General features: G+C 38.1%; 7 protein-coding genes and 3 long non-coding RNA genes across 20 annotated transcripts in view; 4 read left to right on the top strand and 6 right to left on the bottom strand.

Moving 5' to 3' along the window:
* Positions 1-7,191, bottom strand: part of LOC121049360 (uncharacterized protein K02A2.6-like) — a 7,878-nt gene extending 687 nt beyond the window's left edge. Inside the window, exons 1-4 of the mRNA XM_040506216.1 lie at positions 7,048-7,191; positions 6,194-6,932; positions 5,858-6,013; positions 2,047-2,524 (exon numbers count right to left, since the gene is read on the bottom strand). Coding sequence (XP_040362150.1) covers positions 2,047-2,524; positions 5,858-6,013; positions 6,194-6,932; positions 7,048-7,191 — 1,517 coding nt within the window. The remainder of the gene's footprint in view (positions 1-2,046; positions 2,525-5,857; positions 6,014-6,193; positions 6,933-7,047) is intronic.
* Positions 7,192-7,816: 625 nt separating this feature from the next.
* On the bottom strand, positions 7,817-8,671 carry LOC112165762. The gene has a single exon (XM_024302405.1). The coding sequence runs from the start codon at positions 8,669-8,671 to the stop codon at positions 7,817-7,819; it is 855 nt and encodes a 284-aa protein (XP_024158173.1).
* Positions 8,672-19,065: 10,394 nt separating this feature from the next.
* LOC112195597 lies at positions 19,066-27,484 on the top strand. Of its 2 annotated transcripts, XR_005802490.1 has the most exons (21): positions 19,066-19,231; positions 19,737-19,784; positions 20,484-20,784; positions 21,833-21,932; positions 22,023-22,106; positions 22,709-22,806; positions 23,536-23,792; positions 23,887-23,947; positions 24,052-24,104; positions 24,555-24,632; positions 25,180-25,266; positions 25,366-25,412; positions 25,488-25,623; positions 25,776-25,902; positions 26,016-26,089; positions 26,222-26,290; positions 26,403-26,474; positions 26,635-26,858; positions 27,092-27,157; positions 27,244-27,322; positions 27,464-27,484. It is a non-coding gene; the product is annotated as an uncharacterized LOC112195597 (long non-coding RNA). The 2 variants fall into 2 exon arrangements; XR_002934703.2 differs by lacking the exon at positions 27,464-27,484 and having other exon boundaries at positions 27,244-27,431.
* A 3,446-nt stretch (positions 27,485-30,930) lies between these two features.
* On the bottom strand, positions 30,931-34,014 carry LOC112195713. The gene is made up of 3 exons (XM_040506207.1): positions 33,840-34,014; positions 32,982-33,056; positions 30,931-31,064 (listed from the first exon to the last, which is right to left on the bottom strand). The coding sequence occupies exons 1-3, from the start codon at positions 34,012-34,014 to the stop codon at positions 30,931-30,933; spliced, it is 384 nt and encodes a 127-aa protein (XP_040362141.1).
* A 25-nt stretch (positions 34,015-34,039) lies between these two features.
* On the top strand, positions 34,040-37,207 carry LOC112165755 (protein RER1A). Its single transcript, XM_024302395.2, has 4 exons — positions 34,040-34,063; positions 35,032-35,087; positions 36,079-36,570; positions 36,800-37,207. The coding sequence occupies exons 1-4, from the start codon at positions 34,040-34,042 to the stop codon at positions 36,858-36,860; spliced, it is 633 nt and encodes a 210-aa protein (XP_024158163.2). The 3' UTR covers positions 36,861-37,207.
* A 155-nt stretch (positions 37,208-37,362) lies between these two features.
* On the bottom strand, positions 37,363-41,858 carry LOC112195581 (very-long-chain aldehyde decarbonylase CER1). The gene is made up of 10 exons (XM_024335905.2): positions 41,698-41,858; positions 41,378-41,601; positions 41,040-41,272; positions 40,332-40,551; positions 39,148-39,523; positions 38,953-39,060; positions 38,319-38,519; positions 38,130-38,225; positions 37,855-38,028; positions 37,363-37,723 (listed from the first exon to the last, which is right to left on the bottom strand). The coding sequence occupies exons 1-10, from the start codon at positions 41,755-41,757 to the stop codon at positions 37,535-37,537; spliced, it is 1,881 nt and encodes a 626-aa protein (XP_024191673.1). The 5' UTR covers positions 41,758-41,858; the 3' UTR covers positions 37,363-37,534.
* Positions 41,859-45,833: 3,975 nt separating this feature from the next.
* On the top strand, positions 45,834-48,087 carry LOC112195539. 8 transcript variants are annotated; one of them, XR_002934607.2, is made up of 5 exons: positions 45,936-46,626; positions 46,749-46,879; positions 47,111-47,195; positions 47,305-47,333; positions 47,791-48,087. It is a non-coding gene; the product is annotated as an uncharacterized LOC112195539 (long non-coding RNA). The 8 variants fall into 8 exon arrangements; XR_005801831.1 differs by having other exon boundaries at positions 45,850-46,626; positions 46,742-46,879; positions 47,111-48,087; XR_005801827.1 differs by having other exon boundaries at positions 45,940-46,231; positions 46,355-46,626; positions 46,749-48,087.
* A 327-nt stretch (positions 48,088-48,414) lies between these two features.
* On the bottom strand, positions 48,415-53,166 carry LOC112195523 (protein FAR1-RELATED SEQUENCE 5). Of its 3 annotated transcripts, none has more exons than XM_024335902.2 (3): positions 52,699-53,166; positions 50,943-51,053; positions 48,415-50,085 (listed from the first exon to the last, which is right to left on the bottom strand). In XM_024335902.2, the coding sequence occupies exon 3, from the start codon at positions 50,077-50,079 to the stop codon at positions 49,141-49,143; it is 939 nt and encodes a 312-aa protein (XP_024191670.1). In that variant the 5' UTR covers positions 50,080-50,085; positions 50,943-51,053; positions 52,699-53,166; the 3' UTR covers positions 48,415-49,140. The 3 variants fall into 3 exon arrangements, with proteins under 3 accessions (XP_024191670.1, XP_040364857.1, XP_040364858.1); XM_040508923.1 differs by lacking the exon at positions 52,699-53,166 and adding an exon at positions 51,143-51,376; XM_040508924.1 differs by lacking the exon at positions 52,699-53,166 and adding an exon at positions 51,173-51,376.
* A 495-nt stretch (positions 53,167-53,661) lies between these two features.
* Positions 53,662-57,334, top strand: LOC112182785. The gene is made up of 3 exons (XR_005805002.1): positions 53,662-53,862; positions 54,769-55,127; positions 56,968-57,334. It is a non-coding gene; the product is annotated as an uncharacterized LOC112182785 (long non-coding RNA).
* Positions 57,335-64,781: 7,447 nt separating this feature from the next.
* LOC112193250 (very-long-chain aldehyde decarbonylase CER1) lies at positions 64,782-68,780 on the bottom strand. Its single transcript, XM_024333680.2, has 10 exons — positions 68,587-68,780; positions 68,269-68,492; positions 67,922-68,154; positions 67,046-67,265; positions 66,405-66,780; positions 66,199-66,306; positions 65,720-65,920; positions 65,509-65,604; positions 65,223-65,396; positions 64,782-65,145 (listed from the first exon to the last, which is right to left on the bottom strand). Exons 1-10 carry the CDS (start codon positions 68,719-68,721, stop codon positions 64,966-64,968), a joined length of 1,947 nt encoding a protein of 648 aa, XP_024189448.1. The 5' UTR covers positions 68,722-68,780; the 3' UTR covers positions 64,782-64,965.
* Between the last annotated feature and the right edge of the window lie 899 nt (positions 68,781-69,679).

Here is a 69,679-nt window from a genome sequence, read left to right as displayed (position 1 = left end):
CCACAAGAAGTTTTTTACCTTTTCCATGGTGATAGCAATAAGAGGTTCTGCTTCTACCCACTTTGTTTGGTAGTCTACAATGACAATGGCGTATTTGAATTGTCCCACTGCTATGGGAAGTTTACCGATTAGGTCCAGGACCCACTGGCAGAATGGCCAAGGTGCAAGGAGGATGGAAAAGGCAATTGATAAGCTCATAAATGTACATGATTTTGTATTGATTTCTTCATGTTTTCTTAGCTAGTTTTCCATCTATTTGAGTCATTTACTTTATTTTTATGTTTTGTAGGTGTTATGGAGCAAAGTAGAAGAAAGGAAGCTAAATCAGTAAATCTGCCTGTGCAGATCAATCAACTTCGACATGAAACTGAGAGCATCTCAGAATGAACCAGACAGTGAGCTTTATATGGTTGGAAAGCCCTCGATGTCTAGTTTCCAGAACTTTTGACGGTTCATTCATATCATTTTCCTACAAGAAGTTATGGCTGATTTAGTACAGCAAGGTCGGGCAGTCCGAGAATCTGACACTTTGACGGAAATCCATGATTTGAGGCCCAAATTCCTTTTAGAAGCCCACCGACGAGTATTAACTGAATATCTCTGTTTATTAGAGATATATGACATATTTTTATGGGTGAAAATTATTAGGAATCTTAAAGGAGAAGCTACTTGATTCCTAAAAGGAAAAGAAGTGAAAATCTCCTAACCTAAGCAATAAAGAAGGGAGACGTTTAGTGGAGCAAGAGGAGGCCGCACAAGAGAAAGAAAGAACGACATCTTCTGCCATCAACTAGCCGCCATCTCTTCCTTTTCCTTTCTTCTAGTTTTTGTTTTGTTCATGACTATGTCTATCTAAATACTTTTGTAGCTAGGGGCGATTTCAAAGCCCCAAACATGTTCAATTCATATTGATATTAATTCAGTTTTTGGTTTTCTATATTATCAATTGAGTGTTTGTTTCACCGTGTCTACAAGATGAATCTTTGCTTGTTTGTTTAGGTGCGCAATTAAATGAATAGGTTAGGGTTCTAATGCTAGGAGTAACACTAGATTCGTATATGTCGTGTGTTGATTCCAATTGAGTAGCAAAATGTTTTCTTGAATTACATGCAACTCAAACCCTAGGTTTAGCAAGACTGCCAATGTACTTGTGACCCTAGATTTATCCAAACCCTTTTATTGCTTAATGATTTTGATATGTTAAACTTAGCGAGCTTGTGTCTAGGTTGCATAATCGGAAATAGATTAAGTGGTGAGCTTGTATTCACTTAACGAGGAACTAAGAAAGGGTAATGGGTTAATTCGAGCTTGTGAGTTAACTTCGGGTAAATTCAATTGAGAATTAAGATTCCATAACTGAGCTTTGATATGATTGAGTGTGTTTGATGGTGGAGAATGAGTCCTTAGCTTTGTTTCTGTCAATAGTTTAAAGTTATAAAATCTGTTTCTGCTTTGTTATCTTTCTGTGTTTACTTTTACGTGAATTATTTTATATATCAAATCAACTCCGATTGTTCTGAAATTTTGTATACGTGTTAATAAATGTGATTTTAGTGTCTTGTAAAATTTATAGAAAATTCCATTGAGTCTAGGTTAGTTAATTAATTTATTTTCGTTAACTGTTTAGTAGCATGTTTTAGAGTAGTCTGTGACATTTGTTTAGCAGTTTAGGAACAATCTTCAGCGGGTAATGACCCTTGCTTGATCACTATATTACCAACGATGATATTTGAGTGCAAGGTTTAAGTAGTTGTGCATCTTTTAGACGTATCAGCAATGGGCGGTGCCCTTGGGATATTTGCATACATTTGGCACTTGTGGCAAGAACTAGAAATTGTTTGAGCTAGGGCCGACATGGTTGGCCAGAAATATCCTGCCCTTAGGGTCTTGTGTGCAAGAGACCGAGCTCCAGCATGGTTACTGCATACACCAGCGTGTATGTCCTTCATTATTTTGTGACCGTCCTCCGGTGTTACACACTTTAGGTTGGGGAAGCAGTGACCTCTTTTGTATAATTTTCCGTTCACGATCGTGTATCGAGCTGACCTTAGCTGGAGTCTCCTCACCTCGACCTTATCGTCTGGTGCTAGACCGTCCACCATGTACTTTAAGATTGGGTCCATCCAGGAGGCTGTGTGGTCCACCATGAATATTTCTGACACCGTTTTAGAAGTGTTAGGCCTTTCTAGTATTTCGACCTTGGTGGCCCCGTAGGTAGGACTTGAAGAAATTGCCGCAATCTTAGCAAGGGCGCTTGCCTTGTCGTTCTCTGCACTCAGTATTTGGGTGAAAATGGAGGTAAATCTCTGAACCAGTGCCTGGGCTAGGGCCTGGTAAGAGGACATGTGGGGCTCCTTTGCCTCAAAGTTACCGCTGACCTGGTTCACGACTAACTGAGAATCACTGAAGATACTAAGGTGCTGGACACCTAGTTCCCGAGCGATCTGTAGACCTGCTATGAGTGCCTCGTATTCTGCGGCATTGTTGGATGCCTTGAAGGCAAATTTGAGGGCGTACTCGTAGACTTGATCGTCCGAGCTAATTAGCAGGATACTGATGCCACTTGTCCTTTTGTTAGACGCTCCATCAACATACAATCGCCAAGTGCTTGGTGGAGGTGGATCCGGGGCTGGTGGCCCAGGTGATCCCGGGGGTGGGTTATGAGAGGGAATTGACTCAAATAAAATCTGCCGCTGCCTGGCCCTTCATAGATGTCCGGGGTTGGTACTTGATATCGAATTCCCCCAATTCGATGGCCCATTTAATTAACCTACCCGATGTCTCTGGCTTCTGCAAAACCTGCCTCAATGGGTGATTAGTGAAAACGGTGATCGAGTGTGCCTGGAAGTAATGTCTAAGCTTCTGGGCCGATACCAGGAGGGCCAATGCTATTTTTTCAATGTCCATGTCACGCCCTTGATTTTACACACATGAAAATCGATATATATAATCCCATAATTATACATGCGTGAACATTCAGTCATCAATACAAAATACCTGAAATCTTTTTCCCTTTAACTTACACACATATTGATGCTCTGAACCCTCAAAGTTAATATACACTCGCTCCATAGAGTTATATATTACACAAGCTTATAAATTAAATTGTCAACAACAAAATAAAACGTAAATGCTCCTCAGAGCTCACTACAAGCGGAAGTCCAAATAACGGTAAGGTCACAAAATTGGCTTCCTACCGTAAAGCTGCTAGCTCGCTACCTCAGTTTCAGCCACGATTACCCTAACCTGCAGGATTATCCCTTACACCGTTTGAATGGTGTATCGGGTTGCCACACAACAAACCCGGTAAGCTCTTGCAAGCCCGCATGAGTAACTCAAACCACACACAACTCACACCAATCACGAGAATAACTCACACGAATCACGTTTAATTCAATAAACAAATCACGGGATAAACCCACACAAATCACGAGATAAACTCACACGTTTAAATCAATAAACAAATCACGTTTAAATCAATAAACAAATCACAGGATAAACCCACACAAATCACGAGATAAACTCACACGTTTAAATCAATAAACAAATCACGTTTCAATCAAGAAACAAAGCACGGGATAAACCCACACAAATCACGAGATAAACTCACACGTTTAAATCAATAAACAAAGCGCGTTTCAATCAAGAAACAAAGCACGGGATAAATCCACACAAATCACGAGGTAAACTCACACGTTTAAATCAATAAACAAATCACGTTTAAATCAATAAACAAATCACGGGATAAACCCACACAAATCACGAGATAAACTCACAGGTTTAAATCAATAAACAAATCACGTTTCAATCAAGAAACAAAGCACGGGATAAACCCACACAAATCACGAGATAAACTCACACGTTTAAATCAATAAACAAAGCGCGTTTCAATCAAGAAACAAAGCACGGGATAAACCCACACAAATCACGAGATAAACTCACACGTTTAAATCAATAAACAAAGCGCGTTTCAATCAAGAAACAAAGCACGGGATAAACCCACACAAATCACGAGATAAACTCACACGTTTAAATCAATAAACAAAGCGCGGCGGACAGACTAGAGCTCTAACTGATCGTATTCACTAACCCGGCCAAAGGCGTGAAGTCCCGATTTTCCCACCCACGATCCTCAACTCGTAAGTCTTTGGACCCGCGGTATAAATACCAAAACATTAAAGGAGTCACAGTGGATCCAAAATGTTACACGAATCTAAAATGAAAGATTCCCCGTAATTGATCTCTATCAATTACTCCCGGTAAAAACCCATATCTAACTAAACCACCCGCGAACTAAAATATTCCTCAAATACACAAATCTCAACTCTTTTCAAAACAAATCGAAATCAACATTTCCACAATCATTTGTTTTCCAAAAACCACAACCCAAAACAATAAGAAGCATCATTTCATGCATATTGTTTCAAAATCCACAAACCACCAAAACATATATATTTCACGTAAATATATATATACGTAGTCATCCGCTCAGGAATCCCTACTAATACCAACTATAGTTTGCAGTTAACTAAATAACTCTCAAAACAATAAAGGTAAGCCCGTTCGTGAATGAACTTCGTGAGATTACTCACTTTGAAATTCTCGCTGCGTCTTCACACCACTAGACTACTTACAGAATGCACTCTGTCAAGCACCTAAGAAAAGTACAGCCTTGATTCAGTCAATGAAACACAAGGAATAATGTTCGAAGCCCTAAATCGAACCAAAATTCCCAAAGTGACGCCAATCGAGGCGAAACCACATCCGAGACCACCCAATGTCTCTAGAATACATCTACGATCGATGTGACCAAACCACAAGTCGATCGGACGCTCGAATCCTCACGGAACGAATAATTTCACCAATAAGAAACGGCAAAAAATCATAACAATTCCAAACGAACTCCAAAATTTGCATATTATATATCGAAACGCTCATATCAATGAGTAGAACATATATAATACCAAAAACAGTTCCTTAAGTGGCCGGAACACCGCCGGAACGCCGCCACAGGCGGTGGCTCACCGCCGCCGGCCAAAACTCAATATTTCACAAAACTCCCAACATCAAAGTTCTTCATCTAAGCATGCTTGTGAACTTTCCTAACTAGCTCGAAGTCAGAAAACAAGCAAAAAGGGTTGAAAACTACCTCACAAGCCGTGAACAGTAATCCAATCCGAGTTGATCAAAGTTTCACGTGAATCGATCCAAACAACCACCAAAGATCGATCAAGGAGGCTGCTCTAAGCTCAACCAAGAAGACTCGAAGCCTCGCCGACGTCGGAACAAGGATTTCCGACCAGGTTCGAAAACACCAACCTGCACCGCCTTCTACCGCCGCCACCACCGAGAATCGGCACTAGAGGACACAACAGGGAGGAGCGCACGGAGGAGTCGAGTTGATCTAGAAAGTCTCGTCGCCAGAGATGGCCGGAGCTCGCCGGAACAACCGGGTCGGATCACCGGGTTTGGGTCGGGTAGAGAGCGGGTGATGAGAGAGAACGGAGGATTTCTGATTTCCGGAAATGGTAAAAGTGAAAATGGAAATAGTAAGTTTCCGAAAATGGAAACTCCTATTTATAGAACTTTCCCAAAACTTCAAACGCTCATAACTTTCTCATACGAACTCCGATTCTCGCATTCCACATGTCCACGAACTCGCATCGACGCGTTCTACAACTTTCGTGAAGGAAGTTTTTAAAGAATCCCAATGAATAAAAAGTCAACCTTGCGCCACCCCTAAAGTCACACTTTCTGAATAGAAATTCGTTTGAAACACTTTCACTCCATCCACGAGCCACGAAACCGTCCAATAACCATAATTTAGATATCTGGAAAATCCTCAGAAAATAAATACGAATTTCTGGGGCATCACAGTCCGGGTATCTGGATTCTGCACCAGTGTAACCTTTTCTAGCGTAGTACACTGGGTACTCGCAATCGGAGTCCTTCCTAATCAGAGCGGAGCTCACGGCCATTGAAGATGCCACAAGATATATGTAGAGCATTTCTCCTGGAACAGGTTTGTAAAGTAGAGGTACCTCTGCCAGGTATGCCTTTAGGCCAAGAAAAGCAGCTTCGTGCTCAGCGGTCCAAGCTATTACCTCGACATGCTAGGTTTTTAGCAGCCTGAAGAAAGGAGTATACTTGTCTGTCAGCCTGGAGATGAATCTTGACAGGGCAGCTACTTTACCTGTAAGAGATTGGACCTCGTTCCGGTAGGTTGGGGATACCATGTCTAATATAGCCTGCACCTTCTCTAGATTGGCCTCAATTCCCTTGTGGCTAATGATGTACCCGAGGAACTTTCCTACCTCGACCCCAAAGATGCACTTCTGTGGGTTAAGCCGCATACCATTACGTAATATAATGGCGAAGACAATTGACAAGTTGCTTACGTGATCCTCTGAGGTTAAACTTTTTACCAACATCTCGTCTACATATACCTCTATGATAGTACCGATGACTTCTTCAAACATGGAGTTGACAAGTCGCTGATAAGTGGCGCCTGCATTCTTCAATCCGAAAGGCATGAGCTGGTAGCAATAGAGACCTTTCTCTGTGGTAAAGGCAGTGTACTCCTCGTCTGCAGGGTTCATTCGAATTTGGTTGTATCCACTAAACGCATCCATGAAACTGAGTAACCTGTATCCAGCAGTGGAGTCAATTAGTTGGTCAATTCGTGGGAGCGGGAAGCTATCCTTAGGGCATGCTCGGTTGACATTTGTGTAGTCCACACACATACGCCATGATCCCGGAGATTTCTTTGGTATCATGACCACGTTGGCTAACCATCGGGGGTATGTCACTTCCCTAACAAAGTTGATGGCCATCAACTTCTTTACTTCAACTTGGATAGCCCGATACTTGTCATGTGTGAAGGCTCTTCGCTTTTGTCTTACCGGAAGGAATAATGCTAAGGTTGTGCGTGGCTATCTCAGTTGGTGTACCGGGCATATCCTCGTATGACCAAGCGAAAGCGGATGTGTTAGAGAGGAGGAACGAAATCAACTCTTCCCTGATAACCGGAGGCAGCTTGGTACATACCTTGACAATCCTATCCGGGAACTGCTCTAATAGTACTACCTCTTCAATGTCTTCCATGGCACCGGGCCGTTCTTCGTCAGAGTCGGTATCATTTCTGGGATCCTCGTACCTGTCTGTCAGAGGGTTAGTAGCTACGGGCAACATCTTAGACTTTCCCTTGCCACGAGATACAGTCAAAGAATAGCATTGCCTGATCACCCCGAATGGTGGCGATGCCAACCGGGGTTGGCACCTTCATTACTAGCATGTGACCTACAATGAAGGTTTTCAGATGCCAGAGTGCTGGTCCACCCAGGATAGCATTATAGGATTAGGCACAATCAACTACAATGAACTCTGTTTTGATGGTTGAACAATTCAGACTCTCCCCTACCGTGATCGATAAGTAATCTGATCCGAGTGGCTGGACGATATCTCTTGAAAAGCTAATGAGGGGCTCATTATCTTGTGACAGCTTGGCCCTTCCTCTGTTCAAAGCTTTGTATGCGTCGCGAAATAATACGCTAACCAAGGCCCCGGTATCCATGAGTACCCGGGACATTATGTAATGGTCCATTTGGAGAGTGATCAGGAAGGGATCATCATGGGGCATCTTCAGAACAGCTTCCTCTTGCTGCAGGAATGTGACGGATTTCCACCCGGTGCCTTCGTCTTGTTGCGGGGCCTTGTGGAAATTGAAAACTTCCGGGTGACCGAAACTAGAATTTCGCTTCTTCCTCTGGGGAGGCAACTCTTTCGGGCCCCCACCGTGGATCGTGAAGATCTGGCCCTACACGTCTATAGCTCCTATCTCTTTTGTAGGCAGGTACCGCTGAAGCTTGCCCCTCTGGATAAGCGATTCGATAGTATTTTTTAAAGCCATGCAGAGATTGGTATTGTGCCCAGCATCCTCGTGATATGTACAGAACCTTCCGGTATCCTGCTGGGTAAGTTTAATCTTCGGGAACTTCCTCGATGGTGGTCCAAGTATCTCATCCTTGTTCTCGTTCCAAATAGTCTCGTATGAAGCGTTGAGGATAATGAACACCTCATACCGGGGTGGTGGTGGTGTTCGCGGGGCGTATTGTGCCCTTTTCTCCCGGTGAGGCTGAGTGGTCCCGTAACTGTTGGACCTGGACGAGGACTCTTTTCTCTGTCTCGAGGTATGGGGTGACCGGTCCTGACTATGGACCCACTCCCTCTTTCGTGGCTCATCCCTGACCACTGGGGCTGGGGTGGAAACCCTTAGCTCTAGTCTGGGGGTGTCCCCATACGTTTCGAATTCAGCTTGGGCATGTCTGATGGCCATAGCCATCAGCTCGTCGTAGTTAGCCGGAGGGTTATGATTAATCCCATAAAGAAATTCTCCACGCCTTAAGCCCCTCCTAAAAGCCAGCTCCGCCAGTTCCTTATTAAGGTCTCGGCACTTAGCGGTAGCCGCCTGCCATCGATTAACAAAAGACTTCAAAGTTTCATTCTCCCCCTGCTGGACCTTTAGTAGGCCCTTTGGGGTGTGTATCCCATCGGTACATAAGATGAATCGAGCTACAAACTTGTCAGCTAGTTCCTTGAAGTTCCTTACAGAACCGGCCGGCAATTCGTAGAACCAACTCAAAGCCTCCCTTAACAAGGTCTCCTGGAACATATTATGACACACCTCATCCGTATATCCCTTGGCGCTGTTTGCGATCGGAAGGCCTGTAGGTGCTGGTATGGGTCTCCAACTCCCGTATAGTCAATCTTCAGTGGTTTTGGTATATTCGCTCGAATGGTGCCTCTAACTTGTTGGTTGAAAGGACCCGGAAGGTCTTCGTACGTGGTCAGGGCTCTCCGGGTGTCCCTATTCTCTGTGGACTCTACCCTTGCCTGCAGGGCACGCAAAGAGTTGCTCATTTGTAAAAGCAACGCCGTGTTTGGGTCGGTTACCTGTGGGTCACTTTGAACTGGCTGTGGTAACGGTGGTGGTGGCAGATGCCTTAAGCTTTTCGGGAACAAGTCTACCTGTACCTGGATCATCCGGTGACCGCTTTCCGTAGACGGGGTTGGGGCGAGGCCGGGGCCTACCGTTACCGGAGCAGCATTTACATATGTTGCTACTTAGGATGCTCTAGCCAGGGCTTAGGTGAGTGCCTCATTGTGCTGGTGCCTCCTGTCCAGTGCTCGGGCCAGCGCAGTGTTTTCATCTTCTAGCTCCTGCAGTCTTTGTTGCGAAAGGCGGTTTGTTTCCCTATCGGTTCTTTGTTGTTCCCGATCAATCCTGGCTTGTTCCTGGAAGACTGCGATCTCCGCTCGCATAGACTCCAACTCCGATACCGGAGCTACCTGATCCAGGGCCTGCGGGTGCTGGGTGATTGGTGGATTGCCCGTGCTCTGTGGGTCCAAGAATTCGAGACCATGCGTTTCTCTTTCGACACTTGGCGTTTCTGCTGATGAAGTACCCGGAGAGAATATTAGTGCCCGGGCGACACTTCTACCCTCTCCTGCAGTTTCTTCCGGCTCGGTCATGATGGCTCACCCCTATCTGGCGCACCAATATTTCTAATGGCTTTCTCCGGGTACCTCACACAGAATGCTATACCATCCAGGATACCAATCCAACTCATAGATCCTGAATCAAGAATATAGCGTTAGAGGGGTAAACCGTACCGGAAAGTTTATACCTCTCCGATGCCTGAGTGAGAAACTAATATATAAGAGTATCAAGTAAATAGTGGATAAAGGAGTTATTACCCGTCAAAGGTAGTTGTGCTAATTCCCTTATACTCGAGCATGGGGAAGGAGTCTTCCCTATCTTCGATATGGGACATAGGTTGTTCTTCTGATGCCATATCAGCTCTCTTGTTTGTGTAATTAGATGGGCTGTGCCAGTCTTGCCCCGGGCGCTAGGTGGCCGGGGTGACATCCCATACGAGTCATGCCATGGTGGGTCGTGAACCCGGCCCATGGTATAGTACTGGGGAGTACCAAAGGATCTTAATTGATAGTGACAAGCCTGGTGGAGACTTCCCTAGTATGTACAACAAGGTACCGACCCATCGCTCGACGAGGATCCATACGCTTGGGTGCCACGTTAGCTGTATACTATAAGTGCACACTTTCTTTTAAACTATATGCATGCAATAATTCTTTTCATAAATGATGGTTTTATTTATTTGAGATTATAATTTGGTTTCGGATTATGGAATTTATTTTGGATTTTTGACATTGGCTTGTGGTTCTTGCTTTTAGAAATGATTGAGAATTGTTCATTGGTTTTATTATTTTGAACTTTCCGATGAATCTTTCGAGTTGTGGACGTTATTGGAATTTACGGATTTCTTTACTTATTCATTTATTGTTTTGAGAATATTTTGGCATATGGGACATGCCGTTGATTTATTGATTTCTTATCAAGAGATTTTTCGAGTGCGGTTGGGAACGGTACTCGTGCCTTTATTTTGAGAGTTGGGGAAGCTTGACTAATTTTAGTTTTTCTCATGTTTTTCTATGTCGTACCTAGGGTGATTATTTATCATGTTAGCATGTAGTCTGCCTTTGTGGTGACGTGATGAGATCACAGAAGCCTATCCGCCTTTGTGGCGTTGGGTTGCTACCTTTGTGGCGATAACTTTGAAGCCCAGTATCTTATCTGCCTCAGTGGCATAAGGGTATATACGGGAGTATGGGAGTACTTTGGCCTGGGAGGCTCATTCGTATGGCTATCATCTTCCTTTACTTATATTTTATTATTTTTAACTAATAGGGGTAGTTTGATTTTACTTAACCAGCGGGGCTGGCTTGTTTTTACGAGATTCTCGAATTTAAATATAAATGTTTTATCAACGTTGCATGCATTGATGTTTTTAAAGGAAAAACAAGTGGGAAAGTATTAAAGCTTTGCTTCATTTAAATTATCTTATTTATTTATTTTTGTCCACTCACGCTAACGTGTTTTTCAATACTTTCCCATGGGCCCTTCGATTTCAAATGCCCAGTTTGTAGGCTAGATTAGTTAAGGTCGGGCATACATGGAGTTGAGGCATAGTTGTCACTGCTTCCGTATTGCAGGATCGATAGGATCTATCGATCCTTTACCCTCTTTACTTTTTATTCTTGTATACCTTTTGTTTTAGAATTGCTCTGAATTAATGTTGTTAAGTTGAGACTTTTGTGTAATGTGAATTGGGAGATGTTATGATTTGGGGACCAGGGTGGCTCCAAGAGTTGAGGATGGTGTTTGATATTAGATGTGTAAGAGCCTTTCTACAGGTTTGGGTAGTCCACTATTAAGGGAAGTTCTACCAAATTTTTGGTACAATTTTTTCTAAGGTGGGCCCCACAGGGCCACTTCGGATTTCATAGTGAAACTCGGGCGGGTCCTGACATTCTACCCTGAACCATTAGGTAGGTTGACAAAAGAAGATTTTGATGATGATTTGAAAGAATTTGGGTGATGACACTATGTGGTCGGTTGCACCACTATCAATGTTCCAATCTTAAGATTGTTGTGATAAAAAGCGAGCGGAATGATAAGAAGGAAAGAATGTACCATTTTCAATTTATGATTGAATTGAATCAACTTCCATGAGATTATTTATAGCCCCACATGTGCAAGGTGGAACATCATTGTTAAATACAGTACCTCCAAAGAGACTTCAACTAGGAAATAAGGATACTTTTGGAAAACATCAAGTGATTTGCCGTGAGGAATAGCTAAGATGATAGACTAATTTTAACAAAAGGTGAAAATTTCTAGAGCAATCAAGATTGGTGCTCTGATACCATGTTAAAAATGTTGATTGAGATTAAAGATTGCAGAGAATAATTTTGTATTTTCTGATAGAGAAAAAATCAAAAACAGTGTCAAAATTATGGCTCACTAATAACTTTGATACCTCAAGTTTCAAAATTCAAAAATATCAAATTAGTAGCTGGAATTTTAAGCCCGAACTAACATGCATACTTGGAATTACTTTCGCAGCTAACCCTGTTAACTTTTCAAGGATAGAGTCGTCATTTCAATGTTCGTCTTCTCCAAAACTCTTTCCTATCTCTCTGCAATCTCAGATTTTTTCTTCTTCTTCATATCTTAGTACACATTGTTCTTCTTCTTCGTTTAAATCAATCTAACACGGAAAGACGAAGCAAGCACCTTTACAACCAGGGTCTTCACCAACCAAATCAAACACCAAATCAAGAGACAAAGCAACACTCTAAGGATTCTACCATTGGTTTCCTTCTCAACCTTCCTGATCAGCACGAATTGCTAACCTATCAAAATAAGGCCAAGCCAAATACAATTATATACAAAGGAAAGGAAGATTAAGAATCAGCCTATAATAAGATACGACAGTATTTATTTCTAAATTTATGACTTATCAATTACAATAAAATTCCAACAATTAATCTCACATAATCAAGCCAATAAATTATTCTCAAAAAAAATAAAAAATCAAGCCAATAAACCAATGATATTTATTGTGAATTTCAACATATATAATAGCCTTTTAAACTTGCTACATCTCCCTGCACTACAACAGATCTAGGCATTAGTGGCCATGATAGTGATCACTAAAACTAGGATATTTGGTCACTAAAAGTGATTAGTGACCAAATTTGGGTGGTCACTAGGTGGTCACTATAGGTCCCTCACTGATTCTATTTAGTGACCAACAATTGTAAGTTGGTCACTAATTCAAAATATCTTTAGTGACCGAGATTTTATGGTCATTAAATCAAAATGTCTTTAGTGACCACGATTTTATGGTCACAAATAATAATGGCTTTAGTGACCTATATGTTCATCACTAAATTCTATTACCAATAGTCACTAAATTGCAAAATCTGCTCATATAAAGCCATGCCCTCGCATGGTTCTAGTGACCATATTTCTAGGTCACTGGTAATTTGGTAACTAAATTTTATTCTTGGTTGTTCTATTGGCATTATTAACTATAACAAATCTGATCATTCAATGTCACTACAAATCAAATATGTGAACTGTGGTCAATTCTTTATGCAATAAACGGCTCATAGTAGCCTTCAATATTCCAAAACCACCATATGAAAATGTACTGTAAAACTGTTGGTGGTTAACAAGGGTTGATTATATCAATCCAATAATAAACATCAACCTCTATCTTGAAATACTAACTTTCTAAATCCAAAATATACAAATGTCAATATCCATCCTTGATAGCCATTTCAAAATAAAAGGAAATACATACAAGTCTTTTTAGAAGTTCAATAAGCCTTCAATGATATGTATGTTACTTGATGCCCTTTTCATCTGCCAATTTTTTCAATGCTGCACCTGTACATATTGTGTATATCTAGATTAATTAACAAGAGCACATGGGCAAAACACAATCTGAAGGTAGCAATGGAAAAATATCCATCAGTCATATCCAGATACAAATCTTCTATGTAACAACTTCGCTAAAACCTATCAATCTTGATTTTGCAACAACATGTAGGCAATGGAACTGAGATATTGATGGAAGCTTAAATAAGATAAGGGCTAAATACTGTTTAGTACCCTGTGATTTGTGCTCAACATCGATTCAGTCCCTCGACTTTCAATTTCATCAAAAACACCCCCACAATATCATCTTCTCGTCCAATAGGTCCCTCTGTCGGGATTCCGTCCAATAGAACTGTTAAGTAGCTGATGTGGCATGCCAACTCAACATTAGGTGGGGCCCACATGGAAGTAAAATTACAAAACTAACCCTCACTCTTTTTCTAATCCATATTACCCCGAAGCCCCTATTACGCGGCCTCTCCAAAACCCTTTTGTGTTCTTCGTGTTCTTCCCAGCTATGGCTGCCTGCACCGGCAGCATGATCCAATGCCTCCGGTGAACTCTGAAGTCTTCTACTTCCCTTAAGGCCACGCCAAGCACGCCCAAACCCACATTGATTTCCACGCCTCTGTCAGAATCCGAGCTCTCAATTTCTATCGGGTCATCGGAATCAGGTACATGGCCAACCCAAAAACCAATGAGGTCTCACCAAAATTTGTCCGGTCTTTTCCAAGAGCAACGAGCCTTTTGCTTAGGACGAAGGTTCTGTAGACTCTAATAGGTTTGACAATTCAAAAAAGCCTTAATGTTTCGCTAAAATTCTAATGGCAGCGGGTTCTGGGTTCCGAGGTACTTCGCCGAGATTGCTGGAGGGTTCGTCGGAATTGGTGACGTTAGAGTGGAGCCACGACGGTTCTAGAGCCTCGTGTTGTAGTATTCTGGGTTCTCGGAGTTTCTGAAAGATGAAGAGAACAAAATGAGGAGAAATGATTTTGGAAATTCGAGTTCAAATGGGAGGCATGAAATGGAATATATATTGCTCAGTTTTTTCACTGAATGTGATAAGGGGAAATGCCTTAGGATCAGTTTTGGTGCTATGAAGATTATGGCAAAGGTGAAAACTAAGCAAGTGATTGATAATATTTGGGAAAAACCCATTTTCCTCCTTAATTTTGGTTCATGAAACTAAAACTGCAGAAAAAAGAAGATGGAAGAACCAAGTTATTTGAGAGGAAAGGGATGCCTTAATATCCAAGGTGATTTAGTTAAGTTACATATATTTTTTGGGAAAAACTCACAAACAGTACCTGAACTATAGGCCACTAATAACTTTCGTACCTAAACTTCAAAAACTATCATTTTGGTACCTGGACTTTTCACCCCGACCCAAGATTCATACCTGGGATCCACTTTGCCGTTAACGGTGTTAACTTTGTAAGGGTAAATCTGTCTTTTCACTTGCAGGAAGAGAGAAAAAATATATATATATATATATATATATATGAACAGTGCCCATGGTAAGAGAGATGAACAGTGAAATGACAGATTTACCCTTGTAAATTTAACACCGTTAACGGCAAAGTGGATCCTAGGTATGAATCTTGGGTCGGAGTGAAAAGTCCAGGTACCAAAATGATAGTTTTTGAAGTTGAGGTACGAAAGTTATTAGTGGCCCATAGTTTGGGTACTGTTTGTATTTTTTTCCCTTTTAGAAGGAATCTGACTGGAAATCACCATAGTTGAAGAACCTCTTGTCTTCATTATACCTATTCTTCTTTTGTTCAGTTTCTGTTTTCAAGAGACAGCTCGAGTATGTGAACAAAAAGAAGAGAATTCAAAATTCAACTTCTCTCTTTGAGTTAAGAGGGGGCAGAGGAAGAGTAAGTCTTGAGGCTGTGGTGGAGGCTGCTACTCTTGCAGCGAATGGGATTTGGAGCTGTGATCTGAGTTAGAATAGAGCCAGGGTTAGTTTTGTAATTTTCCTTCCATGTGGGCCCCACCTAATGCTGAGTTGGCATGCCGCACCAGCTACTTAACGTTCCATTGGACCGAATCCCGATAGAGGGATCTATTGGATGAGAAGATGATATTGTGAGGGTGTTTAGGATGAAATTGAAAGTCAAGGGACTGAATCGATGCTGAGCACAAACCACAGGGTACTAAACAGTATTTAGCCCATAAGATAATATCATAACAGAGACAAATTAAAAGAAATGCCATAACGATGTAGAAACTTTGGACCTTGTCTACCATTAGCCATAACGATATAATCCAAGTATATATCTACAACCTGTAATAAAAAAAAATAAAAAAATAAAAGAGCTATGAGCATGGTTGTAGATGGAGATTCAAGTGAAAAAAAAAATATATATATATATATATATATTTCGTACATTGAACAAGCTAATGATAAACTGAATATGGAAATTAGAAATGAAAACCCAAGCAATACTATGAAAGTAAAATGCATATGACAGAATCATAACCAATGCAAAATGGGATAGAACATGCATGGATATCTATATGTTTCATAACCCTAAAAAGTTTGTAATAAGCAATAACGAAAGAAGTCTTACCTTCTTTTGTAAACTGGATATTGAGACTTGTTGGCTCTTATTCAATAGTTACAAGCTGCACAAATTAGAGAAGTTAATGAATAACCTATTAGCTCCATAAGAACCAAAGACACAACAAGACCACATATATTCACAGTTCTAGATGTGCTAACAGAAAAAAAAAAAATTTAAAAAAAAATAACATAAACAGAAACAGGAAAAAGAAAAAGAAAAACCAAATTAAATGCTAACCCAAATTAAACACCAGATCTAAAGTTATTGAGATTACCTTTCCAATAGACACTCACATCCAATGGGTCCAAAAATTGTAGGTCAACTTCAATAGGCCATACCTGCATGCCAAATATGAATCAGCTAAAGGTTTAAAAATGAATAATACAACCAAGTAAAGGTGTTTCTGTGTGAGAATACGGAACGAGAACTAAATATGGATCATGATGGGGAAAGAGAGAGGAACACAAGCATGTATAGTGGTTCACCTTGCCCTTGAGGCAAGGCTACGTCCACTTAGAGAGATTTCACTATGAGTGAGACCAAGTAGCCTTCGTAATGATACAAGTGTGGGGATCATGGATCTCATCCCCTTCTAAGTAGGGGAGGACTCCCTTTTATAGCTAAAGGAAGTCTCATTCTATTCTACATTTCCGATGTGGGACAATAATACACATATTGCTTCTCTTGAAGCTTCTTGGAGATCATGGGATGGTGGCCTCCCTACGAGGTACCGGCCAACCTCCACCATAGTGAGGTAGCTCAGGTGTCGGACTACCAGATGCATGTCGTAGGCGGGACTACCCATGTCGTAGGGCCCACCTAAGAGGTCGTTGCTTATGCTTGGCGGTATGTGGTATAAGTGATATCAATAAGTCCCCCAAGTCCCCGAGTAAGAGGCGATTCTTGGTTAGGGAGTTTAAATATGATGCCGCCAAGAATGAGTAACGACCCTGTTGAACGCCATACCCATACTAGTCCCCCAACTCCGTAAGTAAGAAGGGACTCTTCTGGGCTTGTAAAGTGTTTCATGGTAGGTTGGTGCCACAGGGGCTTCGTCATTGAGCTAGTACCTACAAAATAAGATAAGAGTGTACAAAGAACATATTGATTGCTCTAGGGCAATCTAAGTGACATTTGAGTCAAATGCATCGAGGTGCATGAATGTTTATATGAGATGCTGTTACACATTGTGTGTATGCATGTATTATGTAGTGTTGACACATGACATATGAGTCTGAAATGTATGTGGTTGTGAAAGTATAACCAAGTGCATATGATGCATAGATGTGTGATGAACGCGATGACGCGTACATAATGATATGCATATGATGCACGTGTTAGGATCGGGAGTGTGGTTACTCACTGAGTCCCCCAAGTTATGTAGTTAGTAATATCAAAGTTTGGACTTGAGTTCATTTGTATCGAGTGGGTGATAGGTTGTGTGAGTTTTGTCCTATGGTTTTATTAATGGGATGTAAAAGAAATTTGATTGTTGCGATCAACAATAGGTGAAAATTTTCAATATTTCCATTAATAGACCATAGCACGAAAAGTATGAGCGTGAAGCTCAATGATAGTCTCGATCGGGTACTATCTTCACTTGTGATAAGTGGTATGAATAAGTCCCCCAAGTGTAGAGAATGCTCGAGAGGTGAGATGACTCAAAAGCAAAGGATTGGACCTTGGCTTACCCGTTGGGGGTACCTCGCTTTGAGCAAGGATTTGGGTGCAAGGGACTGGACCTTGGCTTTTGTAAGGGAGCTACCCTTTAGTTATCCCGTTGGGATATCTCGCTCGAGTAGAGGATTTATGAGGGCCTGTAGGCCTCGTGTACCTAGTGGGGTAGATAGGCTTGAGCCTTAGCACCCTGTGGAGTAGATAGGCTTTGAGCCTCTTGTACCCGTTGAGGTGAATTAGGGTTTGGACCTCGTTAACCCAATGGGGTTGAATGAGGGCCAATAGGCCTCCTTTACCAAGTGGCGTGGCCCCGGGTAGAATGATGATTTGTGCCTCGTAACCCCGTTGGGGTGTCCAGTGGCTTTGATCTCCGGTACCCGGTGGCATGGCCCCGGATAGGATGATGGATGTAGCCTCGTAACCCCGTTGGGGTACCCTACCTGACTGGAGAGGATTTATGCAAGGATATGACCTTGGCTTACCCCTTGGGGGTACTACGCTCGGGGCGAGGATTTATGAGATGCATGTAGTTGCATTTATTTTAGTGAGTGTCACATGTATATATGTAGCAATTTAATTAGATTGCAATTAAATTAACTTTTGACATTAATACATAGGCATAATAGATATGATATCAAAATTATCAAATATCGTAAGCATGCTTAGATTATAGAAATCGTTATTTGAAGCATGTAAACCATTGCATTAGCTCAAATTTTAAAAGTGTAAATGAGAACTTATCTTTTGCCGATTGGAGAAGTTGACAATTGGGATCAACCCGAGTACTACATCATATTGGAGTTGTTCAAGCATAACGCTCCTTGTAATCGACGATTGATCGTCGATAGTTTGCTTGGCCTTGTACGCACAAGAAAATGCCTGATTTAGAGTGATTTTCCTTTCCTCCAAAGGAAAAACAGAATAAGTGATTAGCAACTTGAGCAACTTGAAGCATCAGACGCATGTTTCAATCAACCAGGCAAAAATGAAATTTCGCATGTGACTTATTATAATCACAAGCACTTGCTGTGTGAGTATTATATAAGGTTAATTATGCATGTATGATAAATGAATTATCAAGGCACATGTGTATATATGAATGTGTACAAGCATAGCAAGTTAATTATGCCTGCCATTATAACAAATTGTGCATGAGTAACATGTGTAATTAGAAAAAAAAAAAAAAAAAAAAAACTTGTGACAAGTGCCTTGGCTGATCATGTGTAAATAGACCAAGAGTGCACTGTTCTCAAACAATAGCTCAGCCAGTGTGCCTTGGCAAGGGCAAAAATTAAGTCAATATTTGATCCTGTTCTCAAGAAGCATATGTGCATGGATTGTGTTTAGGACTGAGTATATATGAATACACAATTGCTAGCACATTTACTATATACTAAGCGTCCTGCAACTGTTCCTAAGTACTGTTCATCACTGTTCACCTAAAAAGACGGTTTTGCCCTCCAGTTTACTACTTTTATAATTCATGTTTTGTCGTCTCTCACTGGTTATGGATTTGTTGCGTGGCTCCTAGAGAACTGAGAGAGAGAGAGAGAGCGAAACAGAGAGAGAGACCTGCGTTTTGGAGGAAGACCTCCATCCATCTGGGTTTGTTTTGAGATCGATCTGAATTATTTAGGGATTGCTGATAGGTTTTCCATTCGATCGACAGCACCTGGTACTCTTTCTTCAATCTTTGATCCTCCAAAATTTTAATTTGTTTTAGAATTGAAATCAATCTCTATTTGATGTTTGATTCTGGGTTCAATTATTTGGGATCGATCCTTCTTTTCTTTTGGGTTCAATTGATGTGATCGCTTTCCTTAAAAAGATTGTGGGAATTGATCATGGGCAATTGGGCAAATAACATGGCAGAGCTAATAGTTTTGTTGGTTTCATAGTTATCATGCTCTGAACCATTTTTAGCAGAGGATTCTGAGTAAGTGGGAGATATTCTTGCTAAAAATGGGTAGCAAAGCGGGAAAAAAAAAAATCGTGAAAAATTGTTGTTTAGTTTGTTCCCCATTAAATCATGGCAATAGAAATATTGAATTATTTTGTGTTCGTGATTGATCTGATTACTATTGTATTAAGCTGATTTTAACTATAAAGTTTTATCAAAGTGTTTGTTTATTGACTTTATGGTATCTACAACTTCAACTGTTGTTATTTTATGTTTGCAGATTTTGGAACCAGTTTGCAGTCAGATTCCTTGAATCTTTTGGATCCAGGTATAGGTTCTTTGAAAACTATGAGCCATCTATGAGTTCCTTTGTTTTATTTACATTTCTGCATTTGGAATTTATCCATGATCAATATTTTGTAACTGCTTATTATTAATTTAACATTCACACACTAAAAGATAGCTAGCTTATATCGTTGACGCTGCAATTGCTTAATGATGTATGAGCTACAATAGATCAATCAATTTTATCTACTTCGGTTAATACTGTTTGTATAGGTGCGGTTTGTGAAATATTTTCATCCCAATCTTGCATATGTGGTTGGTGAATGAAAGTTTGCAGATACACTGATGATATATAGTGAATTATACCTGATGAATGATCATTTTAAAATTTAGTGATGGCTTCAAGCATCGCAAAAACAAAAGGCAAAAGATATTTGCAAGTTGATCATACGGAAGATCATAATAATCAAAAACTAATCGTCTTCCAATGTTTTTTTCCGATTGATGTAAACTTTAGGCACTTAGTTTCTATGGATGTATATTTTAGTTCATAGATTGTTTTGAGTTCTTCAAATTTATACTCTCAATTTTTCAAGCAAAGTTTTAGATTATAAACGTTGACCATTTTGAAAACTTGGTGACAGTATACTAAAGCTCCTATCACTGTTTATAACTGTTCATAATGGTATGAAATGACGCTTTTGCCCCCCCCCTTTTTTTTTTTTTTTTTTTGTAATCACAGCCTTTCCATCCGACGATGGAAATTCCCAGAGCTTCTTTGCTCCACGAAGAGAAAGAGAGAGAGCGCAATTGCACGAAGAGAAGATATATCCGCCCTTAACCGAAGAATCTGGTTCTTCAAGTTGCTGGATACGACAGTGTCAAGGTCGGTTCTTGCTTAATCCGATTTCTTTATGGGTTGTTAATCATGCGATTGTTGGTTTAATAATTTTCATGTTCTTCTCTGGCAAGGATTGCGGTTGATTACCTGCATCCAGGATAGTGGTGTCAGAGAAATCAAGCCCAAGTGTAGTATAATCATGGTACAAAGCTCCACTGATTCTTGATTTTGTTTTCTGCGTTTTGGTTTTTCTTGCATTTGGGATTTTTGGTTGTAATGCTCTGTTTTCTGGTTTGATTATTTGCAATTGGTTATGAATTTGACTGTGTATTTAGTAAAATTTTTAATCATTTTCTTTTTGGGTTTTGTTTATTATGATTCCTAACTCTGTCTTCTGGTTTTGAATTTCTGGTTTTGCATTCTTGCATTCAGATTCGGGCTCCAATGCTCTGTTTTTAGCTTGATTCTTTACAATGGGTGGTTGGTTTTCAGTTTTAACTGTGTTGTTGAATTTTAGTGGTGTTGGTTTGTTTAGGGTTTAGGGTTGGCTATTTGGCATTTGTAGGGTTGCAGCTGCTAATGGCTTGGTTTGGTTGAATGCACTGAATAGTAAAGGGTAGAAATTTGTGAAATATGGTCTCCTATAATTGCATGAATTCAATATCAAAAATTGACTCCTGATATAAATTATGTATTCCCAAAGGCAACAATCAGATGACCAAAAATGGTTAGCAAGAATTCCATAAAAAAAGTTGACTGAAACAACTAGAAAATTATACTAATCAAAACTTCCTTAGTAATAAGAAAAAGAATGATTTAGATTCGTGTGTGTGTGTGTGTGTATATATATTTTGTTGTTATTCCATGTAAGTAGGTTGTTATTTGGAATATGTAGTGTATTTGGAATATGGAAACACTACAGACTGACAGCACACCGGAGGGTCACAGCCTGATAATTACTGATGTTTGATTTAGACCAAATTCCACTCAGTTTGCAACTTCTTCATTTGACACAACTGTGCAACTTTGGGATGCCGCTGAAGTAAATTCTATGCTTCCATTGCTTTCGAATGTAGTCAATTTTACCATGAAAGTTTTATGTTGCCCTTCATAGTTCTTCATTTCTTTTCACAAATGAAAATCTCGATTCTGATTGAAATATAGTGGTTCACCTTGGCTGAAAATTATTAATTTTCTTTGATTTCTGAGGTGTTTTGAGTTCATTATTGCTGCCAAATTATTGTTTACAGACATATACAGGACATACCTCGCATTTTCTGCTCATGTGACACGAACAATGAGATTCACTTTTGGAATATTAATCAGTATTCGTGCGTTCGTGTTTCTAAGGTTAAATTTTGGGATCTACTTTAATTCTTTGAAAGTTTCCAGTAATTCTGGTTTGTTTTTGTTCTAAATCTTAGTTATTTAATGATGCAGGGAAGTTCAGCACAGGTGAGGTTCCAGCCAAGAATTGGACAATTGACCGATGCTGAGAGTGATAGGCAGACACATTCACTGCAGGTATGATTAGCTGCTATTTATTTCACTAAATTCTTAACGGTTTCGTTGATCTGTTGACCTGCAAAAAATGTGTTATATTGTCATATGTTGTTACTAATCAGACAACACAATATTTTGAACTTAAACAGGGCACTCCACAGAATTGCACTCTCTTTGTTGGGATACAAATGTGGCTTCGGTCAGTCAAGAGTCTGTCAGTGTGTGGTCATTAGTCCTCTGGAAAGTGCATTCACGAGCTTAGTTCTATCTCCATGAAAATGTTTGGTGGAGTTATGTAGTTTTATAGTTGTCCTGCATTTAGTAAGTGCCATCAAGTAAATATTTGGTTCTTTTAGCTAGCAGATAGAATTCTCTAGCTATTTATTAAAACAAAATAGAGCATGGTACTCTCTCACATTTATACTGTTCTGATGAAAAATATGAAACTGGCGTATTAATCCTCGATCTTAGGTTGTTCCTGCTAATTTCTTTTAAGCTGTAATTAAATCAGTGCTATTCAAGCTTTCCCTTAATGTTTTTGTAGAAGTGCAATGCAAATTGGTATTTAAAATGTGTAGATGTACAGCCCCTTTTTATTCTGAAAGTTTTCCATTCTTTTGCAGGAAACTCTAGAAGCTGAGATGAAGATGCTCAGGAAGAAGCTGACCTTTAAATCCAATGCCTAACAGCCTAATGCTGATCCTCTTTCTGATATCTCTAGGTAGTTGTTCAAGTCTGTAGCACCTGTTGAGTTTAAGGATCTGTAGATTCTGCAGATTGCTGATAGAAGCAAGGAATGCTGTTATTAACATTACCAAAGAGGTCAATGTACCTAAGATGGGTCAACTTGCCTATGAAATTTGAAAGCTTATCAATTCTTAGGTTATGCAGATCTAACACACACAAGCACCTCGAGTTTGAAATGATTGTATTGTGATGATGCTTGATCCGGAAGTGGTAATGCTGATTTCAATTTCACATTGGTAGACTTATTGCCAAATCAATTATGTGGACTATTTAATTGTTCTTCTTTTTCTACAAACAGTGAACAACATTTCCCAAGAATAGAATCATTATATGCACCCTTAGTTCTGTGCCATACATTAGTTTTCTGCATGCCTTTTATTAGCATTATGGCTGGTCTCTTGATCTTGACAAGTGAATGCATTCAGCTTATTGTCTTGCTTCAAATGATTGAACGAGCTCATCAACAGGGTTACAGAGCCTTACATACAAGATTATTAACAACAAATCCCGCGGCATAGCGCGGGCGATTTTGCTAGTTGACTATATACTAAACGGCCTGCCGGCCTGCACTATTCATTTTACTGTTCATCTTGGGGGTGGAAAATGACGCTTTTGCCCTCTGTTTTCCCTCAACTTACGGCTCTGCCATTGTCCTATTATACATACATCTAACTGACGCTTTTGCCCTTATGTTTCTCCTTAGATCAAGAAGGATCGAGAGAGCCAGACAGGTCAAGAAGGATCGAGAGCGTGCAGGTGTGTTTCTTTGCTTTCGGGAGAGAGAGAGAGAGAGAGAGAGAGAGGAGTTATTCAGGATCGAGAGAGTGCAGGTTTGTTTCTAGAGAAAGCACAGTCGAAACACAGAGAGAGAGAGCGCGCGCGAAAGAGAGTGGTGATTCCGTTTTGCTGTGAGGAGGAAGAAGATCTGCGTCTTGGATAGGTCTGCCGTTTACCTTTTGGGTTGGTTCTTGATTGCTGTCTTTGGTTTATAGTTTTGATTGGTCTGTTTTTTCCCGTGGTTGGTTTTTAATTGAATTGGGTTTCGATTTTGTAGGGGTATTGTTCGGTTTTGCTGTGAGAAGGAGGAGGATCTGCGTTTTGGATAACTCTGTCGGGTACCTTTTGGGTTGGGTTTTTGATTTGTTACGTTGGTTTGTCATTTTGATTGGGTTTTTTTGCTGTGATTGGTTTTCAATTGACTTCAGTTTCGATTTTGTAGGGGTATTGTTTGTGCTTCAGTTTATTTCAGTGATTGATTGGAGGAGGTTCAAGGTGAGGCCTTTCTTTTTTCTCTTTTTTTGGGTAAATTGTGAAGAGTTTTTGTTCTAAATTCAGTATTGTCTGTCTACTTCTTCTATTTTCAATAAATGCTGAAGTAAATAAATGAAAAGAGGAGGAGGTTAGGGATAGCTGCCAGAGAACGAATGATTGTTATAGATATGGGTTTCGTTGGGGGAGTAAGGATTGGAGGTTTCGAAATGTGGGTTTTGAAGTACGATTCGAGTTGTCTGATTCGAAATTGAAAAACCCAATCAAAAATTCAATTGGTGGGTATTTGAAATTTGGATTGCGAATGCTCTGTTTTTTTTGTTCAGATTCATGGCAGCTAATTATTAGCTGTCAGAGATGAATTTTAGCCCTGGATAAAGGCTTGATAGAGCTTGGCTTTATTTTGATGAGAGCTCATAAAACCTTTTTTCGTTTGGGATTTTTTTGAAACAGAAGAAAAGAAAAGAAGAAGAACAAGAGGAAGAAGAAAAGGAAGAAGAAGAGGGAAATCGAGTAAATTGATCATCCCAGGTACTTTTTCTGTGAATTGTTGCCCAGTATATGTCAGTTAAAACAAGTTGCCAGCTTTTACTTATTTGAAATACTATTTACCATATCTGAAAGGCGCTTCTGACAGGCATAGTTAATCTCATGCATATCTGTAGGATAATTTTTTGCATAGTTAATCAACGATGCATAATTTTTGCATAGTTAATCAACGTAAGATAATTCTTCAGTTAATCTCATGCATAATTCTGTTGCATATCTGTAGGATAATTTTTTGTTATATCTCATGCATAGTTAATCTTCAGTTATTCCAATCATATGTAATTGCCTAATTCCAATCATATGTTGCATAACAAATTGGTTTGTTATGTTGCATATCTCAATCTGTATGTAGCTGTTTATGTACCATAAGATAATTCTATCCTACAGTTGTTGTAACATAAGTCGGAAAAGACGGTTTTTCCCTTTGAGATTTTTTTGTTTTTCTGTGTATCGATCTTTATCTTCTTCTGTCTTCTAGAGTCGTCTAATCTAAATTGAGAGAGTGGGTTGCTTTGTCTCTTTTCTACAGCTGTGATCTAAATTGGGAGTGTGATATGGATTTCTATAATCAGTGGATTGCTTCTTTTCTCTGCGGTCGTTTAAGGAGGATTGAGAGGTCGATTTTTTTGTTTTGATTTGTGAATTTGGATTTGGTTCATTCTTTTGTGCTTACGATCTTCTGTGATTTAGATTTTGTGATTGGCTTCTGGTGCAGGTTTTTGTTGCATCTTTTGCATTGGTTGGGTTATAGTTTGAAAAAGGGTGAGCGTATTTGTCAGTTTTTGATTATCTGTGGAGGAATTTTGGTTTGTGGTTTTGAATTGATTTGATTTGCAGAGGGAGCTAGATTCGTCAGTTTTGTTCTGCTGGGGAAGAAGACGAATTACTAATTCTGTTCTTTTCTTTTGTCGGTCTTGATCACATCTGGGTGCTTTTGATCTCATCTCAATCGCTCCAACTGCAGTTTATTTGGGTATGTACGTACAAAGGAAGAGCTCTTTCCATATAGCTTCTATATATTGTCTTCTTCTTTTTTCTCTCATTTCCTCCCTTTTTATTGTAGAGTTCACTTAAATTTTTATCATATGTTGCTTATGCATGCGTTTATATCGAATCATGATGTAGGTGGTTATGACAATTGACAAAGAAGACAAAGCGGCTAGAGCTTATGACTTAGCAGCATTGAAATATTGGGGCACCAGTCCCGCAACCACTACCAACTTCCCGATGAGTGCATATATGATATATTCTGGTGTGGTTTAATTATTGTTATTATGTTCACGCGATAATGAGATGTATATATCTCGTGGAGATCGAATATATAATTTGTATATGTATATAATATACCTGTAATACTATATCCAGATCAGTAGCTATGAGAACAAGATTGATGAAATGAAGCCCATGACAAGACAGGAGTATGTTCCATCTTTGAGGAGGTATGTATACTAATTCCATTCAAATTCCATAATTCTGATCATTGTAGAAGACAATGTGGTTCAATAATACTTTCTGCCCCTATACTTCTAGCCGGTACCTATAAGAGTAATACTGGCTGTAATTCTGTGCAGAAAGGAAACCCCTCATCATTCTTATAATTTGGACAATCATATGCATCAGTTCAAGGGAAGTAGCGCAAGGTAAACAACTCAACCTCATATGGTTTATTCAAAAAGAATCTGTCAGTATATTTTGTAGTCACTTTTAAGAGAACAAGATTTATCTCACAATTCCTTTTGCCAATTTGTGCAGCATCAGAACCAAAAAGGTGAAAGCTGAATGCCAACAGTTCAGGGAATATTGTAGGGCAGGAAATAGAGAATGGTACGTAATCACATAGATACGTATCTTCCAGTATAAAGAATCACAGCTGTGGCTTCATATATATTTTAAAGGAAACGTTAGCTAAATGCTTTTCAGATTCATTATCAGCTTCTCCTATATTTTTTTAATTTTTAATTTTTAATTTTTTTAATGTTAGTAGGTTATTGTTTGGAACAGCACACGAGAGGATCAGAGGATGATTGTTACTGATATTCGAATTAGAACAAATCTCCTGAACAGAAAATGAACAAGTATGATGGTAGAGTTCCTATGAGTTCAGATTCGATGAGTAAAATAGAGGCAGAACTTGAAGCTGAACTTGGGAGGTTGGGGCTAAACAAGAATACTTCTACTTTGGAGAGAAGATTAACTGATCTTGATGAGGTACAAAGTCTATGCTTATCGTTGCAATTTTAAGTTTAAGCAGCACAAATGTATCTTTTAGTAATTACACATCTGGCTCTTTACCTACTGCTGAATTAATAGTATATCATTTACTTCAATCTCCAAGATAAAACTGCACACTTAATAGTTTAATCCATGGCTTTGTGTAGATTTTCCATTTACATACCTGGCTCACACTTAATTTCACTATTTCCTTCCATTTTTGTTTGCAGGTGATGGTGTGAGTGTGTGACAGAGTAAAAGCAGGATCTCCTTCAATATATCTGACAGCTGTTAAGGTAAATGATCTATATCCTTATTTCCTCCATATGTATATATATCTCAATTATCTTGATCAATTACATTGTATTGTCTCTCTCTGTAGAGTGTCACTGATCAAATTTCAAAAAGAGAGATCGCAAAAGCTCTTTCTATATCCAATAATTACATAGAAATTGAAGATGGTAAAACTTTCCTGAACTTATGGCCTGTATGTGGAGAATAAACCAATGAATTTATAAACATTCCCCTGTTTAATTAATGACATATATGCATAAGATTTTTAGATACTCATCCTCTGATTGAATGACAAAATGTTGTCGTAGCATTCAATTGTACAGAAAATAGGAGTATAGTTTCAATCTAAGAAGCACTGATACGGGTACGAGTATCTGGATACGATACGATCGGATACGTGGATACGGCAAATCTGAAATATAGTTGGATACGGGTACGAGAAGGATACGTCAATTAAATAATATATATATATATATATATATATTTTATACTTATCTTCTTCCGAATCCTAACATCACTATGAGTGGCAACAACTAATATTTTTTAAAAAGGTATTAAAATATCCTTTATCCTTTTAGCATCAAACCCATAAAACCATCAGAACCATCAGATTGTCATCAAAAAAAAAAAACCAGAACCATCAGACCTTTCTAGTCGAATCGAAGCAATCAAACCCATATAACCAAAGCATCAGACCTTTCTGGTCGAATCAAAGAAATCAAACCCATAAATCCTTTCATCCTTATCCTTTTATCATCAAACCCATGAAAGCATCACACCCTTAAAACCAATCGAAGAACTTGTACCATCACAGAAGCAATCAAATTCATATGGGTAAGAAGAAGAGAGGGGAGAACGTAACGAAGCGAGCCTAATTGAAGCTCCAACCTCCAAGTTCCAGGTGAATCGAAGAAGAGGAGAAGAGAAGAACAAGTCTGATTGATCTGTAGTCTGTGACTTGCGAAGAAGATGAGAATAGAAGTGAATGACCAAGCGGCGTATCCGGTTTATTTACATACTACGTATCCAAACCGTATCCAATCTGGGTCCGCGTATCCAAGCCGTATCATACCCGTATCCCGGATCGATACGGGATACGAGGCCAAATTGCCGTATCCATGCATCATAGGTTTCAATGTATTTACTATAGTTTCTCAACGCAATCAAGTATAATTTATGATTTGGTCCTTGCATCTTTTCTATTTCTTTTAGTGTTGGAGCATCTTTTCTATCATGGATACTTTTAGCTGCTTTAGTAATTGTAGATACGCAATGACGTATTTATCTTAGTATCTTAATTCTCATTTCTAAAACCTAGCAATTTCCTTGATAGTGTGCTATGCTAACTAGAGAATCTGAGTTTAGATTCTCTAGTTTAGATCCTTGTTATTGAAAACGTAGAGTTCGATAGTTATTAAATATTGACTGAAACAAGACTTTAAACCAGTAGGAATAAGCAGTTGAGTATTGTGATGCCAGCAAGTTTGTGCAGATACCTAGGTAACACGTATCAGATGCCTAGATAGTAATTGAATAAACAATTGATTGAATATCTCATGCTTGTCCACATACAGAAGCAAGTATAAATATATAACGTGTGTGGCTTTTTGTAGTAAGTACACGTGGGCATTTATATTGCATGATGACTATCATGGATCTATCAGACAAAATAGAGGTACAACGAGAGTAGCTATTAGTTTTGAAGACTTAGCTCTGTGATCACTGGTCAGCTGCATTGAGCAGCGTCCTCGACTCTGATACGAAGATCCTGAATTCAGATTCTGATTCTATTGAAAATTGCAGTGGGTGAGAGTAGGATCGCTGTTCGAAGAAAACCATCAGAATGAGCCCACGCGACTCATCGGTGCCCGGACGAGGGTTCAAGCTGCCGAGATGGGTCATGTACCGAAGGAGCTGCGATGACGAGCTACGGGAATGGAAAATGTTTCCGGGTATCACTGCCTGAGTTGGTTGGGTTGAGTGCATGGGTGCACAAAGTAGAAATGTTTCGACGGCGGGACGGGTGCTTTTCTGAGGACTAGCTTGCCGGGAGAGCTCACCGGGAGGAAAGCAGTGAGGTGGTTTGATCAGTCACTGAGACTAGGAGCGAGAGTGACCTAGATGGGTTAGCGAGATCAAGATGGATCAAGGTACCGGGATTCCGAGATCGAGATGAGGCATGTGTCACAGAGACCGAGGGGAGGTCAGGATGGGTCACCGGTTGGTGAATTGAGTGCTGGGAGGAGCCACCGGGTTCGGTCCCTGCCGGGTGTCCCGGTTGCTGCCATGGTCATGGGTGATACCCGGTGGGTTTGAGAGTGAAGGTTGACCCTGTGGACGGATGAGTTGTGTCAGCGGGTCTAGTATAGTGATACCGCACGGGTTAGCAATCTCGATGGGTCGCCGGGATTTTGTTGTAACTCAGCTTGGGTCGAAGATGATGGTTGCCATCAGGAACTCAGGATACTGTTGAGGTGTTACCGGGTAGCGGAGACTCAAAATTGGATTATGTAGGTTGTTGCGATCGGTGCCGGATATTCGACATGTCCGGGAAAGGAAAGTATCACCGGGAGGTTGAGTTGTTCTGGGTGCAGATATAAATATCTAGGGTGCTCGTAGGAGGTGGGTCACCGGGATGCTTGTGTTGAGCACGGTGGTGGGAGTGGGAAAGGAGTTGACTCAAAATTGGACTATATAGAGGTGGTCCCGGACGAACTCCTAAGCGGGTAGTGATGTATAGTGTATCAACCTTAATTGAAAGATTACGTGATCATGCTCAATATTTATCTAGAAAGACTCAGGTGCTACGGGTCTACATGCAAGTACCCGCTGGCTCATGGTACCTGAAGGATCATGTAGCCGCTCGCTCGTGGTACCCGCTGGCTCATGTACCTGAAGGATCATGTAGCCGCTCGCTCGTGGTATCCGCTGGCTCGTGGTTTCCTGTGGCTTGTGGTACCAGGAGGATTCTGGTACTCGGAGGCTCGTGGTACCCTGAGGCTCGTGGTACCCGGAGGATCATGGTACAGGGTGTCTTGCACATACATGATTGGTGGTTCCCGTCCATGACCCTTGCTCAAGGTCGGAGTCTCGTACCCTAACTCCTAGGGACCCTCCTTCTAGCGCCAATGTTTCTGTGTGAAAATACGGAACGGGCACTAAATATGAATCATGATGGGGAGAGAGAGAGAGAGGGACACAAGCATGTATAGTGGTTCACCTTGCCCTTAAGGCAAGGCTACGTCTAGAGAGATTTCACTATGAGTGAGGCCAAGTAGCCTTCGTAATGATACAAGTGTGGGGATCATGGATCCCATTCCCTTCTAAGTAGGGGAGGACTCCCTTTTATACCTAAAGGAAGTCACATTCTATTCTACATTTCTGATGTGGGACAATAATACACATATTGCTTCTCTTGAAGCTTCTTGGAGATCATGGGAGGGTGGCCTCCCTACGAGGTACCGGCCGACCTCCACCATAGTGAGGTAGCTCGGGTGTCGGACTACAGGATGCATGTCGTAGGCGGGACTAACCATGTCGCTGGGCCCACCTAAGAGGTCGTTGCTTATGCTTGGCGGTATGTGGTATAAGTGATATCAATAAAAGGTAAATAGCACCAAAATTAAAACTTAAAATGCCTATGACACAAGCACAGTAATCAAAAGCATCCAGCATTAGAGATTCTCCCTGTTTTACATTTTAAAATATGATCTCTCAAACACACTTATCAAGTGCAGTATTTGTTTTCCTAAAAGTAGAACATACATCAGCAAGCTTAGAAGTTAAAAGTAATAGCTTTGTGGTAATATGAGAAAAGGAAAGACAATACACCGGTTAAATTATAAAGCAATGTCTTCTGAGCTCTTGGACCCAATCTGGCAAGCCTCTCCAGTTCTTCTATAGTTAGACTAACACAAAGATATTATTCTGAATCAAAAAAAACAAAAACAAAAATCATGTAATCAAGTCCCCCAGAGTAATAATCTGTAAAAAAGTCCCTTAGCAAACGAGTATTATCAATTCATTATCATCTATCAGTATCTACTCTCCTCTGAATCAGAAGACTAAATCATAAAAAAAAAGCTCTGATATTAATTAGATCTAATAAACAGAAACTCAAAAGGAGGCCAAATCTTTTGTGCTGACAAATGAAGCTATAACCCATTTTGAATTTGGTTGTAGCTCTAATTTTAACATTGCGACAGGTTATCCGGTTGCAATGATATACTATGCATTCTCCTTAAGTCTGTCAAAACTTCTCTTTCCCAAACCATATCCAATAGCCAACCGATACGAAGTCATACACCCACATGCATTCTCCAATTCTATATACAATGATCTAAAATGCAAAAGAATAGAGTCAAATATAAAGACCTATGCAAGAGTCAGAGTCAGGAGGAAAAATTGAAATGGATAATGGCATGCTCCAACAGACAAAAAAAAAAAGAACTACGTTAAGCATCAAATAGAATGGTCAGGATCGAAATGCTACAAAAGAAAGTTTATCAATTCCTACTTTTTGTCCTGAAACTGTATTACAGCTGGAAAGTGACTAAAACGCAAGACACAATCTCAGAGTCCTTTTTTGAGATGAAGACTCGGGATCCTTTCATATCATTAAGCAGGAATAAAATAGGTTATCATGGCGTGTATAGGTGTTGAGTCTGTGGGAAAGTGTATGCTTGGGAAAATATGCTTTGAGCTCACAAGTAAGATATCTGGATACGAGTAAGATCAACGCAATCATATATGATGAACACAAGTAGCAAAACATATTGAACACTGAAGCTAGGAAGATTAATATATATGGAATCAAACCTGTGGAGCAAAAACATAAGCTAGAGTTCCAAACACAGCAGCTCCACCTCTATTATCCATTTCAATTTTCCTATCTCTTGTACGAGATTTTGTTGCTTATTTTCATTGAATGGTCAGTCTTACTGATTTTTTTTTTTTTTTGTCATTTTACATTAGACTTTAGTCCTCATGCACACATTGAGTTCAGATTTCACCTGCTCTTTATGGATGGAAAACATTTGTGCTCCGACTAGCCCTTATGTTCTCCTTGAGTCTCAAATTACTGTCGCTTGTCTATAGTGCCCATTTTCTATAAAGAGATTATAGGTTTCCTCTTGGAGTTGTTCTTAGGACGAAACTTGACAAAAGCCTTTTCCAAATCCTAATACAAATGAAAAAGAAGAAAGTTAAGAGCTTCACAACAACTTTGTGGTCTGCATTAAAATCACAGAAAACAAATAAAAGGGAAAGTGAGGGGAAGAGAGGCAAGAAGAGTGAAAAAATGGACCTTTGCATATAATGTCTCGTCTAAATGTCTTTAGAATTCAAAACCAATCAGCCTTTACAAAATGAGATTAAATAAACAAATTGGATCACATCACTTTAATACACTAGCAAGTCTATCCCCTCTAAACTCCCCAGATTGCAAAACCAAATGAAGAACACAACTAAGTTTGGCCAGCGATATCAGAACTTGACGTCCAGCTTTCCAACGCCTAGGGAACCCAATAGAACTATTTCTCTTTTAAATTTGTACGCTATAAATCTATTTATGCCATCTGACAGTTAAGGACAAGTACCTAGAATACCCAGGAACTTCTGAAAACTTGATAACCCAAAGGAACATCTTGAAATACACCTTTGTTGGCTCAAACATTTAGGATGCCTAGCTAGTGTTTCACAAAGTAAGTTAGCTATGCCCTATAAACACTATTGAAATACACCTTTGACTTCATTGATTGTCAAATAGCTCAATCATGACGTGAAATCTGTTCAACAAGCCTCTCAATGATTGAAAGAGATACTTACAATCAAGTAATTCGTTGGAGGAGAAGATCGACGGAGTCGGAGTTGGGGGAAGAACACAATGACAGACGGAGTTCACTACATCCACAGGGTTCAACAAAACAAGATAAGGAAATAGTGATAATACTTTAACTATGAGATACACTTTTGGCTAACTTATAGATCTCTGCTTCACTGCAAGAAGTTCATAAATCCAGAACTCATATGATCATTTTAGTCTACTATTATGAGTTAGTTTCGTGTTTTGAATGCAGATGATAAAACTAATCGAAATGCAGCCAGAAAGATAACAATTCCATAATCACCACACGCAAAAGTGTTCTTTAATTTATGCAGATGCAAGTTTGAAACTACAAAGAAAAACCAAACAAAAGCTACAAATATGGAATCTCGTGCCCAAAAACAGAGACAACAGAGCCAACTTCTCCAAACACTTGCTCCCCAATTTTCTATCTCCCAACTGAAATCCTTGAGTAAGTGAATATCTCCCAATTTTCTATATTCGAGTTTTCACACTGCCTTCAGAACGTACTCCCCAATTTTCTGTGGAGTCAATATCTTTCATATCTATGTCTACCAAAAAAACCTAACCTGCCTATATAATTAAGCTATATCTTCTGCTTTTCTGTACACTAAGAAACATGGGAGCCCTGTACATTTTGTGGAATAGTTATAACCAATTCTGCCAAAGAGAAATTACACTTTTGGCTCATCTCTACGGAAAACAAAATCTTCAAGTTCATTGAAAGCAAAATAAACAACCAGCGGTTCAAATTTCAAGTTCGTTTAATTCTGTATCGTTTTCTGAGCAACCAAACAGGCACAAGAAAGCTTCGGATTACAATTTATATGGAATCGTACCTGAATCGCAATCAAAATTCAGTGCCAAAGCTTCGAATCCATTGCTAGTGACCAAAGCTCCCAGATTATCAAAATCTGCAACAGCTGATTGTGATTCTCCGGTTCTCGAATTGTCCTCAGATTCATACACTAAGCTTCTGAAATTCCAGAAATTAAAAAGAGAATGAAAACTCATAGATCATAGGATGAAGAAATCAGCGATGAGCGAAACAAACGACAGAGGTGTATTCAATCTAGATTTTAAATGATTTTATTTGACTTTTTAAAATCTGTGGATTCTCAGAATCTACGGATTGTTTTAATTCCATATGAATTTTAAAAGATTCTAATGTATTGTATTAGCAAGATTTGTTTGGATTCTATTAAGTGCATGGATTGTTTTAAATCTACAATCCACTAGAAAATATATATTTGTCTAACAATATAAAACATTTTAATTAACATGTTATACAAATAAAATGAGTATTCTCACCAAGCCAACCAACTGATAAGAGACACAAATATAGATATACATATATATATATAGAGAGAGCTTTTGTACCGCATAAGATCATTGTTAATCATCCACACAAGCAATAGAACATGTTTTTTTTTTTTTTTTTTTTTTTTTCCAGTTTGTGGAACTGATAGAGACTTTGCTTAATCAAACATTAACAAGTCTTGGTACACAAAACAAGCTTTTCAATTTTTATTTTTTCCTTTTGGTACACAAAAGGCAAGCATATGCATACTGCTTGACTGTGCTGAGACCCCATCGAAGCCTTCATGAGACTCCCAACAGCTGTCTTTATGCCATGCTACGGATGTGAAGATACCATTTGGAAGAAACTTTGACAATGAGCAGAACTTTTCCCTTGTAAACGTTATGATCCACATCATTCTCCTAGCATCCTGTACTAACATTCAAATGAATATATATATCCCAGAACTACAAAATTGAGATAAAAGAACATTAGTTTCTCGACTCAACCTAATTAACTTCCTACATAGATTCAACATAAACCAAGCGTTCTCTCACATTCTCATCCCGATTCTCTGAATATTTCCAATTTCAGGAACTCAATGGATCAAACACGTTGTCTATCATCAATTGTTTCCACATCCACTCCTAATCACCATCTGAGTCCTAAGCAGTAAAATTGAGCAACAAGCTTCAATCTTGTGCATAATTGATTGGTTCCAATATTTGCAGAATCTAAAAATTGATGATAAATTACCTTGGTTCGTAGAGAATAGAGAAAGTTTGAGGTCAGTTCATCTTCTACATTGAGGCCCTTTCATCTTCAGAATGAAGAAAGAGAGCAAAAAACAAAAGACGTCAAAATCTCACGTCTAGAGAGCGGATTTCTAATAGGGTTTGGTATTTATACCAAGCACCCTAGAATCCTACACAATCAAGCATCTAATAAAATCCTTGAAAATCTTCGGACTTTTGAATACCACCAGATTTGGAATGACTTTTTAAAATCTAAATTGAATACCATAAGATTTTAAAGGACTTTTTAAAATCTTAATTGAATATCACAAGATTTTAAATGACTTTTAAAATACAAAAAAATCCAATAGACTCTTAATTGAATACACCCCCCTAAAACCTTGCAAAGATTCAATCTAACGGAGTCAGAGTCATTGCCGAGGGAAGAACGCGATGGAGTCCAACTTTCGATTCGTTCACAATTTGGTATGCGAGTTATATATCAAACCTACTCTAAAAGTTTGCCGCTTGAAAATTCATTGCAAACAAAAAAAAAAAGACAAGGTCACTAACCCTAAAACGGCAACGTATTTGTTCAAATGTAATCATTCATGTAGCGGCCAGACCTAGCTTGGTCACTATTAATTATACATTTGGTCACTAATTTTGCGCCAACTGTTTTAGTGACCAGTGACTAATGTTGATCACTAATTCTATTAGGGAAAAATTCACCAACGGTGTCTGGACACTTAGAGGACTTTCATAATGATACCTGAACTTACAAAGTTATCAATGTGATACCTTGACTCATTTTTTCGTATCAACGTCGTACCTACGACCAATTTCCGTCACGAGACCGTTAAATTTTATACGTGCAATGAACGTGAGTCACTTAATGAAGACAAAATGATCGATTTACCCTCAATTTTTTTTTCTTTTCTTTTCTTTTCTTTCTTTCTTTATTTCTTTATTTCTTTATTTCTTTATTTCTTTATTTCTTTATTTCTTATTCTTCTTCTTCTTTTTTGGTTTATTCTTCCCCAGATTCAAATCACCACCGCTGCGTCTCAATCCAGAGAAGAAGAGGAACCAACCGACCGACACTCCTCGAGCAACGAACCCCAAGAGGGCCCCACAATGGACACGGGAGCGGCGGGAGTGGGTCTCGCCGCGTCGTCGTCGGCGGCGGAGGACCCGTCGTCTCAGAGGATCGCCGCTTGACGCTGTCCAGGCGTGGAGCTTCGGCGTGTCGCACCGATACCAGCACCTGCTCTACAAAACGACGCCGCACGTCCTCCACCGCTGGCTCGCAACCCTCGGCGTGGCCTTGGTCTACGTCCTCCGCGTCTACTTCGTCCAGGGATTCTACATCATGTCATACGGCTTGGGGATCTACCTTCTCAACTTGCTCATCGGCTTTCTCTCTCCTCAGGTCGACCCGGAGATCCACGACCTTTTCGACGGCCCCAGCCTCCCGACCCGCGGATTCGACGAGTTCCGCCCCTTCGTTCGACGCCTCCCCGAGTTTAAATTCTGGTAATTTCTAATTCTAATCGGAAAAAAGTTTTGAATTTTATGAACTTGTGGTTGAGGATTTGGTTTCTAGAGATGCACTGCATGTGTTCGATGAAATGCCGGTTAGAGGATTTGGTTTCGAGACGAATGCATTGAATTTAGGTTTGGATTTGTTTGTTTGTTTGGAAGGTACTCAATTACAAAGGCGTTTTGCATTGCTTTCGTGATGATTTTTTTTTTCTGAGTGAAGCTTTCGTGATGATTTGAATCTGGGGAAGAAGAAACCAAAAAAGAAGAAGAAGAAGAAATAAAGAAAGAAAGAAAGAAAAGAAAAAAAATTGAGGGTAAATCGGTCATTTTGTCTTCATTAAGTGACTCCCGTGCATTGCACGTGTAAAATTTAACGGTCCCGTGACGGAAATTGGTCGTAGGTACGACGTTGATACGAAAAAATGAGTTCAGGTATCACATTGATAACTTTGTAAGTTCATGTATCATTCTGAAAGTCCCCTAAGTGTCCAAACACCATTGGTGAATTTTTCCCAATTCTATTATATTAATGACCAATTACAAGTTGGTCACTAGGATTTGGTCACTAATGTCCAGATTTGTTGTAGTGCTGCCTCTCCTTCTTCCTCAGTACGTTATCTTCCACACAGGCCACAGCACTCATAAATTAAGTATCTGATTATCTCTTAGAATCATGAAATGTATCTGATTATCCTCGGGTTTGTATGGCACGTTATAATTAAAGCAGTTAAATGATATGCATACGACGAGTAAATCACCAGCATATATAGCACGTACACCAAATCAAAATAATCCATTAAATCATTAATATCCAATATAACAGAACAATTAACCGATCACCAACATGATTGAGAGCTTTGAACTACCCATGACGTCCTAGCGGCTTTATAAGAAAAACAAAGAGGCCGGTAGTAGTACTACAGCATATATGCGACACAGATCATTGAGCAGCTAATTACTGATTTAATTTGGTCTGAGTAGTGGCCGTGGTGGTTAGAGGTTGGAAGCCATGTCGAAGAGTTGCTTGCCAAACTTTGTTAATGTCAGACATGGTGTAACCGCACTCGTGCATATTCCAACCTTCCAAGGCATGCACTATTGCGGCAATGCGCCACGCACTCATCACCCTTCTTGGTAACCAGTTCTGAATGTCATGACATTATTTCATTTATTCAAATTTAGTTAGTTACTAATTAATCGGATCGAAAACAAAAATTAAGGGACAAACTGAGAAAGTAACTTAGATATAAGATTGTAGTAACTAAAATTAATTACCTCACAAGAGTAAATGTTCTCAAGTGACGTAGGAGTCTTCATGGCTGGAGTGCAGTGGTAGTTGCAGTCTGCGCGCAATTTTTTCGGTGGAATTTGGGAGAAGGGAACAAATATAGTTCCTTTCGGTGCATTCAACTGTTCTTCTTTACTCAGTCCATCTCCCACTAACCAGATCTGCAAATTAATGAAGATCCAATTGTCAAGTGTATATATAATAGTGACTTAGTTGATAATCATAATAGAAATAAGAAAATAAATTTCTAGCATTTACGTACCTTTGCAGAACAGCTCTTTGCAAGAACCAACTTACTCTCAGTAGCATTGAATGATTTGGTGAGCTTCAAATAATCAGACTGGTGTAGTGTAGCTACCTGAAATAAGCTAATTGATTAGAACACATTTAATACTAACAGAAAAAAAAAAAACATGTTTTATTTCAACAAAAGCGACCTTTGTGAGGTTACCTGGATTCCCCTCTGGCACAACGAAAATGCAAGGGCATAAGCAACCTTAGTGAGGTTGCCTCTAAGAAGAACTTGGGTTGTCCCTTTCGGAATGCTGTTGAGGATGACAGCCACAGCTAAGCTACTTCCATCCACAACCTTGATTTTCAGCTGTGGATTCCTGTGAACATAGAGGCCACCGTATCGATTGAGCTCCTCACTCTGCAATATGCAAATACAGAGATTAATTGGCGTGTCTTGCAAAACAAACCTAATACTATTCGGAATACGTTCGTTAGAATCCAATTTATTACAGTTTGGCATGAGCGGAACTAGGATTAGTGTCGAGGGGTTTACTGATTATGTTAGTAAACACCCCCACCCCCCCCCCCCCCCAAAACTATAAAATCTTAGTTCCGCGTCTACAATTCGAGTCCAATCCAGTGTGATCCAACGTTTCGTACTAGCAAAAAAAGACACATGATCGACTATACTAGGTACCGTGGTTGCAATGAATATGGTCGGCACCATTAATTGATTTAGGGACCATTAATGTCTGATCCATTATTCTTAACTAATTGAGATGTTGACTAATCAATAGCAGATGTTAGCTTAATTTATTATTCACAATCAGGATTAGTACAGATCGACTTGCCTGATTCAAGAGACCTAAACTTAAAACTTTGACACCCTTTTCCTCAGCTTCAAGTATAGCTTCCTCAATCAAGCCGTTGATAGCTTCGTTTTGCCATTCCAAGAAGTACTGCATTATATATAACAGATTAATACTGATTCCATATTAACTGAACTTTTGAATTAGATCTAATTATTGAAACAAAGCAGTTGTTACCTGCAAACTGTATTTCGGTATAGCCCAAGTTTGCAATTTAAGTTTCTCAAAGCGCTGCCTCTCAACCACAAAAGTTCGGCCGTAAATCCAAGTGAGCAGCATAGACCACAGTGTGACTGGCCACATCAACCATAAGAACCACGTTGAGGTGTGTGGCTTAGAGGCCAAGGAAGCAAACCCTATAGGTAGTTGATATATGGATTCAGGGGTTGTTAGATGGGTTAGATGCAACACATCGGGCGATTCTTCCTCTCTTTTGAGCGAAGATTCATACAGAGAATCAGTAGACTTGTCCATAGTGCCGTATATGTAGTCGTAGATGGGCATGAAGAGGGAGTAATTGGTTCGGAATTGTGTGTGGTGAAGAGAGTGAAACCTACAAATTAATTACCCTCGATCAAATTTAAGAATTTCAATTAATGACTAAACATCCAATATAATAAAACCCTAAAAAGATGAGTTATGGTTAAGTTTGTAAATAGAAATTTTTCTTTGGTAAAGCATAATCTATCCCTTAATTAGACTAAATCTAGACCATAAGTTCATGATCTAGAACATGGATTTATATATACTATGTTTCTTAAGTTGGAGAAGGTATATGCCAGCAGATAGCAACAGGGTTTGTCCCCCCATTTTTATCGAAATGCACATCCTATTTAAAGCCCCGCCCACCCATTTAATGTTCATCCAACAAATTCAAAGAAATGAAAGAACCTATGAATGAAGGTAGGTTCCTTATATGTCATTTCGTATTTAAATCTATACTTGTTAAAATCTTATAAAAAAATATCGACGGACTTTTTTGCTGTTAAACCTTGTATAAAACTGTAGGGGCCCATTAAGTTTTGGGGGTGTAAGTCTTAAATTTTTAGACCGCGATCGTGTGACTCTTCTCCCTTGTAGCTAGGTTTGAGTAACGCGTATATATCATGCCAGGAATAAAGTATTTCCCGAACATTCAATTTTGGATCTCCTTCCTAATTGACTTTTTCATTGAAAATGGAGCTATTTTTCGATAAAAGAGACCCCGTATATGATATTTAGAAACTTAGAAATTAGAGTAATTAGACTAAATAACTCAGACACCTTCCATGCATATATCACTTATTTGATTATTTCTAACTTAACTTATGAGTACAAAGAAATCATATAAATTAGAATATATAAGGGTTAAGAATACTTACGAGGGAGTGTACATGAGGTACTTAAGAGGAGGAAAAATAGAAAATATCCAGTTGGGAATGAGCTCGAAATTGCAGTGCCCCATGTTGTTCATTAAGTCAATATAAGTAACATAAATCAAATATGATCCGACTGAACCTGTCCCCGTAAACGCCATTGTCACCATTGGTATTGCGAAGAGGATGAAATATGCTATGTGTTCCGCAAAAGGGTGAATCACAGCTGCAATTTACACAATACACAATCGTGTTAATTTTCTCTTAGTATTAGTTTCCATTTTCATAATAGAATAATATGCCATTTTAAGTTTTAAGAGTAACCGTTTCAAATTAGAAACTAGCTTTGGATATTGTATTAATCAAATATCGGAGTTGGATATTTGTATTCAAGATTTCCACATTAATGAATATATTGTGTTTTTATCCAAAATTACGTTTCATCCCTGTGAAAATACAATAATATCACAAACGATGATGATGGACACATAACGTGTATTGATGTACAAAGATAATGCAGTCTATTCACGTAGTATTATTCTCAACTAGCTACATTTTATTTTATTATTTCTCTTACTTAATTTGCAGTGACATTGAATTAAAACTCTCACCAACCAGCAGAATCAAAAGATCAATTCACATAAATACAATACTTCTAAAAAAGGAAAGTTCAACAATTAGTTTCAAAGTTGAGTCCATGTGTGGAAGTCTTACAAGTAATAGGCTCGGTGACAATGGAGGAATGGTGGTGGGAATGGTAGCGAGAGTAGAGGAAATGGTGGTGAAGAGCTCTGTGAAACCAGTAGTAGAGAAACTCCACCGGACCGGTATGAATCAGAAACGTCATAACGAACCCATCTCCCCTCCACAATGGTAGGTTTTGAGCCCCAGGCAGGTGCCTGCTGCCTAGGTAGAACAATATTCCGTTGAATATTATCTGGTCATCCCTGAAATAATCAAAATTTAAATCCAAAAGAATCATCTTAATCTCTCTCCACATAAACCCTAGCTAAAACTGTGAAAGTATGAGAAAAAGGCGCGAAGTTACAGACCAGTTTCTTTCTCTGTCGACTTGTTCGAATTCGAGTCCCTTGTCGACGATCCGGCCTTTTCCTTTGGCGGTTCGATATCGGGAAAGAGAGATCCATAACTGGTTGTGGAGCATCCTCCACAGCATGAATGGAAGTATGAGAAAGTAAGACAGATCTCTATCAGGTCCTTGGTTAACCATGAACAAGTATGTGCCGTGAACCACCCAAGGAGCCAAAACCACGTACTGAAAAACAGAAGCAATAAGTCAATAATAATAACCCACATAGAATAGAATGTTTCTGCATATATGAAAATAGCAGGAGTAAATTAAGAATAAAACCTTGAAGCTTCCGAGACGCGTCCATGGCCAGTCTGTGAGAATGCCAGGAGTGGAAGCCATTGTTCTCAGTTCGCTACTAGCTAGCTAGCTCGCAAGTGATGATTTCAAGCTTTGGGGTTTGGAGGTGTTTTATATAATAAAGTTACTAGGTGCCTAATTGATTGGTATTCATTACAATAGAAATGCTAGCTATATTACGTACCACCTTTGAATGGTTATTTCTGTGAGGGTGACGCGGGGGAGCGTGTAAATGCAAAATCCATTTTTATAATTCCATTAGAGATATTTCTGTGTACAATCAATGGTCGAACCAATATCCAGGTCGGATAGAAGTAGTTACTGGTTGTCATATATGAGTTAATGATCTGATACATTACGGTGATAATTTATTATAGAATTTATCAATCTACATATGCAGTATGCACAGAATATAGTTTTTTTTTTTTTTTTTTTTTTTGGTGAATTTCATATTTGGATTTTAGTAGATAGCGAAAAGATTAGAGAATAATATAATCTGCAATATTTCAATACGATCATGATCTGATACAGTATGGTGATAATTTATTACCAAATTTACTAGTCTCTACAGTAGGCACAGTACATACACATACTGACATACAGGCATAATTTGGTTTTGAATTTGTCTTTTTTTGGGTGAAATTCATTGTTTGGATTTTAGTAGATAAAGAAGATAAAAGAATATATAATCTGCAATATTTCATCATCTGAGGATCCTCTGGGTGTGTTTAGTGTGATTTCACTGATCAAACAAACTAAAACCCTCCATCTTAATCGAGTTAAGTTTCACTACCAAACCAACCACCTCCGAACATAATTTCAATCTATCGATCATATAATATATCTCCTATATATAAGCCGTTATGACCTACTAGAATTTTTTTTTTTTTTTTTTTTGTGGTCAACCTACTAGAATGAGTTCAATTAGAAAATACGATAACTATTTTGTTTTGCTTGAAAATGTTATGTATCTATGTAGAATCAACTATGTTTAAAAAATAAATAAAAACCAAAAGAATAAATGATAAAAATAAATATGAGTTTTACAACTGCATATATGACCCTGAATTCTAGGCTTTGGCTTCTTGTGACATGCATTTTCCTTGTTTGAACTCATGGCTTTATTATTAGATGTTATTAGCTATCTATTCGCTTCAACGCATTTAACTCGTTCGCTGGAATCGAAAATGTTCACCTGGTTAGTTATTGACTAAGAAAATAATACTCAATCATCCTTGGATGTAAATCCAAGAGCAGAGAGAATTATTATTAAGTTGAGGTGTTTTGTTTTCTACCATTGGATGTAAATCTAAGGATTGTTGAGCATAAATTCTTTGGTCAACAACTGACCAGGTGAACACCACTGCGCTGGAATAGTGTGGCAAATTTGGAATGTGTTTCTTTCTCACATGCATCACTTCTTATCTTGGACAAAATGCTGAGGAGGTCAACATATGTTCCCTTTTTTTATTTAACATTTCTTTTCTGTTTTCTTGTTAATAAAACAGAAGAATGTGTCGGGAGTAGTGCTCCGGAAATTCTCGTTCTTAATCTTGGGATTGTAGGTGTTTCTCTTCGCGTCATCAGTAACCAATAACTAAAAGCCAATTTCGTCTGGTCCAATCGATGACGGTAGGGGAAAGCTGATCATGAATTTTTTTTTTTTTGTATCATGTTTCTTTATTTGCTAAAACATAGTATTAATTTGTTTCCCAACATAAACTGAAATTATAAACTTTCACACAAAAAAAAAAAAAAACTGAAATTAGATAGTTTTATGATAAATACCTAAAGAGAAACATTTGAAGTTCTATATGGATAATTATTAGGTTTAATACCTAGATAAACATGCTCGTTCACCCTTTCTCATTGTTGACTTATTTTCGTGTCTCTTTTTCATAATCTCATTCATGTTTTAAAACATAATGAGGCGATCATATTTGTAAAAAAATAAATAAAATTGGAAATCATTGGTTCATCCATTTGTACCACACAATTAGACAACTTGGACAACAACTAAGAACATTGAATCAACTATCCAATTATTTGATCCAAATGGATGACTACTTGATCTCCGATTGGATTACACAAATGATTTTTCTATGATTTTTTTTTTAACCTGATCAATTGGTGGAGAATGATCTTAGCGAAATTATAAAGACGTGATACGATATCGTCATATACCCTATAAAAACAATATATGGAGAACTGATATATGGAGAATTGAGGACCTCGTTTATCAAACAAGTTTCAGTACTATCAAACAACAATTGAAATTCAAAACCTAAATTTTGTAGCTAAAGTTCAGTTAAAGATGGAGAAGTCATACCTCATTTGAGGGTTAAGAAACACCAATATCATAATTAATTACGCTGTTGCCGATTTTCTTTGGAACTATGGAAGTTCATCAATCAGTCTTGTTAACTGTTTCTGACTGGTTTTGAGGTTGCATCTTCATTCACGTCATTCATGTACATGAGAAGAAAACTCTAAAGCGGGATGATATATTTCAACTACTTTTCTTTATTTTTTATATAAATGTCTTTTTTAGTAATTTAATATATACATAAATTCTTATGTTGGGTGTATAAAACAATTGGATGTGTATTCAGTATTTTGCAATATGTAAATAAAATTTCTCATGATCTTAACAATTTATCCCTTCAATATATTCTCATTGCTAAAAGAAAAGAAAAAAAAACTAATTAGGTACAAGATAAATTAAGCTATATTTTAAAGATCCAAAAAATAATAATAAAAATCAAAACAGTTGCGTGCATAAATAATCTTGGAGGGAATATGGTTGAACCTTGAACCGAATCCGGCACTGTTTTTAATTCCTCAGCCCTCCACCCACATGCCTTGCTGCTCCATATTAATTATATACCAGATTTTCGGGAACCGTGCAAAATGTGATACCCACCAGCTCATGCCCCCGAATCATCAATTACGTGATTGACTAAAACCTTAACAGACCGAGTAGTTCATCTCATCTTCACGTCTCTGTACCCAAAATCCTTTGTTTAATTAATTAAGCACACTGGTTTTGGAGAAAAAGGTTCAAAATAAAAAGGGTCCAAACCACTAGGGATAGTGGGGTAATAGAATGTCTCAGTTTGGAACGCTCAGGTTTGGCTTTCAAATCCCCAGGAGGCCTTGGTAGCCAACTAATGATGTCCTGTTGAGTTCGGAAGGGGTTAATACAGCTCTACTAGAATACCCCCCAAAGAGTGTGTGTTGCTAACTTTCCAACGCTAACCTCCTCCAATCAACAACCAAAAACAAAAGGGTCCAGCACTAACAAACTCGACCATATTCATTTTAATTTTGTTATTGAGGGTTTTTTTTTTGGGGGCCCCGGGGGGGGTGTCGCCTCCAAAGCCGATGCATTAATCAGAGTCTTGATTCTAAATTAATGAAGTTCGTTACCGATCGTTTTCTTTCTTTTGTAATAAGACGAGACATGTATTAATTAAGTTACTAGATGTAGGAGTTACGTACTTTAGTGTCGAATCAAATGCTGCTAGATCTCTTATGTATGCCTAGCTAGTATTTACCGAGACCGCCATCATTCAAAGTATTACACCAACCACTACTCTCCAAGAGTTTGCAAGACGATCTTTGGACAACCTAACCTACCTGTATGTAGATCTTGTTGAAATATAAATGAAAAGTGTCAATTAATTCAATACCTGTTAGTTAATTTGTTAACAGTTGAAGTTGGTACCGGCTTTGGGTGGCATTCGATTACAGGTTCCAAAAGGTCAAAACTCCCAACCCTATTTTGCCTCAAACCCCCTACCTGTAAATTCGACTTCATCTCTCTCATAAATACTACGGCACTACCATATCCATAAAAACAAAATTACAAAAGTTACAATACACGGGACCATACTGTTTAACTTGGAATGAACTAGGACCTCTCTCTCTCTCATAGTCACATCCATACGTACAGTCAACCTAATATGCACAGACATGAATCTGCTGAGTCCACCAATGAAACCTAATTCGGTTCTCATCGTAACTGTGCGAAAATGATTTGACATGCAATGAGGTTGGAGCAATAATGATTGTGGAGGAGGCTGGAATACGCTGGCCGTAAGTTACAGCCACTGGCGGAGGTTGACGTGGCGCGAGGAGAGCCACTTGATCAATCAACCTAGGGGTTCAACGTAATTTCACAGTTGACGGCGCCGTTAGGGTGAAAATGTTTTACAGCCCTCCTCGTCGTCCACCCCAATCGAATTGGAGTTCATTCCATCCCCTTTACTCTCCAAACCCCTCTTCTCAGACCCAAAATCACTTCTCTCTCCTGTCGCCACTGGACTTGATAACCAAGGTCCCCAAAGCCGAAAATTCAGCTTTATCATTGAGGTAGAAACGAGGGAGTAATCCTATTCTCGCCTCCGCCGAAAAACCAAGATTGGATTCACAAAAACACAAGATTGGGAGGTCATCAACCAAGCCTGGAGCTGATTCCAAGCAGAAATCTGTTCACACTGTCACAAAAACTGAGGTACCCATCTTAAATTTGATTGCTTTTTACCTTGAATTTGAGTTCTTTGATTGGTTTTCGAATTGGGTCAATTGGGTTTTTGAGTTGCAATGGTAAACAAGATTAGTTCTTCCTCTCATCAAGTTTCGGCCATTTCCTGAACACACCCCGCCATCAGCGTGCGCAGAGGAAGCCGGACATCAAAATCCAGAAGCCTCGCCGCTGGCCGTACCTCGAAGGACCCCGCACCTTCCATCGCCGGTATCCTAGACCCTGGGTTTCTCCATTCTTCCTTCTCCAAATTGAATCGAGCTCTAGTGCCTCCAAGAATGGAGTCAGTGCCTCTCCTTTTATCAAAACCAAGGGCCCGGCTTCTGATTTCAACCAGAGCCGGCCGGATTATCCTCTTCGTTCTGGTAACCCATTCTCCCAAGCCTCTCATTCGTTAATAGGCTGAGTTTCAATTTCACTCTAATGGAGTTATTAATGTTCAGTTCTTTTGATTGTTGTTCTTGAATTTCGTACTTGGAGGAAACAGAGAAATTGAAATGTAAAGGGGAGCTTTTGGTCTTGATTTCGATTGATTTTTAAAGGGATGATGAGGAACTAAGGAGGGTTGCATGAAGCAGCAGGACATTGAGACTATTGTCTCGGCAGAAATGGTACAAGGTAAGCATTCCAAGCCTTTGAGTTGAATGTGTTTCTGTTGGGATATTGAGATTAATTAAATCTGTAATTTTGTGGTGGAGATGAATATATGGAATTGATGTATGAAAGCATTAGATTGATTGAATTTGGGATGTCTTTGAATTTTATTAATACGGAATTGGAATGCTTCTGCAATTTGTTTTGGGTTTACGGTAGTTGAACTAAAATTTGCAGTCTTTCTTTATGTTTAAGTATCTGCATAGGGAACTGACAGAAAAGAAGATTGGTATTCCTAATCCAGAAGCGATCAAGCAGTTTCAATTGACAATGGAGGAAGGTAGAGTTTGAACAACCCATTTCAAATATGTAAATGGATCATCCTTTTGTTTGATCTGAAATTTTATCTCTGTTTTTTGTTCGTCTTTTTTGGCTTTTTAACTTTACAGTTGATGAGTTGCTGAAGAACACATTTGAGGTTAGACCCCATTTCTCTTTCAAGTTTGCTCGATCTAGGCTCTTAAAGTTTTGAACTTTTGTGATATGCAGCACCAGATAATGAAACCCTCTACTCATTACAGTTTAATCATTTAGCTTTGCTTTTCTTTTGGAAATTACTTACTGCTGAATCTTAAATCAGTTGTATGGATTTGATCTGGGTCTCTGATGTATTGCATTTTGGGCTTTTCCTCATATTTTGGGCTTTTCCTCATATTTTGGGTTGTTAGATTGATTAGCATGAAGTTCATCTTCTATTTTTCGTAGAGATCGACTTGTTGTATTTAATAATTAATACTAGATCAATTTTCTGGCACTCTTGCTTCTGAGCTCGGTTATCTGGTCAACTTGCAGACCTTGTAAGCCGTCAAATCCTCCTTTTTTCAGGATAAATACATGCTGCATGTTGCTAATGCAAAAACTTGTTCTATTTTCAGGCTTTGTAGGAAGTGCAATGAAAGATTCCGAAGACTGGACTGGATGGGAAAGATCAGAAATGCTCAAGCTTCAATCAAATGTTGTACGAGCACTTAAATGCAGCTCAAGATGTAATTTCTACTTTCTGAATTTATATGAAACTATCAAAACCCTAGTATTTTTTTTTCTTCCAGAAAGTGTAGAATCAAATGACATTAACTTTGAAGCGTGGATGGTGAAATGAAAGGCATAATCTATAACAACACCAAACACGGTAATCAGACTACAGTTAGAAACATGAAATTGTTGGCCTAGTGCGATCACGTTTCCAAATTTGTTATGTGTTTGACTTTAAACAAAACCCCAAACTTCAGATTTCTGTTCTGTTTGTTGCTCCTACTCTGATTGTAAAGAATTGCTCTTGGGCTTCACATATGACAGTCACCATAATTCTATCTTAATTCTAGGTTTGCCATGTTGTTAACAAGAAGAAAGTCGTAATTAAGTTTCAAATGGTTTGTGCACACTCGTGTGATGTATATTTTGAGTTAAATATCGACAATTGAATGGTGCTACAGATAAACATAAAAATGGTTTAATGTACAAGCTCTAGATCTGTGCACTTGTTTATCTCGTGAGGAAGATTGAGAAATCCGTGTTTGTATTTGTCTCATAAAATCATAATTAACTTGGCAAACAAGAGTTTTGGTATGGTAAATCAGCTAGGGTTCTCGGGGTTCCAGAAAAAGGTCTATTAAGGTAATTGGTTTAGGTATATCCCTGTATCAATGCACATGATGCTATCCTTAATTGGCCAAGGATTCATCAATATAAAGAGGACCTTGGGGCACCAAGAGAGGTATCCCCGTTCCCGCTTGTTATACAAAGAAGTTACCCATGCATTGTTTGCAAGTCCGTGTGTCTAAACAAGTGTGTGCCAAGCAGCCTCCCACTCTTGAACCGTTAAAGAAGCATAAATCAACTTCCCAATGCTCTCCTGCACTTCCTCAACCTTCACATTTTGACCAATATTTCGCCCAATGTGCCACGCACATAATCTATGTCTGGCTGTTGGCATTAAATTTTCCACAACATTCCTTATTGCCTCGTCCCCATTTGTTAAAACGGATATCGGGTGCTTTTGGTTCATTGCTGCTAAAATTTTTTGAAATACCCAACTATAAGTGTCCTCCTTCTCATCGCCTATAAGGGAAAACCCATAAACAACAGTGGCTCAGTGGCTATTGCACCCGACAAAGACAACCAGATGGAGTTTTGTAAGTACTGTCCATAATTAGTACATCACCATATGCATTGTAGTCCAACAGAAATTGCCGGTCCCGCCAAAACAAGTTTGCCAACCTTCCCTCTTAATCTATTATATACTTGCAGTAGAATTGTTTTTCTTCCAATGCCCTGATTTGCATCCAAGTGATGGCAGAATGAGCATCCCCATCTAAGCCCGCTGCTTTCTTCCTCTTATCAAGTTCATTGTACAAATCTTTGAGGGTGAACGGCAGAAATTGTTGCCCACCTGCTTGCTCAACAAGGAGTTCATATATCCGGCTTATGTGCACTTGTGCTTTCTGTAGAGCCTCAACCTGGGCAATGACGCTGTCATTCACTCCTCGGTGAGAACGAAGGAACTGAACCTCTTCCGAAACAGCAACATCATGATTGTGATTGGTTATGAACTTTGATACGAAATACTTCTTCCTTTCCTCGCAGTATCGAATTCCAAATGCGGCCATGCATCCAACTCGGCTATATCTTTTACCCCTTGGGCATTGATTCCTCTTCATCTTCTTCTTCTCGGCTTGGATCGGACTCTTCCCCTTTTCTTTCACTCCCTGTTTCTTGACCTTAATCGTTGCTTTGCCCTGTTTCGAACATACCCACTCCCTTCTTATGACAAATTCGGAACGATATGCTCTAACCTTCCTGTCCCTCCTTGTGCTGAATCCAATAACACGAGAGTATAAATGATAGAACTTTTCAGCTTCACATACGCTGCTAAACACAACATCCTTCATGTCATCCATATTCAAATTACTGTAATCCTTGCCATTTAAGTCTACACACTCACCTACATTCGTTCCTTCTAACGTCTCCATATCCATCATATAACATTTATCATTACCAATTTCAGATGTTTGACCAAGCCCTTTCTCTCCTCCATCACAAAATAACCCTTCCTTATCTTCCCCAATTCGTAATAAGCAATCATCATCAGATACTTCTTCGTCTGATGGTAACAAGCTGTGGCACAGATGGTCAGTGCAGCGTAGACCTGCTTCGTTGTTCTCCATATTAACCTGCATTCAAGGTCATTTCAGTTTCAAATCAATAATAACAGTGTAATTTGCTGCTGTAAAAAAAGTGCAATTTTGCTGCTACAATATCTGAAATAATTTACAGCAATAATATGCCAACAGCAAATGGATAGAACATGTTGCAGCAGTACAAACTTTATGGTTGTGGTTTCAGCAAGATGGGGTTTGCATAAGGTATATATCACACATATCATGGGAGGTACGACATTGTTAAAGCTAGATGGATTAAAGGTACAATGGAAATGTCCCCAAAACTAAGCATAGATCATGTAAGGGAAAACTAAAAAAAAGAAGAAAAAAAAAAAACCTGAACTTTGGATCATTTCAAATATATCCCATCTACAAAATCTCAATTATGTTAAGACATTCCATTAAAAGAACCATTAATGTCATTCTCAAAAAATAAAATAAAAATGTGTTTGCCTACATGTGTAAAGTCAGTAAAGTGTACTTTAGCCTTTTCCTATTGCTCAAGGCCAAATTCTATCGTTATCAGTGCTGAACAGATCACATTTTGTACTTATCATATCAAGTAATAAAACTCTAACAAAGAGATAGATGACAACCCAGAAATAAAATTGATCACCGCTAAGACACTAAGAAAAAAAATCTACTAAAAAAGCTCAGTGAAATAAGTTTGTGTTTCATTTGATTGGATAACCTATATGTTAATACAATGAGTCTTCAAATAATTTTACACACTCAAGATATAGGAGAAGAAATATGGACATTAAAATAGAAGATCAGCAATCCCCAGAAATATCTATTATGAACGTACAACCCCAGAGAGAGAGAGAGAGAGAGATGCAGAGAGGAAGAGGGAGAGAGAGAGGAAGTACTCTATTTTTGTAGCATCTTCATTTGGGAGGGGAAAAGGAGGCTCAGTATCCCAGCCAAGCTCGTCTGTAAAGTCACTAAAGTGTGCTATCAGCTGTTGCCTTGGTGATGATCTGAAAGAAAAGTTAATGACCATTATACATCATATACATCTGTATCTAAATATATATATATATATATATAGACACACACACACACATACAGAGAAACATGAAATGTAACTTCTGCATACATCGCACACATGAAACTATGACAGATTTAGGCAGCAAACAACACAACAGACAGTTTCAACATATACAAAGACCCAAATTTAAATGCTTTCTTGAACCACAGAAATCAAACTGTTGTGTATAAATGAAGAAATTTGGTAGATAGGATTTCACATCAGACGGAAACCAATGTTCAAAGTTATAAAATTTAGTCACAGTCACATTAGTACTTTATTTTACAATCTTGTGGGGTACGAAATTAACAGAAGTTTAAGGATTTTTGGAAAATAGAAGATAGTTACATCTGCTAGACAATGGATCATACAATACAAAAAAGTGCAGATGGATATATATTATAGAGTTCATCAGTCTCATCAGAACCAATTACATAATAGTTGCTTAGGGAAAACAAGAGTCAAGCCGAAAAAGAAACTGCAAGAGAGCATAAACATGTACATATGATTGCATCGTTAGTAACAAATCCTAAAACCACATTGTAATTAACTTTTACCAACAACCACATTGTCCTGTTCTATAAAATGGACAATGTCAGACTATCAAATCTTGATCATCAATATTTTGGAAATTTGCACACCTCCTTCACCTCCACCAATAATTTGACATCTCTTTCATTTTCATGTCTACAAATCAAAGAAGTGATGCCATATATTTATTATTCATGATATTTCTAATTAGTTAGGACTCATGCCAATCTCACATCTGATATGCTACTAATAGTTTTAAGGAAACTGTGAACGAAGATCGATGTACGCGATTTTAAAATCTTAGCATAGCTTGAAAAATCAGCAATGACTAAAATTGAGCTGCAATGTTCTTCTGAGTCCTCAAATATCCAAAAAAAAAAAAAAATATTCTGGTAGTGCATTCAGTTAAAGACGTAGATTATTCATATTACTCATCTTGTATAAGCCAATAACAAAAGTCAAAAATTTCTACAGGAGCAACAAACTATGATAAACTCCTTTGGAGAATATACTATCATTTAGAAGTTAATTTATAGGATGATATAGACCAGTTTTGACGGATTGATATGCTAACAGAATCATTGGCAACAGAAGCCCTACGTTCTACAAAATGGACAAAAGAAAAGCAAAAGCCATCAGTTAGAATTCCTTCTTAGGCAATACCAAAACAGCCAAAATCAACTACAATTTACAACAACAGCACAACAAAAGAAGCTCCAAATTCTAGCAAAACTAGCATTACCACAATACAAGAAATTTTTTATGATATATTATAACCCAGCTAAACCAATATCAAAATCAAACAGAAGAGTGAAGAAGAGCAACAATGAAGGCAAAAACACACAACTTTCCATGCCCCAGACTAACACAGCAAGAGTATAACATCTTAAATACACAAATATTGATGCATACTCTACTCATAGAAACCTGGTTGATTGCCATATACCAGTTCAACCCGATGTCTTTCAAGTTTCAATTAGAGACCAAACTCCATAACCGTCCAAAAAAAAAATTCACAGCAATATCAGATATAAAAAATAATTGAAACTTTAACAAGCACTTACCGGCCAAGATGAGGGGAAATGGGACGGTATGAGACGCTAACCGGAGATCTTACAACATCTCCTCAACCCCTACACCATCGATATTGGTATGGTTTCTGCAACGGCTATGCCTTGGACCGCGACCTTGACTATTGAATCTTGATATCGTTTCTGCAAAGGCTGTAATGAAACAGGGGGCTCCGTTATTCCCCTTCCTCTCGCTCTGGGTTTCCTCTCTCCTCTCGTGAGAGCCGGTGGAGAGAAACTCCGCATTTCGCACTTCTGCTCTGGCGATGCCCTGTTTCTGAGGCTTCTTGGCCTTATTTTTTCAATTCTGTTCTTCCATTTTGTGTTTCCCTTTCGCTTTGCTCCATTGTCTTCATCAAATTCCTTGTTTGGGTGTTGCTGTTGGTGTTCGTTTTGTGATACGTGCTGCCTTATTCAACAAGAGTGGATTAGTCCGTGAATTGTTTGCAGCTCCCAGCTTTTACCGTAACAGTTCAAAATTTCACGATTAACGTTCCGTTACTGTGAAATTACACCATGCCCCAAGGATTGAAAAGCTGTGGATTGTGGCGCTCCACGTACACTGGTTTGACCGGATGTACATTGCAGCATGCGTATTCCAGAACTCTCCTAATGATAGTATATATCTATACGTAGATTTAAAGGTTTAGGTTATCTAGACTCTATAGTATAATAATGATAGTTGGCTTGCAAATGAAAGAACAAAGATTTCCAGAAGAACATAAGAAATGGATGATTGATCAAGTGAGCATTAGATCCAAACCTATTTCAGAAATCTATATACTAATTCTCAGCGCGCTGTTCATCGGCTTATGAACAGTTCTGGCGCGAGCCGAGCCGGTCGTGGCTGAAAAGACTATTTTGTCCCTACTTCATCTATGTTGCCCAACACGTGTCTACTGTCTCAAAACGCGTGTCTTTCTTCTTCGCTTCACATGGAGGTAGAGAGAGAGAGAGTGAAGGGAATTCATTTTCTTCGACAGCTGGGTTGTTGCTCAGTGTGTGTTGTTTCTTGCTTCAACAACTCACAGCTGGGGTGCTGCTCAGTGCTATCGTGTCTACGATACTTCACTCCACCGAGAGTGTTGAGGATTGTGCAATCAGTCTTTTATTTGCATTTGAGGATTTTTGGCAACATTACTTGCAACCGATTTGCGAGTAATTTTAGTTTTGATGTTGCATGTCATGATTGCGTCTGTGTTTCTTCGATTTAGGGTTTCTTTGTTGGGTGTTTTTTGGATTTACAGTTCGTCAAATTTGATTGGTGTTGAAAGAGTGGGTTTTGATGATGAGTTAAATTTTGGGTTTCACGTAATCTGTTTTCTCAAGCTGATAGACACGATGTTTTATTTTTTCCTCTTTGTTCTTGGCTGAGCTTTGTGTTTCTGTTATTGATAGAGTGAAAGAGAGGGAGAGAATTCCAGAGAATATGTTCTGCATGTTCTTCGTCTGTGTGTTTTTGTGCTCTCTGATAATAGTAAGTATCAAGTGTACATACCGCCTATATCACATACCGCCAAGCATAAGCAACAACCTCATAGGTGGGCCCCGCGACATGGTAGGTCCCGCCTACGATATGCATCCGGTAGACCGACGCCCGAGCTACCACGCCATGGTGGAGGTCGGCCGGTATCGACCGTATCGTGCCAGGAAGCCACCCTCCCATACTCTCCAAAGGCCTTCAAGAGAAGTAAATATGTGTATTATGTCCCACATCGGAAATGTAGAATAGGATGAGACTTCCTTTAGCTATAAGAGGAAGTCCTCCCCTTCTTGGAAAGGGATGGATCCATGATCCTTATACTTGTATCACTACAAAGGCTACCTTGGCCTCATTACTAGTGGAATCTCTAAGTGGACGTAGCCTTGCCTCAAGAGCAAGGTGAACCACTATACATGCGGTGTCATCTCTCTCTCTCTCTCTCCCCATCATGCTTCTTAGTTACCGTATTCTCTGCTTCTTAGTTACCGTATTCTCACACAGAAACATCAAGAAACACGGAGAATGAAAGAATTTGTGATTTTTTTTTGAAAGAATTTTGATTTGGGGTTTTGGTGATGCAGGGGTTTCTGGGTTATTGGCTTAACCTTGAGGTGGAGGTGTGTTGAGAAAGGCAGGAGAGCTGCTGTTTCTGGTGTTTGAGGTGTGGCTTCAAACATCCAATTCCAGAGTTATTGTTCATGCTTGGAGACATAGATTACTTCTACTTTCAAGGTTCCTCAATTCTCCTCTCTCAATTTTGTCTATTGTAATTGTAAATCGTTCCTATTTAATGTTAAACTGTGATTGGTTTTGTATACAGGTTTCACATCCCCTACCAATAATATCAAACTGAGAAATTCATTGCAACAGAGAAGTTAACAAATTATTGCTCGTACTCCCAATGAACTTTAGACTATCAAGCACTGAAATCATTACTCATGTATGCTTTGTTTTATCAGACAAGTTAAACTGCATATATACTGATATCATATACTGAATGGATATATTCATGGTCTGTCTCCTATGATGGTTGGTGGCTCCCAATGAATAATACCTAGTAGCTTTACATGTTTGACCTTGATATCAGTATGTGTTTGTTGCTTAGTTATTTACTGTAATTCATGAGCAGTAGTGATACCATGAATTGTTCTTACGTTGAAGATAAAAGGACATTTTAGTTTAGGGGAAATATCACCAATGGTCACTGAGTTATGACTTATTCGACACTTAACTTACTGTATTTTCAACAATATCACTTAACTCACTCAGTTTTACATCCGTCTTTCACTTAACTCACTGCCATTAATTTTACCGTTAGAAGCCGTTAAAATTGAGGGTATATTTGTCAAAACACTTAAAAATCATTTTTAACGTAAAAAAGATTAATTTATTGGACTTCTTTTCAATTTTTTTAAATTTCTAATTAAAAATAAATTTTTTAACTTAAATATAATTTGAAAAAAAAATTTCTTTTTAAAAAAAGAAAAAGTTAGAAATGCATTTTTTTTTAGTGTTTAGACAAATATAACCTAAATTTACATTTATTAGACTTTTTTCAATTTTTTAAATTTCTGACTAATAAAAAATGATTTTTTTTAACTTAAATATAATTTGAAAAAAAAATTGTCTTTTTTAAAAAAAAAAAAAAAGTTAGAAATGCATTTTTTTAGTGTTTAGACAAATATACCCTCAATTTACATTTATTAGACTTTTTTCACTTTTTAAAATTTCTGAGATTTCTAATAAAAAATGATTTTTTTTAACTTAAATATAATTTAGAGCAATTTCTGAGATTTCTATTTGAATAAAACAGTAATATAACCAGACTCATTTTTTTGTTGCCTTCATTTTTCGGAACTTTAGAGCAATTTGCACACTATTTATGTCAAGAATTGTTTGGCAACTGCTTTCTTTTAATAATGTTGGTATATAGAGTTTGGTAGTCACTGTATATAGAAATTTCTCCTAAAAAATATGGATTTTCTTTTTTTTTTCTTAATTTCTTACCAATCTGAGAGAGATTATGGACTAGAGTATATGGATTAGTTGTAGAAGACAGTTGGCGGAAAAGATGCATAACAGAAGTATGTAATTTGTGTACAAATACCATGGCTGTCTAATGTTATTCTTGATGAAAAATGGTTGAACTCAAGAAAGAAAACCTTCAGATGCAGTATATACCATTATTTTTTTAATAACTTATATCAAGAATAACAAATATGGTTAGTGACCATGAAGTCAATCACGGATTTGTGTAGAGATTTGTTAGATGAATTTTCGGACTAAAAGCATATATGGTTAATCATATTTGGTTACTCGAAAGCAGATGTGTAAATTGGTATTGTACATATCAATTCTTCAAGGTAGCTGCACTTTTTCATTGATATTGTTGTAAAGGTTTGTAATTTCTTGCAGAAAGTTACATACTTATGTATAGTTTTTGACTTTGGAATCAATTTGTATAGTATTTGCACTCTTTGAATATTATTATGACAGTGATTATTAACTGATAGCAAATAGTAATCATGGACTACTTGCTTCTGTGCTAAAAACTCTGTTTTTGGCAACTGATTTATGTAGAAGAATTGACTTAGAGAAGAACCTGCAATACATAAGTTTGGTGATTATTCAATATTTGGAAGCCTAACATATTCATGTATTATTACTAATTTAGAGATCAATGTCTTATCTAATTTAGATATCAAGTTTGCAATCTCTGTATTTGGATGAAGTGAAGCTTGCAAACTACTCAGCCTTAATGATGCTTTTGGTTTTTGCAGATCAATACTATAAGGATAAATTCTCTTTGGAAGTTGGAGGTTATTCCAATGAATTCAACATGCTTTGTTGCTATGCTTTCCCAGCTGAAGTCAGTGGAGATAATGAGCAGAAGGATACTCTTGGATGATTTAGTTTTTGGCTGTAACTTCATCTGCGTAGTATAAGTTAATCAATGGCTTCATATTGCAGTTGATTGGCTTATACTACAAAGACAAAGTGCAATCAAAACTCAATCAATTGTATATGCCAGACTTCATCTGTAAAGTGGCTTATTGTTGGAGTATGGATTTCTGTGATTTGGTAATGGGGAACTATTTGAAAAAAAATCGCAAGTTATTTGTGGTGACTAAACTTTTTTTGCCTTATAAATGGGGATAGTAAGATCAGGGGGAGCATAGGAGATTCTCAATCAATTATCACAGATTAATCAAAACTCAATCAATTATATATGCCAGACTTCATCTTAAATTTGCTTATTGTTGGAGTATGGATTTCTGTGGTTTGGTGATGGGGACGTATTTGAATGGCGAAAGAGTAGCATTTCTACTGATATTGAGACACTTGAACAAAATTAAAGAAATCACAGGTTATTTGTGGTGACTAAACTTTTTTTGCCTTATAAATGGGGATAGTAAGATCAAGGGGAGCATAGGAGATTAGCAATTACAGTCTAGACTATCACATATTCCATTTTGTTGTTTCTGTGCTACGTAGGAATAAATAGTAATCAGTGAGGGACACTAGCTCCTTTTATCGAGGAGGTATTGTTTTCAAAACATTTAGAAGATTTTTAAAATCCTCTTATTAAACAGTTAGCTGTATTGATGTGTGGATACACTGGTTTTTCTTCATTGGGTTAATATTTCTCTACCATTAGAGCTGATAAAACTTTTTTTCTTCCACCTTTTCTGTCATGATTTTATTTCAATTGGACAAAACTTGATGTAGCCATTCTGCACAGATAGAGGGCATGTTCTTTTACTTCATGTTTCACCTGTTATGTTACTAGCTAGACTAAGGTACTAATATTTAGTCTAACATTAAAAGATATCAAATTTTGCATGAGTTTAGACTTTTTCTAACAAACAACATGAGAAGACCTTAATTTGCTCCCTAATTTCATCACAATGAATATTGTCCAACACCATTAATTTGCTCTCTAATTTCATCTTGGGTTGAAATTCCAAATGATTTACTTATTCTCACTTACTTCTAAAAGTGAATGAGTTTAGTTTGTTTCCAATTTCTTATTCTCATCTCCAGCACCTTTAATTTGCTCCCTAATTTCATCACTTCCTTTCTTCAATGCCCTAATCTCTTCTTCCACCGCAAGCTTTTTGCCTTTCAAAGCCTGAAACTTAACCTCAAGACTTTCATACTCACTCCTTTTTACAATCTCCAACTATAAGTTGCAACTTGCAACACAATCCAACCTGGCACAAAAAACAAAAGGTACTTCACTATCAAATCTCATGATTTTTTTTTTTTTTTTAATTTCTGCATTGATCTTAAGAAACCTTTGTTTTGGTATTCAGTCAACCAGATACATTACTCTTTGTCAGGGGTCAAGATTGCATTATACTTGGACATCGGCTATGTAGTAGATATTTACAATTTATGATTAGCCAACTTGGATCCTTATTTTCTATGAAAGGTCTAAGTGATCTCCATTGTTTATAAGCTTGGGAAGCTATAGAAACTCTGATGGTCACCATTTGTCATAAATCAATTACATTTCTGATTTAATAAATCAACTTAATGTGCTTTTACGGGTGGATATAGGACTGGTTGGAGATTATGATCAAGTTTACGAGACAGGCTTCGGGAGCAAAAGCAGCATGTATTTTGTTGCCTTTTCCAGTTCTGTTGAGTCAACATTGGAAATTTATTTGACAAAGAAGTAATCAGCTTAAATATATAGTTAAAAGGTGAGATCAACAGTCATTAATCTTTTAGTTTGTGATTTAAGCAATCATAAATTCATTCAGTTTCTGATTAAAGCTATATACTTAACTACATAGTCATTTTTTATTCTGGTAAACCTTCATATCACACAAACACACATCAGTGACCAAATGGCTACCTCACTACCTCAGTATGATGCTCAGCTGACTGACTTGATGCATAAACTCTCTCAAACATACGAATCGTGTCAAGTAAGGGAAGTATTTGGACCTTCGTTTATCATACCTTGGGGATTAGATGTTGGACCTAACCGAGATAATTGGCTCTAGGACAACCCAAATGCATACAACAAAAATATAAAATAAAATCAAAACTATAAACAATCAAGGCACCAAGCCTTGGCAATGCTCGGCTTGGCTCACATCAAGCCTATTCAAAGCCACTAACTTGTAGCCTCAAGGCGAGTATACACAAATGAGTTGATGGATTCAATGATTGAGAGTTGATTTGAACTTAACAAAAAGTAATGAAATGTAAAGCAATTAATATAAATGCAAATGAGTAATAAAAGTGTAAACAATATGAATGAGAATGTCAGGTACTAGGGAGGTTCTTTCGCCCAAATCTTATGTGTCAGAAGCTAATCTAATATAGATGCAAATTTCCTATTTTGGCGGTAGTTGTATCCAAGGCGGTTCAAGACTCAAGGACCAAAATTCCCTTTCATGGTACTCCTACTCCGGTTCAAGGGTCGTAGGAACTCACTTGACATGAATTAGAGCCGATTCAAGGGTCACTAATTCATATCAAGAGGCCTAAAGATCGAGGAATTAGACTACTAAGCGACACGCCCGCATTCACGCAACAGGTGTAAATCACCATGCTTATAACCCCTCGAATACAAAATTGAAGGTTTCTAGTTTAGGAATTAGAGGGGATCAAGCCTCTAATTCCATCCTAGATATGCTCAAAATACATACCCTAGAGTTGACTAGGCTCCTAGACATACATTTTAACCCAACAAAAATTAATATAAGCATCCATCATATGAAAATTGTATCATTACATTAAACCCTAGCCCCCAAAAACAAAACCACTCAGTATCCATCATTAAACTAACATCCATATACATAATTTAAAGCGGAAGAAGTGAAGAGAAGTAAGGAGTAACAAGAACAAGTAGGCCTCATCTAAAAGCCCGCGGATCAAGTGGGCTGGTGGAGGCCCGCCGGCCCTGAGGGCTAAAAGCCCGGCCCGGCCCGTTAAAAAGCCTGCCTCGTTGGGTAGTGGGCCGGCCCGCAAAAACCCGGCCCGGCCCGTAAAATATTATATATATATATGTGTGTGTGTGTGTGTGTGTGTGTGTGTGTTTATATATATATATATATATATATATATATATATGTAGATATTTGTGTGTGTTTATATATATATATATGTGTGTGTGTGTGTGTTTATAAATATATATAAATATATAGATATATATTTGTGTGTGTGTTTATATATATATATATATATGTATATGTGTGTGTGTTTATATCTATATATATATATGTATATGTGTGTGTGTATTTATATATATATATATAGACATATATATAGAGAGAGAGACATATATATATATATATATATAAATATGTGTGTGTGTGAAAGTTCTTATACTTCTATATAGAATATGTGCATTAGTGCATATATATATATTCTACATATCGGTTGACCAATTCGATCGAATGCGAAAAATATGGTGAAATTGGCTAAATTTTTTACCACAATCATAATTTATTGTAATAAACTCATCCAACGGTCGGTTTTTCCATTTTCTTTGAATTTATAGGGGTTGCTCTTTGGAGTGTATGATATATAAATATTAGTTTATAAGAGTAACTAAGTTTGACCTAGTGGATCGAATTCGAAACAAGAACCAAATTGGCTGAATTTTCTACAACAACCATAAAACATTACAATCTCTCAATTGAGCGGTTGGTTTCTCCGAATTCATTTTCCACTTCATGGTTGTTTTAGAATGAGCCTCAACAATTTAAATGTAATGTATAAGTCATACAACTTTAGGAGGAAAATTGGTATAGGCCAATGTGTTTGTAATTAATTTTTTTTTTTTTTTTATCTCATGTCCACACACATCCATCGATGGAATATTTACAAATGTGATGTGAAAATATAAGCACATTTTGCGGTCGTCATGCCATTGGTCAACCAAGAAAACATACAAGTGACGACGGTTGACCAATTCGATCGGATTCGAAAATATGGTGAAATTGGCTAAATTTTTTACCACACTCATAATTTATTGTAATAATCTCATCCAACGGTCCATTTTTCCATTTTCTTTGAATTGATAGGGGTTACTCTTTGGAGTGTATGATATATAGATATAGGTTTATAAGAGTAACTAAATTTGACCTAGTTGATCGAATTCGAAACGAGAATCAAATTAGCTGAATTTTTTACAATCACCATAAAACATTACAATCTCTCAATCGAGCGGTTGATTTCTATAAATTCATTTTCCACTTCATGGTTGCTTTGGAATGAACCTCAACAATTTAAATGCAATATACAAGTCATACAACTTTAGGAGGCGAATTAATATAGGCCAACATCTTTGTAATTAAAATTGAAATTTTTATCTTATGTCCATGCACATCCATCGATGAAATATTTATAGACGAGATGTGAAAAAATAAGCACGTTTCGCGGTCACCATGCCATTGGTCAACCAAGAAAACATTCAAGTGACGACGGTTGACCAATTCAATCGGATTCGAAAATATGGTGAAATTGGCTAAATTTTTTACCACACTCATAATTTATTGTAATAATCTCATCCAACGGTCTATTTTTCCATTTTCTTTGAATTGATAGGGGTTGCTCTTTGGAGTGTATGATATATAGATATAGGTTTATAAGAGTAACTAAATTTGACCTATTGATCGAATTCGAAACGAGAATCAAATTAGCTGAATTTTTTACAATCACCATAAAACATTACAATCTCTTAATCAAGCGGTTGATTTCTCTAAATTCATTTTCCACTTCATGGTTACTTTAGAATAAACCTCAACAATTTAAATGCAATATACAAGTTATACAACTTTAGGAGGCAAATTGATATAGGCCAACATCTTTGCAATTAAAATTGAAATTTTTATCTTATGTCCACGCACATCCATCGATGGAATATTTATATACATGATGTGAAAAAATAAGCACGTTTCACAGTCGTCATGCCTTCGGTCAACCAAGAAAACATACAAGTAACGACGGTTGACCAATTCGATCGGATTCGAAAATATGGTGAAATTGGCTAAATTTTTTACCACACTCATAATTTATTATAATAATCTCATCCAACGGTCGGTTTTCCCATTTTATTTAAGTTGATAGAGGTTTCTCTTTGGAGTGTATGATATATATAAATATAAGTTTATAAAAATATTATCTTTAAAGATTTATTTGTAAATATAGCCCGCAAGGCCCGCCCCGAAAAAGCCCGCAAGGCTTAGCCCGGCCCGGCCAGAAAAAGCCCGCGAGGCCCCCATTAAATGGATGCGCTTGGATCCTTCAATTTACAATAAAGCCCGGCCCGGCCCGCTACTATTTAAAAATGGAGTAAGGCCCGGCCCAAGCCCGCTACCAATGGGCCAGGCTTGGCCCGACCAGCCCGTTGATGAGGCCTAAGAACAAGCCACAAATTGCTATAGAGCAATTATGGCTAGCCTTGATTTATGGCTCCCCACTTTTACCCAAATTTGATGGTGATGAAGTTCTTGATGCTTGAGCTTCTTATTTGAAATTTGTGGAATTGATGAAGCTTTGTGGTGGAGTAGTGAAGAAAATATAGAAAATGGGTTGGTGGTGGTGTGTTTCGGTGGGTTAGATGAGTGGATGGAGTAAATGGGGTGTGGTGTGTTTGCGGCGCTGTAGGTAGAGACAGGAAGAAAGAATGGGTCGTGGATAGGGTTGGCTAGAATATATAAAGAGAAAGTCTTGCCTGGGGCAACCGCACCACGTGGCGGTGCGGCTGTCCAATCAGTGCCCAGCAATGGGTATTTTGAGTATTTTACTTTTAAAATGCAGGGGTAGTTTCAGAATAAGGCAAAAAAAAATGCTGGTGTGTGATTGGTTAGGCGTACCACGTGTCTGGAACGCTTGACGTAGGCAAGAATTTTTCATAAATATATTGGTCTCCGTGTGGCTGGCAACAAAGAGAAAAAAAGAAATGATCGATCATCTCGCGCGTGGGAGCATGGGAGGAAGAAATGAAATGTTGTCTGCCATGTGTCAGAGATAGATTGGTTTCTAACCAATTAAATAAGCAACTTGTAGTGGCTGCACGTGATGGCTGTGGCTGAAACCAAAAGTAATCAACAGTTTGATCAATTAATCAAAGGTTTTCTTCTTCCTCTTTTCTATTTTTCTTCCTTCCCCACTTTTCACAATTTTGAATATTTTCATATATATTGTCAAGGGACTAGTTGGGTTTCACTCTCGATCTTACATTGACCATGGTTGACTTGGTGTTGACTTTTTATCTTTTTGTCGAAAACTCTAATTTGCATCATTTTCTCTCGATTTCCGCAATTCTGCTTATTTCCTACACTATAAATAAAATTAGATTAATTACATAATAATTAACTTGAGGATTAACTTACTTATAGTGTTTTAGATACAATTACATGCCTAAAAATGCGTGTAATCACTGACTCTCCTCCCTCCTCCTCCACCGGAATTCGGCTCTCAGATCTCATCCCTCCTTTACGGCAAGTTCCACTTCTCTCTTACCTCTACTATTGTTTTTTATTCTAAACAATCATATCCGAAATTGATTCACTTGCGATTCTTGCAGAGATTTCGCAAAAAATGCGTGTAATCACTGACTCTCCTCCCTCCTCCTCCACTGGAATCCGACTCTCAGATCTCATCCCTCCTTTACGGCAAGTTCCACTTCTCTCTTACCTCTACTATTGTTTTTTATTCTAAACAATCATATCCGAAATTGATTCACTTGCGATTCCTGCAGAGATTTCGCAACAAGTTCAAGCAGAAATGGAGGACATGCTCAAGTCGATCATGTCAGTTTGAATTAGGCGTAGAAGAAACTGTTTGATTTTCATTCCGCTGCGAATTTCGAAGTCACGATTTGTTGTTTTCAGGGAAATTGATGAAAAATCTTCTCAAATAACGGAGGAGATTGACAAGTGCAAAGACGTCGGTCTACTGGGCTTGTTGGGTCGACGCCAGTCTGGCTTCGTTGGTGGTCATCGACGACATCGTTTCTCTTCAGTCCATAAACCCCGAAAATCCAAACCCTAGAAATTGAAATTGAAATCGATTACCAATTTCGATTTCTTTCTCAATTTGAGAGAGAGAAACGAAGTTGAAAAAAATTAAAACAAAAAATCAGGGTTAAAACATGGAGTTATAACGACATGTCCGATTATTGGGTCGGGCTTCAAACATCAGGTACCAGAGTGATAGTTTTGCATCGTTGGGTACTGAAGTTAAGAGTGGGCCTTAGTTCGAGTACTATTTGTATAATTTTCTCATGTTATTATTGTGTTGTTTGCTGAGCTTCATAATAGATGACATTTAAAAATAAAAATGAAGGAAGAATCTTCATCTTACGCTGAAACTAAAGATCTAGCAATCATATTTGGAATCCATTATTAGTATTAATAATTATTATTATTTTTTTTTTTTTGTTAATATTATTCATTAATTGTTGGATATTCTCCGTCAAGACTTTTTAGGAATGGATAGTAGTGAACTAAATGAAACAAATAAATAAGGGAGTAGACGGATATGGACAAGAGTATCACTTCGTAGTTAATTTAGTGACACTTGGCTTCTTCAAGCTATGTAGTAAATAAATATTTATTCATATATATGAGTTCCAGAAAGAATTTCTTAAAGCTTCATCCTTGAACAACAAACCCTAGTATAGTTACCACGGGCCTGTATTTCTAAAGGTAATGTTTTAAGTACTCATTCAATAAATGATGGCTCATTAATTTGCAACAAATTAAATATGAGATTGCATATAGGTAATGCATTGTTGAAGAGGTCACAACTTAATATTTGTTCGGAGTAGCATTGGGGATCAGAGGTTGAAAGCCATGTCGAAGCGTAGCTTCCCAAACCTTGTCGATGTCGGACATGGCGTAACCACACTCATGTTCATTCCAACCTTCCAAGGCATGCACTATTCCAGCTATGCGCCATGCGCTCATCACCCTTCTTGGCAACCAGTTCTAGATATCAAAATGTAATTGGTTAAATTCTGAAAAATTATGGACAAAGACGTTGATTAATCGGAAACTATTACTACCTCACACGAGTAAACATTCTCAAGAGACCGGGGGATCTTCATTGCTGGAGTGCAGTGGTAGAAGCAGTCTCTGCGCAACTTTTTTAGGGGGAATTGGGAGAAGGGAACAAACATTGTTCCTTTTGGTGCATTTAGTTGGTCTTCTTTACTCAATCCATCTCCCACTAACCAAATCTGCAAATTTAATGTAGTATATTTGAACGACTAGGGAAAAAAATCCTAGACCGAGGGTTAAAAGTTGTCTCAGCCAAATGAGAATATTTTGTTACAAGGGTTGCGAGTTTACCTTTGAACCAGAGCCTTTTGCAAGAACCACCTCACTTTTAGTAGCACTTAATGATTTGGTGAGCTTCAAATACTCATCCTTGTATAATGTAGCTACCTGAAATAAACCCATTTCACATAGTTTGAAGATATATAGGAACGAAAAACAGATATATTCTTCTTAATGGCTTCGATTCAAGTTATGACTTCACATATATGTACTAAATATGTACCTCAATGCCCCTCTGGCTCAAAGTAAAAGCAATTGCATAAGCAACCTTTGTAAGGTTGCCTGTAAGAACAACTTGGGTTGTCTCTTTTGGTATGTTGTTGAGGATTACAGCCACAGCTAAGCTACTTCCATCCACTACCTTTACTTTCAGCTGAGGATATCTCCAAGTATATACACCACCATATCTATTCAGCTCCTCACCCTGTAATTCAAAAATTCATAATCATTTATCCTAAAGTAATTTCTCATATATATATATTATAAATTACTCAACAATTAGATTTATGCAAATTAAGCCTCCAAACATTTGCCTCAAATTCAACTTTTCCCACTATCACCCACTGGCCACTCTTTTAATTTTTGTCCTTTTCTTTTAATTTTTTCCTGTCTTAATAAGAAAGAAATCGGTGACCTATAGTCTATTCAGTATAGAAAAATGAACATAATCAAACTGTGACAATTAGTAGACTAGAGACTTGCCTGGTTTAAGAGCCCCAAACTTACAACTTTGACACCCTTTTCCTCTGCTTTAAGTATAGCTTCCTCAATCAAACTGTTGATAGCTTCATTTTGCCATGGCAAGAAGTACTGCAAGTCATCAAATTAAATCAATTGATTTGGAAATGATATTAATGAATGAGAATCCATAGAGAAAAACAAAGGCTGAAGTTTATTGTGCATCTTACTTGCAAATTGTATTTTGGGATCGCCCAAGTTTGTAATTTGAGTTTATCAAACCGCTGCCTCTCAACCACAAATGTGCGACCATAAATCCATGTGAGCATCATCGACCAAAATGTAACAGGCCACATCAACCACATGTACCATGTTGAAGTGTGCGGCTCAGAGGCCAAGGAAGCAAATCCCAAAGGAAGTTGATAGATGGAGTCGGGTGTTGTAAGATGGGTTAGATGCAACACATCTGGAGCTTCATCTTTTCTTTTGAGTGAAGATTCATACAGTTCATCACTAGTCTTTTCCATGGTGCCATAAATGTAATCATAAAGTGGCATGAAGAGGCAATAATTGGTTCGAAATAGGGTGTGATGCAAAGAGTGGTACCTGCATATCAGGTTCCGCTTACGTATATTTAGGTATCCATATAAATTAATGATAGACTAGCTTCTCACATCGACATAGCAAGATTTGATGGTACTACTCGGGTAGATGCAATGGTGAAAAAATAAATAAAGTTTGAATTGTTTCTTTTTTAACCCTCGGATCAAGATCTGATGGTAGCTGACCAAGAATTTCTTGGTACCCGAAGACCACTACATTTTCTTATAACTGATCAAGCTAAGATTATATGAAAGTAAAGAATACTTACGATGGGGTGTATATGAAATACTTGAGTGGAGGAAAAAGAGAGAAGGTCCAATTTGGAATGAGCTCGAAGTTGCAGTGTCCCATGTTGTTCATTAAGTCAATGTAAGTAACATAAACTGCATAGGTTATGATTGAACCTGTTCCCGTCAACGCCATTGTGTACAAGGGTATTGCGAAAAGGAGGAAATATGCTATGTGCTCCCCAAATGGGTGAATTACAGCTGCAATGATTCAAAAGCAATATTGATCTTATCAGATTTTTGTGTTGAAATTATGCTTGTATAAATCTAAAGTGCCTCTTTCAAAAAATAAAAATCATTAGGTTTAGATCTAGGAAAAAACAAAAAAAAGTCTGCAGAAGTGATTTATTATGAACTTTTCTTGTACAATATAACTCAATTATCAGAATCATCAATCTTTAGTTTCTTTAGTTTCATCAATGGGGAAAGAACTATATATAAATATACAACATATATATGTAAATTTTTTTAAAAAAAATTGGCGGAGGCCCGCAGGAGAGTGGTGGCCTGAGGCGGCTGCCTCAGGCAGCAGCCCTCAAGGCCGGCCTTGAAATCGGGTCACATTTGCATTAGGGATGTGATACATTATAATTAAGTACTTGAGTTAATGATGTAATGCTTTCATTAATTAATTTTGTAACAAATGTTCCCCATTGAGCACAGGAGAAGTACTACTATTATCGTACAACTATCTCGATCAACATATTAATTATTAGTCTTACTCACCTAAGAGAAGTTATAATAATTTGAAACTGTACATTTGTTTCAGCCGTCAGATTCACTTGATTAGGTGAGCATGCCTCTATTAATTACCTAAAAAGGAAAATATATTAGTAATGGATCGAACTACGACTTACATGTAATTGGCTCAGTGACAATGGAGGAATGGTGGTGAGAATGGTAGCGAGAGTATAGGTAATGGTGGTGCAGAGCTCTATGCAACCAGTAGTAAAGAAACTCCACTGGACCAGCATGAAGCAGAAATGTTATAACGAATCCATCTCCTCTCCACATCGGTAGGTTTCGACCTCCGGTCACGTGCCTGCTGCCTAGGAAGAACAATAGTCCGTTGAATATAATTTGGTCATCCCTGTCCAATAAAAACAAAATAACAAAACAGAAATAATAGTTAATACGTAAACCCAGAAAATCATTATTTAATTGATCTCTCCGAAAACCCTAGCTAAAGCCGAAGCCTGCTGACCAGTTTCTTTCTCTGTCAACTTGTTCGAACTCTAGACCCTTGTCGATGATCCGGCCGCTGCCTTTGGATGTTTTATATCGAGAAAGAGAGATCCATAACTGGTTGTGCAGCATCCTAAACAACATGAATGGAAATATGAGGAAGTAAGATAGATCTTTGTCTTCTCCCTCATTAACAATGAACGAGTATATGCTGTGTATCGCCCAGGGAGCCACCACCATGTACTGTGCACCACACAACCAAATTAACTAGAGAGTTAGTACACTTAAATATATAAATGGAAATAATATCTATCAGAATAAATAAAAACACGAAGACCTTAAAGTTTCCAAGAGGTGTCCATGGCCATTCAGTCAGAATGCCAGGATTGGAAGCCATTTTTCTTTGAAACTGTGCCTTGATTAACTTTCTGGTTTTATCTTTTATAGGCGTCCATGTATACTTCATGCACATGCATCATACGTTAGAAAAGTGGTTAAGGATGTAGATATTCTGTCGACACATCAAAGTGGTTATGGGTTATTTAGATCGATGGTGAAGAATTTATTATAGAACCGACCTGTCTATATGCACGACATTTATATACAGTTAAGTGGTTATGGATTATTTAGATCTATGGTGAAGAATTTATTATAGGACCGACCTGTCTATATGCACAACATTTATATACAGTTGAGTGCGCAAATAATCTTGGAGGGAATATGGTTGAACTGAATCCGGCACTCTTTTTAATTCCTCAGCCCGCCACCCCTCAGCCCTCCACCCACCTGCCTCTGCTGCTCCATATTAATTATAAAACCAGATTTTCGGGAAGCGTGCCACGTGGTCATGCTCCGAGCTAGAGGTGGCAAACGGGCCACTAAGCACGGCACAGGCCCGGCACGCTTAAAAGCGGCCCGACACTGCCCAAGTCCGTTAGTGGCCCAGCACGATCCGAGCACGTTAGAATAACGGGTCGAGCTGGGCCTAAGAATATCGGCCCTGCCCGGCCCGAGCTCATAATGGGCCCGGCACGGCCCGAGCATGATATATTGTGGGTCGGCCCGTTACAAACACAAAATTTCATTTTGTTTTTAAAAATATTAAAAAACTACAATGATGAGATTTGAATATGAGACATTTTTATTTAAAATCTCATGACAATTCCACCAATGCTTTCTTTTATATTGTCAAAATAATGAAACAAAACATTATATCCTTGTTTTGACATAAGTATTTTTTTCTAATATTAAATATATGTTTATTAATAAAGAATAATCTCATAATTATACAACTATAGAATGAAGGAAAGGATAATAGATACTAAATCTTCATTATATTAATAAAGATTAATCTCACAATAATATACTAAAAACAATATATTTTGAGTTTTTTTTTTCTTTCTTTCTTATAGTGGAATATAAAAAATTAT

Source organism: Rosa chinensis, chromosome 1 (genome assembly GCF_002994745.2).
Source record: "Rosa chinensis cultivar Old Blush chromosome 1, RchiOBHm-V2, whole genome shotgun sequence".
Classification (NCBI taxonomy): domain Eukaryota; kingdom Viridiplantae; phylum Streptophyta; class Magnoliopsida; order Rosales; family Rosaceae; genus Rosa; species Rosa chinensis.
The sequence above is the reverse complement of the archived record's forward strand: the minus strand, read 5'-3'. Positions and strand labels throughout refer to the sequence as shown.

What these genes read in the sequence shown, in the direction of transcription:
- LOC112193250 (XM_024333680.2), bottom strand. Translation starts at nt 68,721, where the DNA reads ATGTGCATGAAGTATACATGGACGCCTATAAAAGATAAAACCAGAAAG. An exon ending in GTTTGGGGCTCTTAAACCAG is followed by an intron (nt 65,921 to 66,198) that starts GCAAGTCTCTAG and finishes TTTGAATTACAG; the next exon opens with GGTGAGGAGCTGAATAGATA. An exon ending in AGAATGTTTACTCGTGTGAG is followed by an intron (nt 65,146 to 65,222) that starts GTAGTAATAGTT and finishes TTTGATATCTAG; the next exon opens with AACTGGTTGCCAAGAAGGGT.
- LOC112195581 (XM_024335905.2), bottom strand. Translation starts at nt 41,757, where the DNA reads ATGGCTTCCACTCCTGGCATTCTCACAGACTGGCCATGGACGCGTCTC. An exon ending in GTCGACAGAGAAAGAAACTG is followed by an intron (nt 41,273 to 41,377) that starts GTCTGTAACTTC and finishes TGATTATTTCAG; the next exon opens with GGATGACCAGATAATATTCA. An exon ending in TGTCACCGAGCCTATTACTT is followed by an intron (nt 40,552 to 41,039) that starts GTAAGACTTCCA and finishes TGTAAATTGCAG; the next exon opens with CTGTGATTCACCCTTTTGCG.
- LOC112195523 (XM_024335902.2), bottom strand. Translation starts at nt 50,079, where the DNA reads ATGGAGAACAACGAAGCAGGTCTACGCTGCACTGACCATCTGTGCCAC.
- LOC112165755 (XM_024302395.2), top strand. Translation starts at nt 34,040, where the DNA reads ATGAGCGAAACAAACGACAGAGGT. An exon ending in GAGAATAGAGAAAGTTTGAG is followed by an intron (nt 35,088 to 36,078) that starts GTCAGTTCATCT and finishes ATTCTTCCCCAG; the next exon opens with ATTCAAATCACCACCGCTGC. An exon ending in CTCCCCGAGTTTAAATTCTG is followed by an intron (nt 36,571 to 36,799) that starts GTAATTTCTAAT and finishes TTCTGAGTGAAG; the next exon opens with CTTTCGTGATGATTTGAATC.
- LOC112165762 (XM_024302405.1), bottom strand. Translation starts at nt 8,671, where the DNA reads ATGTTCCAGGAGACCTTGTTAAGGGAGGCTTTGAGTTGGTTCTACGAA.
- LOC112195713 (XM_040506207.1), bottom strand. Translation starts at nt 34,014, where the DNA reads ATGAGTTTTCATTCTCTTTTTAATTTCTGGAATTTCAGAAGCTTAGTG. An exon ending in GAATTTTGATTGCGATTCAG is followed by an intron (nt 33,057 to 33,839) that starts GTACGATTCCAT and finishes CTGTGGATGTAG; the next exon opens with TGAACTCCGTCTGTCATTGT. An exon ending in CTCCAACGAATTACTTGATT is followed by an intron (nt 31,065 to 32,981) that starts GTAAGTATCTCT and finishes ATCTTTGTGTTA; the next exon opens with GTCTAACTATAGAAGAACTG.